Raw genomic sequence first — 72,089 nt, forward strand, 5'->3', positions numbered from 1 at the left:
TATATTGCCTAATTGCAGCATTGTATAGCTATATTTAGTTGCAAAATTTACTGAAGAAAATATCAGTGAATTTAAAATTCTTAGCTATAAAAATTTAAATTCCATGGAAGTATTAAACATCAACCCTAAGTTATATATAATGAGTTGTTTTTTTCTTGTAAATTTGCTTCATTTCAAATGTAACCTAAAGTTAGTTGTCATTATTAAATTTTAATTGCCATGCCAAAAGGAAACACTTTTGTTATTTTTTGTAATTTAAATTGCCAGTATTCTAACTAGAATTATATGAACAAATCTAAAGAAATCAAGAAACTAAACTTTATTCAACAGAAAAGGGTAGTGCTGCAATGGTGTACTACAAAAAAATAAGTGCTGATAAAGAAGCCATTGAAAAATCCTTTAGTATTTGGTAATTTCATATATGAGATAATATGAATAAGATATATCCTTTACCACGTTTTGAAAGATCCGCGAATGTTACTTTTTTTATCTAAGCGACCATCAGCAAAGAACTAATTGTTTGCAGAGAACTCTGAGAGATTATCATATTTGATTTGGTCCATCTGCTCAGATAAGAGAATAGAAGTCATAAAACAGTAACCCATGGAGTAAAAAAATACATATTAAAGTGTATGATTTTGTGAATGATATATTATGATACGATATTACTATATTTTCATTTTTAACAAGGTTATATTCTAATTTTCTTTTTAAAAACTCTGAGCTAGTTTGAATTTGTTTTTTAATGTTTTAAGAACGCAAAGCAATTGTTGAATGATATTTTTAATAGAAGTTTTCATAGTAATAGTTTTTTTTCCTTCCCTTTTTTAAGTTCATTTTTAATAGCATTTTGCCAAAATTTACTCTTTCTTTTACAAAAAGACGTAAAAATATTGAAAATTGATACCTTTTAGGCAGACAGTTTTCATACCATTTTCGAAAATATTAAAACCTCTGTCTGGCAATGGATCTTGAAAATCAATTATTTAAAGTTAGGAAACTTTGTTGAAGATAAACCTTCTTGGACGGCTTTACTGCTGCAGCTGAAATTGAATGTTTTGTCACATGTTGGTTGTGTCCTTGAAATTTGCTGGAGGCACAGTTTTCAAAATATCAACGCAGAAGATATGTTAATATTAAATTTTGTTTCTTTCTTATCTGCCTTCAGGAAGATAAACTAAATATAATACTTAACATTTTTAGAGCAATAACAGGAAACTGAAATTCTACTAAAAGGAAAGTCACTTCAGTTTCATAAAATACAAAGTAGAACCTAGTTACGTAGATTCAAGTCAATAAATGAATAAAATTTTTATAATCAAAGTAATTAATTAGTAAATCATCTAATTTTAGACAAAGAGTAAAAGGTCTGGATATGTAAATGTGTAGCAGAAAATTTACAAGATTTAGTGTTTATTGCTTTGTTACGAACATTGTTGGGATTGTATTTTTATTACTTTTTAATTATTCAAGCTTGAATAAAAATAAACGTTATTTAATTTGCATGACGGTATAATATTTAAAAAAATTATCAGTAATGAATTAAATAGTGTTTTTAAGAATATTTTTAAAAACCATGCAAACTTGTAGCATCAAATATTTTGTGATATTAATAGCTTCATCATTATTGTAATATTAATAGCTTCATCATTATTGTAATATTAATAGCTTCATCATTATTGCAATATTAATAGCTTCATCATTATTGTAATATTAATAGCTTCATCATTATTGTAATATTAATAGCCTCATCATTATTGTAATATTAATAGCTTCATCATTATTGTAATATTAATAGCTTCATCATTATTGTAATATTAATAATCATCATTATATACTAATAACTTTAGATTTTACGAATGAGTTTGAGCAATAATTCAAATTCTTTAAAGTTAATGGCCAGATAAGTCTTCATAAAAGACCGATTTTGTATCTGTTGTTTTAGAAGTTCGAGTAGAAATAATGCGCCTGTTTAAATTAGCATGTACATGAAAATAACAACAGTAACAACAAAGAAAGGACGGAAACCCGAAAAGACATTAATTTATTATGAATTATTTAATAAACGAATTTCTTAATATTCTATAGTGTCTGATATGTTTCAGAAAGGAGCATCTAAGCATGGGTTTTAGAGAAACATATTAGAGATATATCTGCAAAATATTCCATGAAAGAGCTGACAATCATTCTTAAAAATCAACTGTATTGTGATTTATAAACAGAATCGGTTTTATAAAAATATGATTGTAAATCCAAATAAGAAAATTGCTTTCTTGAAACTATTTTTTTGTGTTTTAACAGTCATTTTTTTCTATTATTTGATATAGAACAGATAAAAGCAATATAATTACAACCAAAAATCTTTTATAGTATAAATCTGAACAGAAAACATCATCAAAAATAGCAATTTTTGAATCTTAATGCTGTAGCTGACAAGTTGAAATATGAATGTCTGTCATTTTCCTGCAGACTACTGCGATAAACAATCATGTCTTTAGGAAATTCGTGACAGATGTTAAGATCTAAAACGACATCTGGAATATCGGGCAGCATTTCAGGGACAGGTGTCAATAAAAGTAAACAAGAAATACTTTGCTTTCTTGTGGGCTGCTAAATAATCATCTTTTTTTTTAGATTTTTTTTAATCTTTTGATTTTTTTTGAATAAATCGATACTTAAAATTCACGGCGAATCTCTTGGAAATGAATATATTTCGACCGTGGAGTACAAATTGGAAATAAAGTGTAAAAGCCTTATGCATTATCTATCATTTTAAACCAACGAGTGGTAGAAACAGTAAAATATTAAATGTAACAATGAAGATCGAAATATTGAAAACCTCAAATCACATAAATAAAAGGTCACTTAAAAAAATTTTATTTATGTTTATTAACCGTAATATTGCAAGATTCATGAAATAATCATAACATTTCAAAATTATTATTTCAGCCAGAATGATTTCCATAAATGGATCAGTGACTTTATGGCAAAGGCCAGGAAATTAGAGGTTCGAAATCATATTCTAAACAAAATTTTATCATGTGAGTGACTCTAATGCATGCTCATTCTTATGTCAAAAGTGAAAAATTTTATTTCTAGTGTGGTTTGGATTATTGAAGGAGTGGTGGCACAAGTGAGACAATCATAATTTGATAAAAGTTTGGAATTACGAGTTACGTTCAAAGTTGGTAATTTACATATCTCAAAATTGGGAATTAATATAGCTATCCGACAAATGTTTCAGATGACTAAAAGTTGTAAAATCCTAAGTAGAATATGAGAAAAATGTTTTTTTATCAATTTATTATAGGCTTAACTATAAAGTTTTTTTCACTATAATTGAATTAAATAAGAATAAACTTCAAATAAGCATAAGCATTTCTTTAGATTTGAATGGATTACATTTGATTTTCCTCAAAATTTGACATTTGTTTACAAAAAAAAAAACGAAATTTTGTCATCAGTTAAATAAAATTCATAGAATTATTGATGAAAGCAAACTTATAAAAAAAGGAATAAATGTACTGATAAGCTTTTAAACAACATAATGATCATTTAATTCTATTAAATTATATATTCTAATTTTAGTTACTAATCTTTCTCGGCGATACAATTCATTCATTTTTTTACTTTGATTTTTTTTTATTTCAAATAAATTAAAATAGGTCAAATTTAAATATGATTTGCTTTATCACTGGGCGGTATGGAACTATAAAAATAATTCATATAAATAATATTTTTAAATAAAAATTCAAATGAAAAATCTCATTTCCTAGGAGAAAATTTATCAAAAAATTCCAAAAATTATTCAAGGTTTTATTCAAAATAGGACGAAATATATTATCAAAATAATTTTTCCTTTGCGGATCAATTGCTGCACATGTTATATCACTATATTATTATTACGTCCATTGCAAATAATCAATGAAATTTCATCCTATAATTAGTTTATAGAGAATTTTACGCCTTATCCTTACTGTATCCCTACCAACAGAGCCTTAATTCAGCGAAAATATTAGCAGGAAAATCTATGAATTGTTAAAGATAAGGTATATAGCTTACCTACTAATAATAAGAAATTAGATAACACTTGTTAGTTTCTAAGTAATAATCCTTATTTCATAATGTACTTAAATATTTAATCCAATCATAATATAAAAATTAAAGTGAACATCAGATAGAACTGAACTTTATAAAAAAAAAAATCTAAGAAATGTTTTTAGTATAATAATAGTACCGAGAATAAGATTCAAAACAGTTAATATACTCAAAAATATCAAAACATGTTATAATATTTGTTACATAAACATATTTGAAATATCAATACTCCCCAGACAAAATTTCCAATGATTTAGTTTCATTTTGCTACAAGTGCTAGAGCATATGATATTAAATTTTTAAGCGGAACAATGTTTAGACTATAAAATGAATAAAGTGGAGCTAGAAATGAAGTTGGGAATTTGATCTAAAATTGTTCAAAAAAAGGAAACAAGCAAAGCAAGACAAAATTTCTTCGAAATGGAAATGCAAAAGTCACGGTTGAGCATGCATAAGTGCTTTGTGTTTAGGAAATTTGATTTCCGTTTGAAGGATGCCAATAAATATTTTTTCTTAAAATTCCAAAATAGAATTCAGAGAAATATATTGAGTAGTCAGAAGAACAAACATAAAACACTTTACTATAATATCCATTTTTACTATCGGCAAAACAATTCTTTTTCTGAAAAACACTATTACATTGAGCGAGTTTACATAAGATGAAATAAATTAGGATCTTATTTTAAACCTTTCAAATATTTTGAATGCTGTTCATTTTTCTATCTTTCTTAAATTTTACACACTGTTTTGAATGACAATTTTTGCGTGATATTTTATGTACAAAATTAGAAATCGAACTCGACAATCTTATAATATAAAATTAGAAAGCTTTAATCCTTTATATTTATACTTAAAGAAACATAAGTAGTACATAATAGCTGTGTCTCCTAAGAAAAATCTATGAGATGATTAACCGATATTTTTAATGCATAGGAAAAAAACTGCTTTATTGTATTTTAATTTTTAACTACAATTATTTTTTAAAACTTTATTGTGCATTTTATATTTTTAGAAACATATAGCATTATTCTTTACCATCCTTAAAATACAAATAAATTATTTATGTTTCAAATATAAAGCTTTATTTTGATAATTTATTAATAGATATTAAACATACGTGTATACTGATTTTTACATTTAGATTTTTAACAAAAACATAACAATAATTATCGCCAGACGAATGAAAAAATATTGCTTGTAATAATATAATTTATAAATATTTGGTATATGATTTTTCATATTCATTTTAATTCATTTTAGATTAAATAATCAAAAAGACTTACAAATTACAAAAAAAAAAAAAAAAAAAAAAAACCAATACATGACTCTGCGGTTAGTGTCCATTAACGGTTCTATTCGCACTGATTTATCGTTAAATTCTCGTCTCTGGTAAAATATTCCCTCCCTAGCTAATGCGCACGCATTTCAGCTTATTTTTACATGCTGGTATATATATATTAATTACAGCACCATATATTGTTAATTACAGCACCATATTTTAGCATTATGACAGCGAATTTATTTATTCAACCAAAAGCATATGTTTATTCACCAAAGTGAACGAATCATCATTTTTGTTGTTATGCCCGAATATCCATTATGTACTTTCAATTATACTTTACTAACATAGTATTCAACACGCTCTGACAATTTTTCTTTTAGAGAATCTGAAATATCCTCAGTCATGACTTTTCCATGCAGCAAACATTTTAGTAGTAAGTTCGCCTTGGTGTCAAAGCAGCTTTTCTGTCATTGCTGAAGTCGCGAGGAAAGTGAGAACCTGCTTATTTAATTGGATGATTCTCATCCTCTATGAGTGTATCCTCGAATATTAAATTCATACTTATAATTGTACTTTTGCTGAAAAAACTTCATTTTAATATAAAAGCATATTTGTTGATTTGTTGATTATTTAATATAAAAGCATAACATATTTGTTGAACAATCTGAGTTAATCCTTCATTTTTTTTCAAATGATTATTTATAGACATCTTGGTTAACAATAGACTTGTGCATGAAACTAAATAATATTAACATCATTTATCAAATATACAACTTAATATTGCGCATTTTACAAAATAAGAAAATATAGCTTTTCAAGATAGTTAAACGAATTTATTAAAATCGTTTATACAAGAAGTTAAATGAAAGGAAAAAAAGAAGTATTACAGAAAGATGGCTTATAGAAAAGTGGATATACAAATATTGCTAACGAAATAAACTATGCAAGTTATAACTTTAAAATAAAAGCAAAATGAAATAAAAAATTATATACTAATGTAAAAAACAATCTAAATTAAAGTGTGTGTTTTTTTTTCTAAAAAATCGAAATTACAAAAATTTTTTACTTGTTTAAAAAACTGAATTTGAGAATAAAATTAAGATGTTTTTGTATAATATTTTTTTTGATTAAATAGGTTTTATGTCGTTGTTCACATCACCATATAATAAAATGTAACGGTTACAGTTTATTTAACTTCATTTGCTTATTCACCTATTTACTTAATTATTTATTATGCGATACCAAGAATTTTATCCGAAGTAAAATAAAATCTAATTATATAAAAGTATTTGTTGAATGAAAAAAGATAAATGATAGAAAGAAGGAAAAGTTTCAAAAGTGAAAAATAAAATTTTATCAAAATTATCAATTTTAGTTTGGAAGGTTAATTATTTTATGTGTTTGTCGAGAGCACTCGACGAAACAATGGAACTTTCCATAAAGAAGAAAGATTAATTACGCAATTCGCTTTCTATTAATAATGTCATAATCAAGATGAATTTATCTCTGTCAAATTTTCGAAACTAGATTTAGTTAAATAAATATATTTTTTGCTTCTTTTCATCTTTTTAGCTCTTTTAAATTAACGAAAAGCGTCAAATAATGCGATAATTCTGCATCTTTAAAAAAAATTGCAAGTTTCACTCATTAATTATCATAATCTTTGACAGAAACATTTTCTTCTTTTCAGTGATGCGTCGGGCTTATAAAGAAATGATACTGTTCATTATTTCTTAGGAAGTGTATTAAATAGAAATTAATCCTTGGAAAATGGAAAATAATGAATTAAAAAAAGACATTAGTACTACATAGTAACAAAAGCATTTTACTGATAAAGGCTCTAGAAATTTTGTCGATCTGAGGTATCGTTCAAATGTTACTGAGATATTTAAAGTAATAGAAAAGTTCGTACTTGTTTATTTTAATAATTTTTTGTGAGAAAAAAACTCGATTGTTTAGCACTTATTTATAATGATTATGATTATATTACTGCAATTAGTATATTTTAATTTTTTTAGCGCGTTAGATTATATCTTCAATATGTGTTTTAGTTATGTACATTTTCACAGCTTTTTACTGGAATCCGAAACAGACATCGAAAAAGTTATTACTTGTTCATGGAATATTTACTCTTGATGATTAAGCAAATAGCAAATTATCTTTCTAATATTTAGATTTTTTGATGTCATAAACTGATATTTTATGACTGGCCCTCAATTTCAAATCTATTAATATTTCTTGATCTAATTCACCTTTCTTTATTTCACATTTGAATTCCTCTAAGAGCACAATCTTGCTAGATGGCAGTTTATCAGGATAGTTGCAAAATTATAATTCTTACACAATACAAAACTTGATCAACTGCTTTAAAGAAACAAAGTGTTTCCCGTATTTTACACTGCGCCTTAAATGATTTGGTGAATCTAAGTTTTCTGCAGTAGTTGTATTAACAGAAAAAATAATATAAAATGTGAATCAACAACATCATTTTGAACAACAACGTGATTTTGACAAAAATTTTTCTTCTTTAGAAATCAGACGAATGTGTCTTTTCTTTTCACTATGTTTTCTTTTCTATTTGTAACTAGTTTTAAAAATAATCATTGTTTTAACTATGAAATGGTTAATTTTAAAGACTTACATTTACTTACGTTTGTGTAATTGCTAGTGTGTGTTTTTTTTACTTCCTAATGCTATTGCAGTTTCAGGCGGAGAATGATTACCTACATGTATATTTCTATTATATTCAAAACTGATCCAGAGAACAAATGCAAGGAAACTGCTTGTTTGTAGAATTAAGTAATATTAATATCAAAATACTAGATGTATTAATTGCATGATATTTTTTAACCTATTTCGATATGCAGCTCATAATTTTGCATGAATAGCACCATTTTATTTATTTATGATAGTTATGATATTGAATTTCTAGTCTTTATGAGTATTTCATTTTTAACTTTCACAAATTGCGATTATCAAATTTAGGATAACACATTTTTATAAAATACTTTGATTAGCAAAGAAAAGAGTAAAGCAAGTCATTGTTTTAGTCTATAAAAATTTCTTTAAAAGATTTTTTTTAAATGCTACGTTTATATAGAGATAACAATTAGAATTTTTTTTAATGCCATAAGATTAAGATTAATAAATTCTGGCTTACAAAAAAGGAGTTTCAATAATTTTTTGCTGTGCTAGAATTTTTTTTTTAAATTTCCAGAAATTAATATTCAGTTTTAAAAAAATTAAATTATTTTTTTAAACAAAGACACTATTGAACAGTGAACATACTAAAATATCATTTGTCTAATTACAAACACAATTTTTTTAAAGAAGGATTTTAAGGAATAAATTTTTTAAAAAAGGTAATTTCTGTTCTATTGTATTCTAATAAAGATATATTTTCAAAACAGTTTTTAGTAAATTATCTCTTATTTCATTACTGCATCAATATGCAGGGCGATTATAATGAAAGTTTAAGTTTCAAAAAACTATAAAAAAAGAACCACTGATGAGAATGACGTCAAATTTGAGCGCTTGTTATTGAAGAAGGCGGACATGACAGAAGAAAAAATTTAGTTTTAAATTTCAGCAATCGATGCCGCTGTAAGCGGCAGAAGATGTAAATTAAAATACCTTTCAGTGTTATAAAACCGCCAGGTAAACGGCTGTTTCTCATTTCGCGTCTCAGACGTTCGCCATGGGTGTCTCACTGCAGGACCGCGCTCTGCTCGTAAAGCTGCATTACAAGAACGATGATTCTACAAGAGAAGCTCTGCAAAAGTTCAGGACATTGATAGGTATAAAAGAAGGCGTTGTTCCATTGAGTGTCGCGAGTCTGAAGAAAATGATGCAAAAATTCGAAATGACAGGTCCGTTTGATGTGCAATCTGTTAGAGGGAGAAAACGAGTGCATTCGGCAGTAGTTGAAGAAGTGGCCACAGCATTACAGGACGGGTCAGCCGTTGGTATGTAACCGTGCAGTGCACGAGGAATTGGACAGGCCTACGAGCACGGTGCTGAGAATTGTACGAAACATGCCGCAATGCTATCTGTACAAAATTGGTCATGTGCAGGAGTTGCTTCCGTCTGACCTGCCAGTAAGGGAGTCGTTTGCGTTAGAATTTCTTGTTCGCATGGAAGTGGATAATGAATGGCCGCGAAATATATTGTGGACATATGAAGCCCATTTCCATCTGACAGGGTATGTCAATACCCAGAATTGTCAAATATGGGCAACAGAAAATCCACTCTCAACGCACCCCGTATCACTTCATCCTGAAAACGTCATGGTGTGGTGCGGCTTTATGGCATCATTCATCCTACAGCCTTTTTTCAATCAGACGGGTTCTTCCGGTTCTGTTACCACTACCGTCACTGGCCATCGCTATGTTTATTTTTTGCGCAACCACGTCATTCCAGCTCTGCAATAGCGGGGATGTGTGGATGGAATCATTTTTATGCAAGATGGTGCTCCCCCGCACATTGCACATCCCGTGAAGCAGCTTCTGAGGCGTCATTTCGGAAATGCTCGAATTATCAAACGTCATTTCCCTACAGCCTGGTCATCCCAATCACCTGATCTTACTCCATGTGACTTCTGGCTGTGGGGTTATCTGAAAGATGTTGTGTTCCATGTTCCAATTGCAAATTTAGCGGTATTAAAGGCAGGCATTTCGCAACACATTCTGAACATCACCCCGGAGACTCTGCGATCCATTGTGGAACATGCTGTTTGTAGATTCAACTTATTGCACACAACGGTGAACACCATATTGAACATGTTTTGCGCCTGTCTCGCAAAATTTCCGAACTTATTTGATGAATGGTTCTTATGGGGTATGTCGCCGCAAACTGTTCAAACCGATTTTTCCCTTTTGATGTGATATCTATAGTCATACAAATAAAACTATTCAACAATTATAATCTATCAATGTGTCTTAATGTGTAACTTACACTTTAGCCGTTGTTTTACGAATTATTTCTCATTTCTCGTCGTAATTCGTCGTAAACTTAAATTTTGATTATAATCACCCTGTATATGTATGAAGATTTTCTCAAGGATCACCCTCAGGTTGGAATTCAAACAAGGGATTATTTCCGTGAGGGCTCTGACTTTCGAGTAAATATTAACCCCTCGTGACCCGAAAATCCGATGAAATTGGGGCTTTCACAGAAATAAAACAATAAATTATAACTTCCAAACGAAATTACAATAATATAACACAGACGACAAAAGATCACTCACAAACCAAAAATATCATTAAAATTAAAAGTAAAGAACCAGAAGCAGGTAAAACTCCAGATTACTTTACAAAAAAGGTACCGTGTCAAACTACATTGAAGTCTCCCGCATCCATGGCTGTGCCTTCAATATCACTCCCCGTAAAGTGCTTCGTCATTCTACGTAATAATTGGAGTGTCTCAGCGCCATCTATTGAGTTAGTTAGCATGTGCTAGAAACCCTACTTTTAGTTGCGAATAAAGGTTAGAATAAAGATAGACCATCTCCTATTAAAACTTCTATATTGCAAATGTTTTTGAGAGATTCATTAGTAATTATGTTTTTAATGAGATTATTTGTTGCTGCAATATAAGAAATTTTATTATTACAAACTCTTTTAATCCTGTTAAATTCTGAGAAAATTAAATTTTTGAAAATTTTAATTTAATTAGAATGGAAAGTTTAAATTAGAATGGTAATTATTAAGCGTAATTATTTTAAAGTTGAATTCATCCCTTTTATCGTAAATACCTACTAATGTTTTATCATTAGAAATTTCAACTTTTAAATCTAAATAGTTAGCTTTAAGTTGATTTTTGTTTCAGTAAGAACTAAATTGTTTGGATAACAATTAGTAACAATTTTAGTATTATCTAAATTCACCAAAAGTAAGTCACCACCCGTTTATTAAATTGTATTTAATTATTTTTTCTCATACTTACATAGGAAAATATTGGCTAATGCACTTGAGAAAGCTGTTCTCATTGGAATGCCCTTTACTTGTTTATAAAAATTTATTTCGTTAAAAAACGTTATTTTCGTTAATATTAAATTTACATATATATAAGTGATAGCATTTTATAAGTGATGTATTTTATTCATAAAAAAATATTTAATTCCGCACTTTAATCTATGGTGTAAATTCGATAATCATAAAATTAGCAAGAGCAGCCTAACATTATTGAATAAAAATGTCGATATAAAAGTCTTCTTTAACACATTCGCAAGGAGTAAATGTTATGATGATTTTCAGAATTTTACCGGGATTGTTTTCTACATCAAAAAATTTATAGAATGGATGTTATCTTTGCGATAATCATGATACAAAACGCTCTAACGTATTCACCTTTGGACCTAGAACTGCCGTATTCAACACATAGAGTACGATTTCTGCTTCGATACCTAAGACGTAAAAAAAAATTGTATTTGATAAAATATTAATAAATATATTAAAGTTTTTCCTTAACAATTGCAGAAACAATTATTTTTCCGGTAGCTTCAAATTAAAAAAAAAATGACAATAACATTATTTTTTATAGCATTTTTACATATTTCTTAGTAAAGGCATTTATATATGTGCCTAAGTTGTCCTTTTATCAAGGTAGTAGTTGTTCTATCGTCTTCTATAATCAAATTCAGTACTTATGATTATGATTGATTTATGAATTATTATTCCGTAATCTTGCAAGAAACCAATTCTCTAAACACTTCCAAAGATTTTTAAAGAAACAAGTCTCTATTGTTTTAACCACTAAAAAAGTTTCTCTATTTTAAGTAGTTTATAATCTCCACATATTCAAAAACCACTTAATTATATGCGCGAGCCAACTCATCCAGAGATTCTTAAAGAGGCATATTTTTACGATTTCTTGTTTTTTTTTTTCTTGTTTTTTTAGGTGTTCTACGACTTTTATATCTCCCGAGTCATTTCATTGTTTTTTTAATCGAAAGATCAGGAGATTCTTCAAGAGACAGATCTCAACCATTTTAACCATTAAAAAAACTGATTCTAATTTAGGAACTTTATGCCTTTCATACATCCGGAACTTCATTATTTTCATTAATCAATAGTTTCAGAGATTCATATATGGACAAACATATATGAATCAACGTTTATATCAACGTTTTAATCCCTATAAAAATTAATCCTATTTTAGAACATCTATAATTTTCACATCTCTGGAGCCAATTATTTGTTTTCATTAACCAACATTTTCAAAGATTCTTAAATAGACAGAGATTAACGTTTTAAATATTAAAGTGACTAAATCAACTTTGAGGAATTTTAAGTTTTCCACATCTCTAGAAATACTTCATTGTTTTCATTAATCAACTGTTCCATTGGTTCTTAAAGAGATAGATCTCAAAATTGTACTTATTCAAAAATTTATCCAATTTTAGGATTGTTATGACTTCCATATATCCTGAAATATTTCCGGGTATTTTTTGTTAATAAACGGCTTCAGAGATAATTGAAGAGCCAGAGGCACATCTTTTAACCAGTAAAAGAATTGGATCGATTTGAGGTATCCCAAGACTTCTAAATTACTAGTCATAATATGTTGAGGCTAAAAGTAAAACATTTCGATGGTCACTGGAAACAATACGACATTGGTGACGACATTGGAAGATTATAAACATATCAAACTAGCATCAATGTTATATCGGTTTTAATAATATGATAGATATTATTCCATTCGATGTAGTTTATTATTTATGATTTTTCAAAAAAAAAAAAGTAAAATCAGGGAAAAGTAATCGTCAGAGATAAGTAAAATAAAGGTATCCATGATAATTAAATTATTATAAATGCAAATGGATAAAAAAGTTTTAAAAAATAGAAAAGTGAAAATCAAGCGTGTAAAAAAACGCAATTAAAGTTCGAAGGATTCATTATTTTAACAGTTTGTTGAAATCTCCCTTCAAAATAATAACAGTTCTTTTACAAAAGAAAGATTAATCAGATAATTCGTTTTCTATTAATAGCACGTTAATCAAGATAAATTTATCTCTGTCAAAAGTTCGAATTAAAGTTAGTTAAACAAATAATTTTCTCTTTTTTTATTTCTTTAGAATTAGTGAAAAGCTGCGAGTTAAGTGAAAATTCCGCTATGGACAAAAAAAAATTGGAAATTTTTCATCATTAATTACCATAATCTTTGACAGCAACGTTCTTCTTTAAATGACATTTCAAAACTGATTAGGAAAATAGTCTGATAGTTCTTTTTTCCGCTCGAAAGTAAATTAAACACAAATTAGTTTACTATGTTTGGATTGGGAAAAAATATTGCTGAAAGTTGACTGTAATATACTACGTATTAAAAAAAGTTTTTCAAAGAATCATCCCCATTAATAATTAATCGTCCCCATTGCATTGTAAGAGATCTGTGAGAAAAATTAAATTAAAAAATATCCGTTTTCTGCAATTTTTTACATATAATTGCATGGAATAAAATTAGATAAAATCACTATCGTGTGTTCAATTGGATGAATTTCATATGCCATTTCAGGGGATTTTTGCATTTTATTTACTGACACCTAGTATTCAAGGCCACTGGTATTAGCGTCAATGACAACTTTCGACACATTTCTTCAAGCTCATAATAATTTAGACAGCAGTGATGGTGGATTTTCAACACTGAAATAAACAAAATTTCTTTCACTTTTACACCTTCCTATGATATAAATAAATAAAAAAAAATATTGCAACTGATTATTGAAAGGTTACAAATATTTCTTAGTAAAATACTGGAAAGTGTTGGGAAAATTTAGTACTTAGGAAATCTCTTCCCTTCAAATATTCAGAATATTGAAAACTCGAATCTTCGTCACTCGCTTAGTGTTCATAATTTAAATCTTAGTGAGTTTAAACATTTAACATCATAAACAAAAAACAAACACCTTTCAGTCTGTTGGCATTTCAATTTTAAAAAAAAACATACAATCTAGACAAATCAAATTTGGATCCTAGAATTGCAGATATTTATGAAGTTTTGTATGAAATCCATTTATTGGAAGTTATCTATCACTTCTGTCCCATTTATCTGTCCATTCCTGTATATGTGTATACGATATTTCAGAAACGTAACGAGCTTGGTGAATAAAATTTAGACAATAATTAATCTTCGGGATTTATATATGTTCTAAGTTTCGGAAAAAAAATTCTTGAAATTTTGATTACCTAGACCAGTGTATTCATGTATGTCTTGGGAAAAAAATTCTTCAAAGACTTGACTGTTTCCAACAGTGTATTCCTGAATGCAGTGGAAAATATTCTACATGTGTTTTATTGCCTACATAAGCCTACTAATTCTATACGTTTTATTGCCTACATAAGCCTACTAATTCTATAAGTTTTATTGCCTACATAAGCCTACTAATTCTATAAGTTTTATTGCCTACATATGCATGAATGTCTTCAAAAAATTCTTCATAAGTTTGATTGTCTATATGAATGTATTTAAAAATACTTGAACTTAATAACTATAAAGGCCCATGGATGAATGAAATATGACATAATGTATTGACTCTAAATTTGAAGATTTATATCATAATTGACACGAATCAGTCCAAGGATATTTTTCGAAATTTTTTAAACATCATTTCTATAAAAGTAAACAAGTCATAAAATGCGTCTGCTTGTGAGCGCACATAAGGCACTCCCATTAATGGAGGTGGGGATGGCATTCTCACTGATTTTTGAACAAGTTTCATCTAGAATATAGTTTGATTTGAAATAAATAGACGAAATTAAAAAATAAAAAGTTATTTTAATATCACAAAAATAATCCAGACTTCGGTGCATAAGCTGTACGTTGAAAACTCTAACATCCTGAAGAGTGGATTTGAATAGTTTTTATCTTCACAAAAACACGAACACCCTTTAGAAAAAGTTGTTTTACAGTTAATATATGTACAGACGATGCATACACAAAATAGAATTTTCACTAAACGGAAGCACATAAGCATTAAATTGTTAATAAGTAAAATACTAAAGAACACAAAGCGGTAGGTGAAGAAACTTCACTCAACTAATCACTTGTGCTCAATCCAACTGAATGATGTCCCTCGATTCTTCTGGTGACTGACTACTCAACAACTGATTTTCTATTCATCTACTGACTCTGTGTCTCGGGTAACTATTTTACTAGGACATATTTAATATATTTTATAGAAAATTATTAAATTGAATTACATGCTTCAATTCCGATTTTGCATTTATACACTGAATTATTTTAAAAGCACTGTGTAAATTGCGAAGTTTATTAAGTGCATACTTTAAACCATCTAATTTGAGTAAATATTAAATTCGAGTTAAACTAAGTATCGAAAATCGACAAAATTTTAAGTATCATAATTTTAATAAAATCTCCCTTTACTCATTAGAAATTCTAATCGTTTACGCAGACGACCTTCGGCACTCTCTTATCCTATTTCCAACCCTGATTGAGAACGACTATTGAATCTATAATATTGATCGTTAATTGCTCAATTGCTCCCCATTTTGACATTATGAGGAAATTATTTAATCATTGATTTAATAATAATTTCAACGACGATGTTAATGGAATAATTTATAAAATGTTGTGAATTTTATTTTCAAGTTCAAACGAATGTCACCTGTTTTACATATTTTACATTTTTTTTAAAATCAGTCTTCTTTTAATGTGGTACATTGCAATAATGAATGGCAATAAAACTACAATTGAAATGTAAAAAATGATTATGAATTTCAAAATAAATAACACATTATTTGTTTACAAAAAAAATATAATATATATATATATATATATATATATATATATATACGGCCAACTATCAATTTGAATAACGTTTGAAATGCATTCTTTAATTTAGCATTATCTTTTCCTAAAACAGGAATATCAAATAATAAAAGTCATTTGTCTTTCAAAATATTAGTATATTTCCCAAATTTAATGGACAGCTTAATTGTGATTGTATAGTCTATCTTTAATAAATGCAATACTTGAAACTGCAGGTGGCTAGAAAAACTCGTTAAAGATAATTTATCCTGGCTTGAGGGAAAGAAGGTTCACAAGGAAACCAAACTAGTATAAGAAACAAATCAAACCAGTAGGAGGCGAAAGTTGCACTGGATAAATTAGTAAACATATGACGCAGAATATACAATTATATTTTGGAAGAATAATCCACTAAAATTCCATAAATGATTTATTTGGTTTGGTTTGGTTATATTAACGTCCCGTTTGAAGCAACACTAGGGCTATTTTGGGACGGACCTCGTAATTTGGAACCGCGGTCAGATGACGAGGACGACACCTGAGCTGGCATCCCTCTCTCCACACCACACCACTCCAGCGGGAGGACGTTTGGTCATAACGGATTTAACGTGCAACAGACCCCCTTACACGACGGTTCTTCGGTGGAATCGGGTCACTAGCCTGGAACCCACCGGTTCCGAAGCCGAGACCTTACCACCAGGCCACCGCGGCCCCATAAATGATTTATATGGATATTCATTGTGAATAATAACCACTTGTCGAGTTAAAATAATAACACTATTCAAGAAACTTTAAAATGCCTATTTTATTCATTTATATACAAAAATTAACATTTCTAACTCCAGTGCACTTCCGAATATCCTTCCTCATGTGAAGAAATTTCAAGATGGATTACAAAAAGGCCGATAGGACGGAGTTCATGAACTCATTTTTTTTACACACCAATACTAGAAGATAATGTTTTTATGCTAAAACTCACTGTTATAATACGTGTTTCCTTACCTTTTATTGGGTATTAAGTCCTCCATTTATCTCTAAACTCGTAGAATGTGAATGCGGCCGTGACCCTATGAATCATAAAAGCAACTGCCAGTAACATGCCAAGTTAAAATAGAAGGCTCTGTACTTGTAATTTATATATGTTTATAAACTGAGCAGCACTTTTCAAGAATTTATTAGAGAAAAAGTAAGTAAAAGGATTCCTAGTTTAATTACGTTAAAATAAAACTAGGCCGGATTATACCGAAGCCAGATAGTGGCGAATCGGATACTCGAGAGTGTTGTCAGGGTTTTGCATCGCTATATCAATACCGATTCATATAAAACAACGAAACTCGAAACTGTGAGAGACACTTGTACCTGTTATTGAATATATATATATATATATATATATATATATATATATATATATATATATATATATATACAAAAGTATTAAAATCCAATTAATAGGAAAATAAAAAAAATTAAAATAAAAAAAATTAAACCAAAAAATTTTTTAAAAGTATAAAAAAAATATAAAAAAGAATCCGACCTGAAGACTTTTTTAAGGGTCACCCTCAGGCAGGGATTCAAAGACAGGTATTTTTTCTGTGAAGAAATGCAGACATTAGTCTAATAATGATTCCTCGTGACCCGAAAATCCCCTGAAATCAGGCCCAAGAGATATACCATTTTAACAGAAAGGAAAATATAAAACAATAAATTAGAAGAACATAACCACTACAAAGTAAAAATACAATAACAATAAAAACAAATATATATATGGGTAAAAAATTCTAATTGTAAGGAATCAATTATGACCAATATCTACAACAGAGGTAATTTTTAAATAATTTTTTTATAATACGTATATTGCACAAGCAAGTAAAAATACACAAAGCAATACACATAAGCAAATAAAAGTGATTGTGGAATTTGCTTTTCATATATAGTATTATTCCATAGTTCATTCTTTTTTACTAACAGTCAGTGAACATTGTAGAGAAGATCTCAGAATGTACATTTTAGACAAAAAGTACGATTAAGAAAAAAACATTCATTAAAACAAAACACAAATTCAATAAGAATATTTTTCCTATATTTGTTAATATTCGCATAACAAACTACAAATTGTAAAATATTTCTATCCCCATCTTTAATCATGAACCATTTTGCTTACTTCAGATATTCTAAATTGGAAAATGTCAACTGCAGTACAATTTTTGTAGATGCAAGAGACAAGCTGGCAAAATTAAATGTCGATGATGTAAGACTAAGATGCTTAATTTTAATTACGAAAAAGTAATATCCAACACTAAATTTTTCTGCTTTTCTAATTTTAGCCTTATACGTATATATCTGTGAATAAAAAAATAAGAGTGTATTTTAATTAAAGTTGCATAATAAGTATAAGCCTCCTGTTGTGTCACGTTTTTGATGTTGGGAGTTTTGATCATTATGATAAGGAACCTTCTTTGTTTCTTTCTTTTTTAATCACAATGTATCTTGAAAGGTTTCTTGAGAAGCTATTAATCATTTGAGGATAAACCGATGCCAGTAAGATTTAGTTTGATTTTTGGAGTATTTTGACACGTTAGACATTTTTAAATAATGAAATATTTTAAAATACTGAATTTTTTTTTAAAGTTTACCTGGATAAAAACAAACTGATGAAATATACATTTTTCATCAGTTCCAACTCACACCGAAATCAATCAACTCAAACAAACATCAACTCAATCAAATAAACATTAGCTCGAACAAACATCAACTCAAGCAGAAATCAATCAACTCAAATGAACAAATATCAATTCAACAAGCAAACATCAACTCAAACAGAAAACAATCGACTCAAACGAACAAATATCAATTCAATCAAACAAACATCAACTCAAGCAGAAATCTATATTAAAACATATTGAATATGTGGAGTTTAATAATTGTGAAATGAAGATACGAAAATGTTAATATTTTTTATCTGTCTTTAAACATCGTATACTTTTAATATTAATTGATGTTATGAACAGATGAAATAACATGGATGTTTTCTATGCCATTCCATCTTTTCATTAATATATCGTCTGATTATTAATTTAACAAAATTTCCTTTTGGAACAATTATTATCTAAAGGCTGATAATAAATATGTAATATAAGTAGCTTCATTTTTTAGTTATCGTTCATAGTTTTTAAAGTCCTATAGAAAAATCAACTTATAATGCATATTAATAATGAAACACAAAACCATTCTTTGGCTTTAAATTTTATGAATAAAAAGAAATTTTAGCTTTATAATTTTTTTAACGCTATTACCATTCAACATTTAATCAGCCTTTGATTTTTTTTTGTGATTGCATTGCCATTATATTAAAAGTGATTTTCAAAGACCTTGTTTTTTACATAAATTTGAATTTTGATGCTTATTACGAAATTATTCTAATTTCGAAAATGACTTTTACATTCATTTACCAGCTTTAATGATTAATTTAACTTACAACCTTAAAACGTTTAAATATTTGTTAGCTTAGCCAAACCAAACATCATGAAATCCACCAAACTAAGTCACTTACACCACCTGTCCAAACACAGGCTACAGCTTCGTTTAATTTATCAAGATAAACGTTACGTTCAGAAATTACAGGAGGGTCACATTTAATGAACTTCCTGATTTTGATTCTGGTTCCCATGACATAGATCACACCTGAGGAAGATAAACTTATTCGGATATACGTATCAAATCAATAAAGGGGAATTCAGGTATTTAAGATTCTTAAACTTTATCAACTAACAATTGTTCCTTATAACAATATTTGAAAATGTGCTAGACTCACTCCTCGATTACAATTGGTTCTGGAAATATTATTCCATTTTAAAAGCCAGTTCTGCCTTTGAATGAGGTTTTCCACCAAGGAAGGTATTCCGAGTTTCTGTTCTAGCTAAATAAGATATTATGCAATATTTCGAAAGCTGCACAATATCCCGAAAGTATTGTAATAATTTAAGAATTTTTGTCATTACGGCTGTATTTTCAATTATTACTGTAGGATATTTTTCTGACGTTACATTTCTCACTAATAACTGAGAATATATTTTGGCCATTGCAATATTTCCTAGTTGCGAGATTTCGTTCGCTTATATTTTTCATAAAATTAATATTTTCACCACAAAAAGTTACACTATAGAAGTTTATATTTTGCATAATTATAAAAAAATTAAAATAATTAGAGAATTATAAATATATTTATTTTCTAGCTTTCTTTCTCTCTGAGCTTGCCCACATGTATATTCTTTTATTTTAATTATCTTCATTGTATTTCTGATCGTTTATATAAAGACCTGCTCTCAGAGATCATAGCTTTATTAAAAGAATAAATGCACAGTTCATTTATCTTCTTAATTTCACGGTATTACAAAATATTTTTTGTCTTTTATCCGTTCTGTGTGATACTTCACAGATATTAAATAGAATTATATTTCTGAAGATTTCAACAATGGGAAAATATCAAGTTATTGAATATTTAATGATATACTGAAGACGGTTTTAATTTCATAGGAACACTATTTTCAACAGATTGGTGAAAATGGGTGTTAGAAGATTTAAAATTCAAACAATTCATTGCAAAAATATTTTTACATTATCTTAAATTTCGAAAAAAATTAGACATAATTATTCGAAAATGGTACTTTTTCAGTACTAACCGTACTATTTTTCTCTCATTGTACATCCATTTTACAAAGTTCCTCCTAACATAATTTTTGTCAATTTTATTCTAATTTTTTCTGTTTAAATTTTAAAGTTACTTCACTGTTTCCCCACATATGTCGATCTTTCCATTTTGCCAATGTTTAAGTTATTTCTTACTAGCATTCCTTTTCTTTGCGTTTATTAAGTAATTTCTTTTTAGTTTAATTGGGATTGACTTGTTATGTAATACATTTTGACTCCTGTTTGAAATACAAATTTTTAAAATTGTTGACATTTTTCTAATGGTTTGAACTATTTTGCCTCATGTTTTAGTACTACTTCCCAAACATTCATGAGTGCAATTAGCATATCAAATCTCGTTTTTCTTTTTTGCAGCTTAAGTTTCTTGAATACAGTTTATATTTCTTGATAAGTTCCTAATTTCAATATAAAATTGCTAGACTGTTGAATACATCATTAAATATTACAGAAATTTGAATATCAATACTTTTTCTTACTTTCTTTTCTTACCTATATATATATATATATATATATATATATATATATATATATGAGCTTCTAAAACTCATCATACATTATTAGAAACATATAATTTCACGTTCATGATTTAAGATGTTTTTAATTTATTAGATTTCTTGATTTAATTTTTTCCTGATTTAACTTTTAAAATAGTAATCAAAAATAAAGTCTGAACATTTCAAATCTACTATGTTTAATTTTATTTTTCAGAAAAAAATATTTCAAGATTGAGCTTCATTTTTCTCTCTTGTGGCTTATTTTCCACTTTTCTTCCATCCATCTATATTTATTCTGCACAGATAGTATTAAAAGAATAACAATGTTTAATTAACATTTCAAAATGAGTAAATTCTTTTTTTTTGTGTTGTTCTAGATTGTTTTTTTTTCCTGACGTAAAGTTAGATTTAATTCCTTAGGTATTTCTTTAGACAACACAATGATTTGAATTGTTTGCCCAAAAAAATGTTTAAAAGAAGTAAAGAATGAATATTAAAAAAAGACTAAGTAAAAATTGAAAAACACGAGATTATTTTTTTACATGGTATCCAAATTTAGTCCATTTCTAAACTTGAACAAGCATTCCTAAGCTTGTCATTTATCTCAGAAGATTTGGATTCTGACAATATATATTCTTTAAACAAGAAATATAAATTTTCTGCATAGTTATAAATAATCCAAAATAACAATTTTTCTGACATATCGACTGCTTTAGTTGTATACGTTTTCTCAAAACATTGTTTGACTTCAATTCTTTTTAACATTTATTCTGCTTGATATGATGTTATATGCCTATATATATGCCTATATATATATATATATATATATATATATATATACATCAATGTCAAGGATTTGCTCATTGAAGTAAGAAATCTATAACGAAACTACAGTTAAATTTCGTATATTAAATCTGAATATTTTGCTTTCATTCATAAGTCCATAAACATCCGAAGTTATAATATGAAGTTAAAATTAGTGAAGTATTATGCGAGATATAAACCATAGGTTTATTTCAAAGGTATGGCTAATGCTTCAAAAGTATAAACTGATACAAGTGATATCAGTTATGCTTCGAACACTAAATTGCACTTTATTTTTTGATGTCATTATCTTTTTATTCAATGAAGACGAGTAAAAGATTTCAAATTTTGTTTATAAGCTTTTTGAATTATGTTTTGTAAATGTAAGTAGATTCGAGAAATGACTTGAAAAATGTTCTGGGAAAAACTGCAAAATTATTGACTTTTAAAATCAGGCAATGTCGAGTAATGTATTAGGCACAATGCCACCATTCTTCTAGAGAACATGATACAGTAAGTTCGATAAATTTGTTGCGCGGAAAGCCATTAATCCAATAATTGTGAAAGGAAATATCGAGTTGGTCAGCGTTGTGAACAAATTAAATAATTTTCTGGTGGTAAAAAAGTAGATAAATGTTCCAGAACCTAAATCAACAACATTTTCAAATCTATTGAGATTGTGAATTTACTGGGCTTTCAAAATGTATCACAACAACGTTATCGCATATACATCACTGTATTTACAAAATGAGCCATAAATGAGAAGTATGTGCAAGGTTTTAACATATTACCTGGACCAAATACAATATACATTAAAGAAACTTCATAACCCAATTAGATCAGCAATATGTAGAACAATGGAGGATTCAGGGTCAATAGCATCAATGGAAATGTGAAACAAATGGGCATAAACAACGGTTCATGGACGAAAGGAGCTGACTTAGTTTTGGGCGGTGGAATTAATATTTGACTGCAATTGACTGAAAACGGTTTATCTTTTCTAATTAATGTAGTTTTCTATTCTATGAGAGGTTTGAAGTAGAACAAATATAGATGCCTCGATATCATATTTGTCTCAAAATATTTGAGGGAAAAATACCCAGAAAGCAACCACTTGTGGATAAGTCTTAATTGATAGCAGAAATAGCATTATGATCTGGATAAGACTTTTGTGTCTACCTTTAATCTTCTCATTCGTGTAGAAAACATTACAGTGAATTAAATGAGTTGCTTCTTTATATACATCTTCATATATACACAGTTTTCTCTGACCAGGACAGTATCTACCATTATGGCGAATTGTTTTATCAACATTTATTTCTGTATGTGAGTAAATGGAAATATATGATGGCGAATTTGCTTCATCTTTTTGGAATTCAAATACCCCTTATCAGTATTCAGGTAAGATTATAAGGAAGGATTTTATATATTACTCACTCTTTGGATCGCAGCATTTCAGCTTTTTTAGAATTAACATAATCCTGTACATATTAAATGTGAATATAAAATCATCTGAATTATTTTCAGACTCTATAACCATTATCTGATCCTTTCGTGGCAGTTCGCTGATATTCGCAATTGTCAGATCAAAGTGAGTCCAATATGTTCAATATGTAGATTTTAGATACGATAGGTGAAAACACTAAAATGTCTTTTTTTTTTCTTTTTTCTTTTTGCAAAATTACGAAATGTTTTTTTAAATATTTTTAATGTTTATTTATAAAATCGTTAGAATTTCGTTTATAAATCTGTTTTTTGAGAAGTTACATTCACTTTTTTAAATTTCCATTTCCATGCATTTTAATACTATTTTAGATCTTCCGATTGCATTTTCTGAAATTCTAATCTTCGATTGAAATTTCTGATAAAAATTTCAAAAATTAAAATATTTTGCATATTTTTTGTTCAAATTTTAAATAATTTCTCAGTATGTTCAGCAGTTCTTGAAACTAGAGAATAAGAAATATTTTCATTTAGAAATATTGTATATTTGTTTTTGTGTTTCAAATGTGAAATAAATTGAAAATTATTAGTCGAAATTATTAGAAATTATTAGTCGAACTCCAATATTTAAAAAATAGATGAAAATATTTATTTATTAGCTCAAAAACAGACAAAATGTATTTTATGTTATCTGCAAAGTTTTAAAAAAACTATTTTATGAACCTCGAAACTTGAAGATTTTGGCTAATACACCACTTTTTTAGTTTAAAAAAAGAAACCTTAGATTTCACAGACGTTCCTTAAATATTTATTGATGTAAACAGTCTAAAAAAATGTAACTGTTTTCCAAAGTTTTCAAAGAATTTTTCTTAAACGTAGTTTCATACCTTTATTCCTTCTCGGTTTGTAAATATAATATGAAAGTAATCAGAAGATCCTAACATAAAAAACTATTTTTCTCTAACGAAAAAAAAAATGCCTATTAAAATATCAAATTTTGGCAGAATATTTGGTCTCAAAAATACAAAAAATAAATTGAAAGATAATTGATTAACAAAAAAAAATACTAATTTTCCCAACAGACTGCGTACAATGTAACAAATTCCTCAAAATATTAAGTACTCACAAATGTTTTTGAATACAAGTACTCCTCTTAATTGCAACATTTTTTCAAATATTTTCTTCTTCTGATGGCCTATTGTATTCAAAAGTTAAAATTGTTGCACTTTGCATTTATTAGAAAAATTTATAGAGATGTAAATCTTGAGATGGGGGGGAAACAAAATTAGGAATAAAATTCTGACACATAAATTCTAACATAATTAATTTTAATTAAGAGAACATTTACTCATGACAAAATGTGTTTATTCTTGTACAATTCTCTTTTGCATCATATTTTTAGCATTTTTAAAGTATTATATCAGTATATACTTGTTATGAAAAACATTCATACTTTCTTAATTAAAGTTACAAAATGTATAATTCCGTCGAGGTTTGAGTTAGATTCAAAGTTGCTTTTTCAGGCGTTAAGTGTCATTCCATTTTTGCTTTATTTTCAAAAGTAAAGTAACTTGGGTTGTTTCATTTAAAAATTAGAATTTAAGTAAAAGTTAATTCAAAATAAAAAAATGTGAATTAAAAAAAGAAAAATGAGGAAGTTGTTTTAGAGCTTTTATGTAAATATAGCCTTGTTTTTTTGATGAAATTTATCTACTTTTTCAAACAGATATTTAAACTATTTTTATTTTTTATTGAATTGAAATACATACTTTATAGAATAAGACCATTGTTTTCCCCAAAAAACACTTAGAATTTTCCTTTTCTAAATATTTCAACTTCAATAGTTTAGGTATTTGTCCCCAGAATTATAAACACGACAGGCTTTATAAACAATCTGTGGAAACAGTCTTGTTTCGTCAGCAGTATGTCAAAAATGCGCCACCATTTTTTCAAAAAATAATCAAAAATGTAAATAATAAATGTTTAAATAATAAATCAAAAAATAACACCAATAAATCAAAAAATTAGTCAAAAATGTGACACCAATAAATAAAAAAATAGTTAAAAATGTGACCAATAAGTGAATATATGTAAAACTTGTTTGTGGAAGAAATTGATCCAAATAATTATATTTTTTCTTATTCTTGCGTCTTAATTACAAGGAAGAACTTTTAAAGGTTATTGAAAATGATCTGTTTCCGGTAACAATATGAAAAACTATGTTTACGGATCAAATGCTAACGCTTCTTTAGAAGGCAATTCTAAAGAATAACAATGTATATTACTTCTTTAATGGAACTTTTAACAAATATATTTAACGATATTTTATTATTTAATAACTATAAGAAATGTAAACAACCTATTTAATATATCTAGATACTTTATTATTATGGAACAAGTACTTAAAAAATTGTTTCAATTAACTACAATAGAAATATATATATATATATTTTTTAGAATTTTTTTTATTTATTTTCTGCTTTATACAAGAATGATCGCTTTTTCAACATTGCAAAAATAATGAAATATTTTTCTATAAATATTACTAAAATATGAAGCAAGCTGCTATAAGTATTACTTTTAGATATGCAAGAAGCAATACACGAAATTAAAAAGTTCTGTTCATAGTCTACCATGTTTAAGATTACTTTCTACAAATAAATTTGTTTTATCTTTTGATTCTGCTATTTTATATGTTTATACTTCGTTTACATTTTACAGTTTTATACCCTTATTTGACGCAAAAATCTTGCATCTTTAATTAATCTTGTAAAATGAATAAATTCTTTTTGTTTTGTAATGAATATAAAATACAAGGATTTTCTCATCCCGTTAAATTAGGCCGTGTTTCTATTTAAAAATAGCTAGAAAAGTTTCATTCGAATGTTTTTGTAATATTTGTTAGAATCCTTGGGTTGTATTATTTGAGGATGAAAAACAAATAATTATTTAAAAAGAGATTTAATACCACTATAATTGTGTCTTACCTTCTTTTATTGAGTATTATCTACAATTTATCCACATACAGGTCCAATGTAACTGGTTGCCATTTTGAGCTGAGTAATAGATTTTAATGATGAAATTATTACAGACCTGTATAATTACTTGAAAATTTACAACAGCAGGAACGCCAAGACTTGTAAGGCAAGACAAGATCAAACCATTTATTACACCGTGTTTCAAAGTATTTTCTTTTCAGAGAGGCAAATTTCATATGAAAGGCGGACAAGAAGTATTTCTCCAAGTAATTTCCGAACATTGATTTTGAGCTTTATCTCTGGTTATTTATTTATTTTTACTAATTTTGTCGTGGCATGTCCTAAATAGGTCATTTAGAAATTTTTTTCTGTTAAGGAGAGGATTTTTCAAACCTTTTAGTGTTGTTTTTTAATTATTTTACTTAGAATGGAAAGAAACAAGAACATTGCACGGAATACTGGCTTTGCTATGCTACTGTTTCATTAATTTATTTGCCTAGGCTTCTTGGAAGAAAAACATGAAATTCTTGACATAAAAGGATCAGTAAAATTGAATACAGAAACTTTCTTTGAAAGAGCATATTATTAAAGGAATCTTGAGACATTTCAAAGGAGTACTGCCATTTCACGTAAAACATATTCTACAAAGAAACTTCACATCATGATAGTTACTTAATACTATTTTTTTGGTTCTCTCAAAATGAATTAGCAAAAATTGCTTTACATTTTCCCCTCTTCTTTACATCCTTTAAAAATAACTTTTTAAAAATGCAATATATTCATTGACATTCCATGAAAAGTTATCATAAAAGACCCGTAGAAATGCTGGTCACATTGTTGTTTAGTTCCTTTCGGAATTAATTGGTGATGATAGAACCTTTAAGACGTTGAATTTAAAATAATTCATTTAAAAATATAAATATTTTCATCCTCACTTTCATAAAATCTGCTTTTTAAAAAGCTATATACGATTATTAAAAAGCCAGAAATGCTTATTAAAAAGCTAAAAGCTACAAATACGGTGAAAATGAGAAAAGGAATATCACACGACTAATGTCATGTGTTTTTACATTTTGCTGATTATTAGATTCTATTAATTTTTTTTCTTTTAATTTGAACAATTTTTTTTGCCAGAGGTAAAAATATACAGAAATATTTTAGTATGTGCATATGTGTGTATGTACATATTGTTACAAAAATTTTTCCTGCAACAAATTCCGCAAATTAATCGCAACAACGCAGCACATTTAATCGCTATAGTTCAGCAGCTTGCTTGCTTGCTATCTAATCTTCTCAAATCTTTTTACTTGTTGGTGACTCCGACTCTCACTCACCACTTCTGACGATCCACACCATTTCTTACCGCATCTTCAGATTGCCTGTCTTTTATTGTTCCGGGAGGCGGGGCTAGAATCTTCTGACCAATCAGGGCGTAACTGAGTGTATCTCAGGTATTAGTGGATGGATCCTGAAAGTTCTCGAACTTTCTAGCATTATCCATTTAGTCGCCAAATGGTCACCAAACTTAGCACTCACAGGACAGATCTTACAACGGTTTTTCTTACGATGACACTAGTCTTCCCGGGTAGCAAAATTACAGATTTGTAACAATATATAGTTACGAATCTCTGTTGTTGTCCATCATAAGAAAGACAGCTTTCCCTTCAGTTTTGTTGGATGTTGAAGGGTTGTTGGTTCATTAATTCTCGGACGTGGCGACGAATTTGGAGACAAAATGGTTTGTTTTAGAATATCCAGGAATTTCGGCAATATAATCAATAGGAGGTGAATTATGCCGATACTGCAAGAACTTTCTCTAATCTACTCCAGAAGCTATACAATTCCAGGAAATTCGAGCTGCTAAGCAACAAAACAGTCGTAGATCTAGTCAATGTTGAGTCAGGTGAATCAGTCTAGCGAGGCGCAAACGTTGAACGAAGTTCAAACGATTAGTGAATTCAGGATTGAGCGAAACTTGGAGTCAAGTATTAAAGCAGCACAGAGTCGTGTGCTGAAATGTCAGTTATTTACTACTGATTAACTGTTTATAGACTGTTGTTTATTATTTGTGTACGTCTCGGCTATGAATTTATTGTTTATGCGTTGTATCTTCGTGTTAATAAACGTCATTATTTATTATTTAGGCTTATTGTCTGCCTCACTATACTCTTGAACACACTACCCCAAACCCGTTCATTTTAAGGAATTTTGTGGATAATTGTTCGGTAACTATATATATATATATATATATATATATATATATATATATATATATATATATATATATATATATATATATATATATATATATATATATATATATATATATATATATATATATATAAAACCACTAATTGTCACTTCTATTTCTATTTCTATTCACGCAGCAGCTAGATTTTTATTATTGTAATTTAAACATTATTTTTGAAGTATTTTACCAAAAATTGAAAGAAATATTATGTTGAAAAGAACATTTTATACATTCGCTTGGTTACTGGTATATTAATTTCATTCCAAGTATCATGACAATAAGAACTATTTAATGGATAGAAAATTGGAGTTATTCCTTATAAATAAATAAAAAAAGCCTTATTATGTTTCCATCATATTGTAAGATTGCTTACACATCACCAAGATTTTATCAAATTTGTCAAAAAAATTTATGAAGACAAAACATTATTGCTAAGATAAAAAACAAAATTGTGAGAATTCTTGTTTTAAATATCAATCATTACTCGAAGAACTCGTAAGTGACATCGCTATTTTGAATACTTTGTTGTGTCTGATTTTTGACATACTGCGTTTTGATAAAACACTGACAGTACATTATATACTTTTAACACAGAAAGTGTTAAATTCTGTTTCATAAGACTTTGAACCAGAAATTTTAATTATATTAGCAATGCGGAGTCGAAATATGTTACTCACGAGCAATGGATACAAGAACAAAAGAGTCATGATGAGATTTTGCTGTATTACTTTTACATGAACACTTTTCACAATCAGGAACCAATTCTTTTGTCTTTTAGGAATTCGTAATGGACATTCTGTTTCAGGTTTAGTCTCTCGAAATAACCAGTTCACTACAAATTCCATTGCATTGATGCAAATATTTAGAAGCTGGAAGTACGTTTCATCGAGTTTCACTCCTGTTCCGAGCACACACAGTAACTCTCTCATTGTATTTCTTAGTCCCGAATGCAAGCAGAATAACGTAAATTCTGCATGTAATTCACCAATCAACCTTTGTAAATGGTTTGCTTCTAATAGCATAACTCAATTCAGACCTTTTTTCTCAGTTCTCAGTTTTTATGTTCAAGAGTCTGTATTTTAATTATGAAGTAAAAATTTGTATTTAAACTGTCACTTGTCTGCAATGGAGATTTAAATGTAACTAGGCGTTGATCACAGAAAAGCTGTATTCAAACTTTTATATTTCAATTTTCAACTCAAATATGCTATATATTGTATTAAAGGTTATAAATATAAATTTAATATAAAATTAATATAAATTTCTTTAAAATAATATAAATATTTAAGTTTTTGGCAGAAATACGTTTTTATTTTAGAAGTAGATGTTGTTTAATAAATGTTACATTTTTCTTGTTACTCTGTCTTTAAGAATACAACGGAGCATGATCTACTGAAGATACGCGTTCAAATATTTATATTCATAGTTCAAATATCTATTTAAATGGAATTTCATTTGGGTTCAATTAATATAAATGGATTTTTAAACTATTTAATATAATATTGTTGAATATCGTTTGACATTTTTACTTTATATTTCTTTCTCCTTTTCTTATGCTTACAATTCCATACCTCCACTCGGATGTAAAAATATATCTTAAATATAACATTATATATATACATAATATATGAGCTTTAACTAGACACCTAAAATCAGTGGATATTTGTGCAATTATCTATTAGTATTTTTTTTATAATTATTATTTGTCATATTAAAGAAACAATGGAGAGGGGGATTTTAAGTGTACTAAATCTGTAAGCCTTTTTTATAGAAACATTGACATATTTTAGTGAAATAATAATTAACATTCATTTTTTAATTATTCTTTTTTTCTCTAAAAATAATTATTTCATCATTCATTGCTTTTAATTAACATTATATTTTGTTTTCCTTCCATTTTGGAATTTATTTTAAGTAATATTTAATGCATGTCCATTAGTTTTATTTTAATTATTAAAGATTAACGTTATATATATATATATATATATATATATATATATATATATATATATATATATATATATATATATATATATATATATATATATATTAAACACTGAAGAAAATGAGAGCTGCTGTTGTTTTTAGAGATACAGTATATTAAATGTCGGCATCGCAGTTCCACCGTATTTAGTTTTATTTCTGAAAGTGTTACGAGAGAGGTTTTGTGCCTTCTGTGTAGCATTGTAACTAATTTCTTTTCGTTGTTATACTTTTATTTTCATGAGTTGGGCACCCAGCATTAATAAGATTAAACCATTTTTAATTAAAGAAACATCCTTCATATTTTGTGACATTCTCCATTCAGCATTTTCCTCAGTTATATTATATTTCTTTCCTTGCTTTATTTCTGTGGTGATTTTTTTTCTTGAACAAAAGCTAAGCAATTAAGAAAGAAAAGTAAGAAAATATTAAATACTGAAATAACGAAAACAGGAAAAATACTGCTACATTTTTCTGATTGTTTTAAGTATCGAATTTCACTTGTATGAGCTTTGTGGTTATCTTTTAACTATTTTTGTAGGTTTGAAATAAAATTAGTTAATATATTCACTGTGACTTTTAAAAAATTGTTAATTTCTCACTTAAGTAAAAAAAAAAAGACTAAATTCGTCTGATATATTATTACCTTTAATGATCTTTCTTATAATATTAACAATATTTGTAAATTTTAAAAAAGTACAATTTAAAATTTGTTTTAGAAAAATAATGTATTCCTGTCATGAAAATAAGTTGTTCATTTTCTCCGGAATCCCTACAAGGTTTCATTTTTAGCATTAAATCATGAATTAAAACTCTAATTTCATTATTTTTTTTTAAAACATTGTTGTCTACTCTAGTTTTTATGCAATGCACTTAATCGTGGTTATTTCTGCTTCTTCTGGAATTTCAGAATATTTTCAATTATTTGTTATAAAAGAAAAAAAATGATGCGACTACTATGATACTTTAATTTAAATATTTTTTTTGTCTTACTATTTTGTTTATTTCGTAAAATTTTGTGTAATTATAGGACTTTTAATAGAAAGATAAAGATATCAAAAATTTAGACGTATAAGAAAGTAAAAACGTCATTTTAAACGTAAAGAACTTATGATACAAATGAAAAGATTATTAAAAATTAATACTAAATATTATAAAATTTTATTTTTTGCAGATGAAATAAAGAAATTATTTGTTATGTTACTGTAGTTACTTATAATTATGTATGTTTTATTAAAATATAATTGTGAAATGTACTTTTAAATAAAAATAAGCGTATGCATAACTGCTTGATATGCATTGACATAATAATCATATACAAAACATAGAAAAATTAACGAGCCAATAATTAAATGAAACAAAAATATCATCAAAGAACTTCAATCATTAATATATTTCGGTGTTATCGCAAAGAATGTACTCATGTTGTCCCACCACCACCTCAGCGTCAAAACCATGGTGGCTCTTTTACATTGAAATTTTATCTGAATAGCTTCATGCGGGGATATAAAAAACAATTCAAGAACGAAATTTGCTCTTCTCAAGAGTTTTATATTACATAGCGACTCTGAGCTCAACAATCAAGAAACTTTAACTTAATTCAAAAGAAATCCCCTCTCAACATTTCTGTCTTAATCTGCACAACCTCAAAAGCAGCGCTCCAAACCATTAAAGGAATTATTTCACTCCGTATAATGGTGCAAACAGAAGGGGTGTATGTTAAAACATCTGGTTTTAATTATGTCTAATAATTGAAATAACTCCCATAATTTAACATTACAACTAAAGCATTTTGGGACCAAATACTCCAACTTGAAATTCTATCCTTCAAACTTTCTTTTTGAAGAGAATCCCCCTCAATCAAGACCCATATCTTCATGGATGAATCCAAAATTGTCGGGAAAGCGTCGTCCAGCATAAATAATTCACCAAACAACGGTTCTGCATATTGAGCAAACAGAATTCAGTCTTTGAATCTGAACTTTCAGCATTTAAAGAAATGTGTAAATGGGCTACCAAATACGAAAACAATCCTAAAGTATGGAAGGACGAGTCGAGATTAAAGTTTATCTCCCTCTCATTCTGAAGTCCGATCTCAAATACAAACCATTTTGCTCAATTACCCTTCTAGATGACGTATGGACCACAATAGCAATGAGGCAACATATCTCTTAACAAACGCTAAGAAATTTGGTTAAAAATACTTACAAAAAATCAAATGTTTTAAAAATATGTTAATTAAAACCTCAAAGGCATATTTCGAAGGGATTAGTTATTTACTTCCATAAGGACAAACTACTACAAGTGAACAGAGAATGAATTTCTGCGACTTAATTGTCAATTTTTTTTTTAAAATACTGATGGTATTTTGGGATGAGCGAGGATAGAACATGGGACCTTGTGGTTTGCATCCCAGTAACTTAACTATTATGCAAAAGCAATTGCCTGTGAAGCGTAGTAGTTAACTGGCTAATATGCTATTCACCACAGACTCCCCCTCCAGTGAGACGAACGATATGGCTGTTGTGATGTATTTAGCTGTTGTCTAATGGGCCTGTACCCATTTGAGTAGCGAGTGTGCGTAGGTGAGTGATTACTGATGCTGCGTGAAGTGAGTCTGACGACTTTGGTTTGCTGTGGGTAGATGGCATCACAACAGCTGTACGAAGGTTGAAGGTTAATCGTCCGAGGTCACCAGTTTTTGGGGGATTTGTGATGAGCGAGTCTAGAACCTGGGATCTTATGGTTCGCAGCCCAGTAACATAACCATTATGTAAAAGCAATTGCCCGTAGTTGTTAACAGCGTAGTTGTTAACTGGCTTATATGCTATTCTCCACAGAATATATAAACAGATTTGAGGAAATTGTAGCAATATTTGTTGGCTAAAAATGATTTACACACACACGTAAATACATCCGCGCACGTCTGTGTATGTGATATTTTTAATTTTAAGACGGATTTGAAACAATATTATAAAGTTCCCTTTTTTCATGAAATGTCTCATTTTATTTATTTCTGTTTGAAATAAGTTCTTCTTCGTAAAAACAGTTGGATAGTACTATTAAATTAATGAGCAGAAAAAGATTTACAAACACCGATAATACATAAAACATTTCATAATCCTAAGTGAATAATACTCAAAAGTACTTAATAGCGTTCACCATCCCCAGAACGGAAGGCGAAGTAATTTTTTCCCATTCTTTTCTATTACAAATAAATTAATTTCAGAAAATTTGTATTCTTGTAAATAATTTTGGTGTCATGTGTAGATATCACAGTCTACATACTCCGCTGAATTCATCCCTGCTGCTAGGAGATTCTAATATACTTCAATACTTAAAATGGAAACATAGATGAAGATTTGTATTAAATTAAAGTATGTGACTATGTTGGGGATGGGATTTTTGATAAATGCTTTCAAATAGTTATATTTTTGACCTTTGCATAACAAAGATTGAAATAACATCTATGATATGAGAATGTACCAGTTAAGCGGCAAATGTTTTTTTCAATTAAGAAAAAAGAGCTTTTGGTCTAAAAAGAGGTGTAATGCAAATTGTTTCTAGTTTAGAGTTTCATCAACTGATTTGCTTAAAAATTCACCGATAACTTAAGAAATATATAATCAAGTTCCTGAATTAAAAATAAGTTATATTTCGATTCCTTCTATAAATATGGAAATACGACAGATAAATAACAAGATATTTTAATTTTTTTCATATTGTAAAGACCTAAAACTGCCATAAAATATTTCTGAAAGAATAGACTACTTATTCTCTTGTTCAGGAAATGCAGAGCGTATTGAAAAATTATTATACTAAATTAGAATAAAAAAGTGTACTTTATATTTTAATTTAAGAGGTTTTTCGTAGGAAAGCACCACTAAAGATTGGTATTTGAGAAAACAGCATTCAAAGACGTATAATAACTTTAAAACAAATGTAATTATAAATATAAAAATCAGTGTAACTTCTCAAAACATAGATTTAGAAACAAAATTCAAATGGTTTTATAAAGGAAACTGTTCAATAGTTAAGAATTTTAAATTTAAAAAAATTATATTTCCTCAAAAAATACACTTTTCAACGTAGTCACCTACCTTAATGAAAACTTTTATAATTTCAAAACTTTTATAATAAACAAAATATAACTGAGAAGTGTATATAAGTTTCTTTACTGTATGTGTATAAAATAAGCATTATATAAACTATAATGTTTGTTTCAATAATAAACATTGAATTACTAAATTCTTAAACAAATCTTTTAAAGCTTTTCCTTTGCCATGTAGATTTTAAATATAAATAGGAACATATTCATTTTATTTCCCTCTGTATTGATTTTTTCCCCTTTTGTTAATTCTTCTCTCTCGTTTCTTGAACGTGATCTTACCTGTGAGGAAGACCGTTGTCCCCAAGCAATATTCTTCTGATTCCCCAGGCTTCCGTTATTGATTCCCTTTAAGTATTTAACAAGTGACGGTGAAAAAGTTTGATTTTTGTTAATTGCAGCACGTTCCTTGATGACCTGAAATAAATTGCATGCTACTTTTTAACTTTACTTCTAGGAGGATAGCTTAAAGGAAGAGAGTCAGTTAAGCACATGGAAAATCATGCGCGTGTTTTAATGTGGGAATTCAAATATATTATTTGAACTTTAGCGAATGCATTATAACCAACATAACATGAAGAGATTTCAACGAAGCGTCATGACATAGGGGTAGCATAGGGGTAACATAGGGTCTTCCCCGTAATCCGAGCGTCCCCGGTTCGAGTCCCAGTTCGGGCGTGGTTGCTCTTCCTCTGTGCTCTATCTGTGAGATGTGTGAATGTACCCCCGTAAAAAGGGGTTTTGCAAGCGAATGTGACGCGTGAGGTAGCTAAGTTGTTCTCTTGGCCTTGTTGGCTGACAAAAACTAAAAAAACAAGAGACCCTCACTCGGCTTAAATTGCTGAGAGAGCTTGTAAAGTGCTATAAGTAGCAACAACAACAAGAAGTTTCATTGTTGTTTCTTTCACACTTTCAGCATAGAACATCCATATAAATATAAGAGGCTTATAACATCGTAAAAACTCTTGTTAAGTATTGATAAATTTTTATTTCTTGTCTGCAAAATAATAAAAAAAAAAGTATTGTCATTATTAAAAAATAATCACTAAATTTTAATAAATGTCTTTGTTTGAAATCTCTCTGAATCCGAAAATATATTTTTGCAATTATATTTTTCTTTCTTTAAACAAAATAAATCGAAAATAATCTATAAACAAGTTTCCAAAATTTTAAGCATTATGATTCATGTCTCGAGGTAGTAAATTTTTTTCCGTGAAAAATACCAAACTCTATTCTGAAACAGGTTATATGCAGCAAGAATTAACTCAAGTGAAGAAAAAAAATATAACTTTATTTATAATGAAGATGAATGCGTGTGTGTATATTGAGGCTCTATTGGACAAAACTTTCACCTAAAACTACCAAATTTGGCAAAAACATATTTTGAAAGGTGGGAAAGCGCAATGTGAGGCAATATTTTTTTTGAAATTTTAATCGAAAGTTTCATTTATTAAAAATCTAGGATCTTTCAGAGATACCTTCCGAAAAGGTTACAGTATAAAAATGGTTTTTACGTCATCATAAAGTTCAAGCTGTTATCTTTTCAATGATACGGATATTTTAGCCCATAAATTAAGTTTCTTTTTTTAATGGATTAAAAATATTCTAACCACATTTTTCAATAATTTATTTTGTGCAAAATGAAAATAAAATTTAACTTACACCAGCGCATTATGAATCTGCCGAAAAAATCAGCTTTGTTCAGTGCGTGGCCATAAGGTTGACAAAAAATCAAATAGAAAGATTAAGTGAACTCTTAATGCAAACGAAACCTAAGAAACTGCAATGTTCAGCACGTGTTTGTATGAAATAGAATAAATATGAAATTTGATTTTTCTTAAAAAAATGAATATGAGAAAAAGTTTTCTGTCACATTTGGAAATAGTTATATTATTACTTCAAACTTCAGTTTCATTGAAGACATACACAGTTTAATATATACAGGATATCCACTCTAATTAGGCCAGCAGTTAATTTCTAAAACTGATTTATATGAAAAGAATTATATTTTATGTATTTTGAATCAATAGATGTTCTAATGAATTACGAATTTTATTATTTTTTCTGACAGATCCTCTGTTCTGCGAGTTAGCTTTTATAAAATGTTCTTGAGGCACTAATGTTTTTAAAAATTCCACTCTTTTTCAAATAAAACTGGTTGAGTTATGAAAATTTTCATGGCTTTATTCTATAAAAACGCGTGGATTTAGACCTCTCCATTGACAGTCTTGAAGAAAATACGCCAATAAACTCTTAAACATTCCTGAGGACTTATTTTCTAAAATAATATAATTGTTGATTGTCCAAAAATAATGATATTCAAAGGTTTATAACTCGATCAGGTTTTATCATTGAAGAAGATTGAAACGTTAGGCTGTCAAGATAATTTTACCGAATATGATTTGCAGGATTGGCGAACTGTAAAAATTTTTTTCCAGATGTACATTTATTGCTTGAAAAATACATAAAATATTATTGACTGTATGTTAATATTTTTGAAGGTAAAGCTGACTTTTATGACAAATCAGAAAAATTGTTATTGAATAACTCTTTGAAAAGTTGCATAAATTATTAAAAAAAAGAATTATGTGGTAGTCATAAGATTATTTTGCTGAAGGATTCGATTTTCTGTAATAATTTTTTTTAATGTATGTTTAGTTTCAGCAAAAAGATTTCCTATTTAAGGAAGTTTTATTTCTGCCATTTCCAGTTACAACTTAAATTTTCCAGAAACTGACTACAAATTATAATACTATAAAGTATAATGAAAAAAAAATTATCTTCATTGCTTCTGGCGTACCAGCAGATCGCCAAAGGCGGCTTGTAATAATAATAAAGAACAATGTATATATGTGTTGTCTCTCTACAGGTCAGACCTCTTTACCCACAGCTACCAAATTAGAGCATTCGTATCTTAGAGAGTTGGAGTGTGAACTTCAGAATGAGTTCATTAAAACTTTAATTAGAATAATAACTAACTAAAAATTATGTGATATTGCTGTGTTTTTTCTCTCCATAAACTCCAAAAATATTATGATTGAAAAATAAATTTTACGCCGGTTTAAAATTTAAAAAATATACTTTAATGATCCCAATTTAATTATCATGTAAAGTTTTTCTGAATGTTGGCATTTTTTAAAAAATAACTACCAAGTAGAGATTACATTGTTGCCATGAAATTCAAAAACAAATTTCATTGTTTCATCAACTATCTTATCGTGTGATTTTCTTCCACTGATGAAAGCTAAGGAGGAATTTTTGTTAAAAGCTAAGGAGGGAATGATTTTGTTTAAAATCTGTGTAGTTTACGAGACGGAAAAAATGTGAAGGTACAGTACTGTGAAATTTAGAAGACAAATGAACCGGACATGCACGCTTTCAATAGTGCTATGATGTCATGGAACTGATCTCCATTAGAAATGTTCATGTACACAGTAGCGAACCATATATAAGATAAAATAAAAAGGCTTGATTGTCTGATAATTTGCCAGCATCATGAACACGAGGTTTTGTTTATAAGATTTAAATGAAGCTAAATATAACCAATATACGTAGCGAACCAGCTGGTCTCAGTACGAGAAGATTTCCTTAATGTTACATGATCTTACATTAACAAGGGTGATTTGAATTCTGTGAAAATTAAATGACCCACAATACATAATTTCCACCAGCGTCTTTGAAAAGATATTTGTTATTTAAATTGCCATATAAAACATATTTTTCTAATACCTGTTTTAGAAGCAGCAAGCTGGCTAGTATCAATTGCAAAAGATGTATAACAAAATGAATAAAACATATGAAAAAAATTAAAAGAACACTTTTAATATATGGCTATTTGAGACAATCATAAACATGAATCCGGCGAACTAGCTAGTCCCTAGTACTAGTACTCGCTGGTTTAACCAAATCTAAAACATAATGCTTGAGGGGGGGGGGGAATTAGCTTTCATCAAAGTGTTCCCATCATGATGACAAAAAATCATATTAAAAGATTAAATGACCTTTTATTGAAAACTAAAAGTGTAAATTTAGCTCGTATCTGTATAAAATAAAATACATATAAAGCATACTTTTTTTTCTAGAAAAATAAACGAAAGAAAAAGGTTTTTCAGACATATAAAATATCTGTTTTATTATTTATGTATTTATCTATTATTCAAAACAAATATGGTTTCCTATATACAAGGCATCTACTGCAGTTAGGATCCAATAAATCATTTTTAAATCACCACTAATATGCATAAACAACTAATAAGAAAAATTTCTAAACGAAATAAATAATTAAATGTTATGTAGTTTAAGTAAACGCAGATGCTCTTCTGAATTACATAATTTTAAATTTTTATACTTTTCCTCTATCGTGAGAGTCATATTTAATAAAACGTGTGACACAAATAAAAAAAAAGTTCGACAAAAATTAATTAAAATTATGAAAATCTGAATATCAATACTTCATGAAAACGTTCTATCTTATAATGCCTCGGAGAAAATAACAATATTTATATATTTATATTTTATTTTTGATTTCATTCACCACAACGAGGGAAACAAATCAATGTCCGGAATTTCTCCAACGTTGATTGCCTTAAAATAATAAAATTGTTAATAGTCCAAAAATAATGATATTCATAGTTTTGTAACTAGTTCAGAATTGGTACCAAAATTGAAATGTGTTTTTTTTTTCATTTAAAAGTTAGAGTGATTTGCTAAATGTGATTCATAAAAGGAGAACTGAATAGCATTTATATTTCATAAAACTTTCAGCAGTATATTTATTGATTGATATAAAATGAAATATTGTTATTTTCTTCAGTTAAAATTCTTTCAAAATTAAAACTATAAAAAATAAGACATTTTTTTTAAAATAAAATAATCCTTTTACATATCGCAAAATTAAGCAACGAAAATTCAGTATTTCAAAACAGGCTACATGGCAAAAATGGCTTCGATGCAATTCTAATTCAGTTGCTCATATATTTAAAAACATATTTTTTTCAACATATGTTTATTTAAAAAACATATGTTTTATTCAAAAAAAAAATCAGTAACTTACTGATACAGTTTTCAAATTTTGCCTCTATTGTAAAATTGATTTGTAGAACTTTTGAAACACAAATTAGAATAACATATTAAAATACGAAGTTCTCTTTTATATTTATTTTAAGTAAATATATTTAGATTTTATATATATTTACTTAAATATATATAAATAAAAATATATAAATTTTAGAAAATATGTATTTATTTTAGTAGTATATAGTAACCATCTCTTATTTTCTGTATACAAAATAACTCACAACTTCCTAACAAGAACCTGTCACAAATCCTGTATATAATACATCGTAAACCCTCTAATAATGCACCTTGGGAAAGAGTCCGTTTAAGGTTCACTCAGGTAGATAGTACATTCTCTGAACAAAAGACTGCTATTATGACCCAGTTGCCTTGTTGGGGGGATTTAAGTGTCAAAATATTTCTCTGAGCTGGGCGCACATCCATCAAAAAAGGATCAATCTGTCATTTTACTGTCATTAAAAATGCATTAATACTTTAGCCGATCGATGCAAAGAAGCTTAGAGTGCGGTACAGTGTTATGAGGGGGCATTCACTGCAACCAAATGGGGGAAAAAAGAAAGATTATTGAATGAAAGAGAGCAGCAAAACAATTGAATTTCCTCGCGTTTTCTGTTTTGAAGACTAGGCGAAATCATTATAAAGAGAATAGTTATTTCACTGTTACAGCAAAGAGTGATTCTTAGTTTGTTTCAGAAAATCTTTGGAGTAAGCAGAATTATTAAATTAAATCAAACATTGTAAATGCGTATCATACAATAAGGCAGAATTTTAGCGTTAAGTACTTCCAAGTAATGATAGAAGATCTATTGTTAAATAAAATATATATTTTTTAATTTATGCAATAGAGAGACTTTACTTTGACGCTAGTGAGTAGTATTCCATTTTTTAATATTTAAAACAACAATAATAAAATTTGATTTTGTTTCGATTTTTACTTTGTCGAATATGAAATGTATAAAGCGAATTATTGTAACCGACAAAAAGTTTCGAACTCCATATTTTGATGTGATTCCACAGCTCAGACTACCTAGAGTTCGAATTACATATTTTAAATTATATGTGTCTCTGAATACGATAACTCAAAGAGGAGGTGGAATTTGGTACATGGTCTTTACATCAAATTTATAAATTTCTTTCAAATTTTGAATGAAATACTTAGAGAGGATGACTTTTTGTGCATCTCCCCAGTACGAGTGAACTTATTATCTATAAACCTTAGCGACCATGACACTTTAAATTTTGTACATAGATTTATCATCTGTATTATAGATCTGTACCAAATTTTGAACCAAATTGGACAAAGGGTTGATCATCTGCCTATCTATACTTTCACATGCATGTAAACACGATAACTTAAAAATGCAGTCACTTATAGTCTGTGTATTTTCTGTAAGCGGCTCAAGGTCACATTTTCTACCTCGTAATTGGTTGTCTGGTACTAGTAACGTGGTAGAAAATGTGACCCTGAACCGCCTACAGAAAATATACAGACTATAACTAAACAAAATTTGGTATGAGGTCTATTGAGTACAATTGTAGTTTTATATCAATTTTCCGTTGTAATCGATCGAAACAAATGCGTGCAAACTACATAATCGATTTTTTGGTTATTGGTGCATTAATTGCATACCAGGAATAAATCTTTGAAAAAAATTCCCAAAGATTACATACTAGATTCAGTAAAAATGTTATATCAAAGCCAGATATCGATATTGTTTACCATTTTTATGCAAGGCATTTATGGATTGATTTACAACATTTTTATAATGGTAATTCCCTATGTATACTATAATGAATTCGTGAACTCCAAGCCAAGAAGTCGCATTATTTATATATATACAGGTACTATCTTTCTCTTTTTGTTTATTTCTGTTGTGTTGTGACTTATGGCACTTTACAAGCCCGCTATCAAGCGATTTAAGCCGAGTGAGCATCTCTTGTTTTTTCAGTAGCGCCATGTAGAGCCAAGAGTACGACTTGGCTATTTCATGTGTCAATTGCATGCTATTTCATCGTTTGTACAACCACTTTGTACAGGAATGAGGCGGGGCATATTCACAGCCCTCACAGATAGAACAAAGAAGAGCAACCAAGTCCGCGCCGGGACTCGAACCCGTGAAGCCCAGATCACGGGGACGACACGTCTTTTTGTTTATTAATTACATAAGTAAATTATTTAAAAAATATTAAGTCAACTTATATGTGTACTAAACAGAATAATACTTGCAGGGTTTTTGAGAAGGAGGTATGAATGGGTATTAAATTGTTGATTAGTTACATGCTTAAACCTTATTTACATAACATGGTACATTTTTTATATGTTAATTATACTTTGAATTTTTTAATTTTTATATTATTTTAATACAATTTAATTTCCTTACAAGTTGGGAAACTGTTGTTGATTGCATTCAATTGTAATCAAATGTAACATAAAGTAGGATCAAATAATGCACAGAAATATTTTCTCCGTTACTCAGGAGAAAATTTTGGATTTGGAAGTGATTCTAGTTTCAGCTGCTTCAGAAATCAATTCATTTTTCTTAACTCATTGCACGTCGGTTTAGTCATCTGCCCATTTGTATCAATGCATTTAAGATTATTAAGTCTGCTAATCGATTAGCCACCTTTGGTGACTAACTTGTACGAAACAGATATCTGTTATTATCCATTTCAATTAAATCCTTGAAGCAAAAGTTAATATTCTTGGTACTTAAATAAAAAAAAATGTATTTAAAACTATGATAGGCATTTGAACAATGTTGTTTTTCTGTTCTGCTTATCCAGTACATGAATCCTCTTAAGCAAGTAGAATAACGTCACATTTGAAAGTAAATGTAACAATACATCTGAATACACACAAAATCATGAAATTTCATAATGCAGAACCAAGTAACTTTTCTTTCTTATTTCAATATAAAAGAAGCAGTTCCAAAATTATAATTTTATGGAGCATTTTATTTGCATTTTTGAGAGTGCCTAACGATTATTAGTACTAACGAATATGCTAATAAGAAAATTAAAGAATAACCTGTATGATATTTCAGCATATCAAATATATTATCAACTCCATTATGGAAAATTTTCTAATAGATTCTACAATAATATAGGAGATGGTTATTTGAGGGAAAGAAAAAAATAAAATTGAAATTTCGAAAGAGTATGAAAAATAAACATAATTCATTTATAACATTGCCCATTAGTTTCAAATATGAAAGAAAAATTTGTGAGAAATTATTATCAGAAAAAATGAAAATGGTTTAACTTCCATTGGAATAGCGAACAATATTGGTGGAAACATTGCGAAAAAGGAATTTAAAAAATATTTAAATTTGGAGGATATCAATGGAAACTAAATTATATTGTTGAATAGATACTGTTTTTCCTTTTACCGGGCATCACACAATTTGCTACCATTACATTCTAGAATATTAATGCAAAGAAATTCAAGCCTTTAGCTTACTTTTAACTAAAAAAAAACTGTAATCGAATTTTAAGTATTATTGCACCTTTTTTCTTTGACAAGGAACATAATAACATGATTTTTCGGTTTTATTTTTTTTTGCAATCATAGTATTTAATTATATTGAAATTCATAAAAAAAGTATTTTTCTCTATTTCTTAATATAATTGAAACAATTTTAAGACATCACGCATATTGTACACTGGTCGTCCTTGGGCAGTCAATTGATTCGTCGGCGATAATTGTTACCTATAATTACAGTTAAATCATTTAGATATAGTTTCAAATCCATAACACCGTGAAATTGTCAGACATTAAACAGGCAATACTTTAATTGCCTCGCATATGCACATGAAGCGTTCTAATGGAGACCAGCCGCATCACATATTGGCTTTATTAAAAATCTAAATGCACATTTCAATTATTTTAAGAAATTCACGATAGTGTAAACATTATTTTTTATTTTCATTGTAAGTTACAAAAATATAAAAAAAAAACCTTCTTTTTTAGCTTTCAACAGTGGAGAAAAGCACATGATTAATTATTTGATAAAGCAGTGAAAACAATTTGAAATTCCGAGCAGCAGTATTATCTACTGATGAAATTAAAGCAAAAATAAATAAATAAAAATTGTCGAAATTCGACAAAAATTCGCACAATATTAAATCTGTGTTACTAAACGACAACTTTTTTTAAAATTCTGAAACAAAGTAAAGTTTTTTTATTATTATTATTTTATTTTTTGCGAAATTATTCCTAGTCATCGAGGATATAAACATCAAAACGCAAAATCGAAAAACATCAAGACGCAGCTTAATTTTGAACAATTAGACATAATTCTAAATACAATTTCAAAACTTTCTCACCAAGGTACATATTTCCAGCTTCCAAGGTTTGGCTATAGGTCAAACGGACAGACCTTAAGATTACCAATACACATACAAACTCACAGACATGTATAAATCTTTATTAGTGGTATAGATTTATTCAGATTAAAATATTAGTAAGCGTTGATTCTGAATAGGCTTTTATTAACAGTTATGAATGTTATATAAAAAGTAGCTATTACTATGATTTGTAATATGATAGCAGAAACAAAATAATAATAATAATAATGAAGAAATAAAATTCAGTTTTATGCTTCAAAAATTATCTGGTAAACTACCCACGCTTTTCTTCTGAGGATGAAAGTATTTTCTTAGAAGAACTTGTTACAAATCCTACCTATAATTCATCTCAAGCCCCTTTGTAATACACCTTAGGAGAGTGTTATTTTAACATTTACTCGGGGTGATAGTATATTCTTTGAACAAAAACTTCTATTATGAGACGCTTGCCTTGTCCGGAGATTTAAGTGATGAAATATTTCTAAAGTATGGCATGCATCCATCAAAAAAGGATCAATCTGTCACTTTGCCGTCATTAAAAATGCATTAAAACTTTAAAGGATCGATGTGGAGAATTTAAGAGTGCAGTATGTGTACATAGGAGGGCATTCACTGATGGCATTTGATGATACAAAAAGAAGGATTATTGAAAGAAATGGTAATAGCAAAACAAATGAAATTGACAACGGGTTTTTTTTTTCACTGACTCAAAAAATTATTAGAAAGTGCATTCAGATATTTGCTGGAGTAACGTTTTTTTAACGTTTTAATATCCAATAATGTTGTGTTATAAATCAAGAATAGTTATTACACATTTCTTATTCTATTGCTAAAAGTAAAACATTCTCTCTCTGTCTCTCTCTCTCTCTCTCTCTCTCTCTCTATATATATATATATATATATATATATATATATATATATATATATATATATATATATATATATATATATATATATATATATATATATATATATATATATAATATAAATATAAATATATATATATATATATATATATATATATATATATATATATATATATATATATATATATATATATATATATATATATATATATATATATATATATATATATATATATATATATATATATATATATAGTTCAATCACCTGGAAAACCGTTTTACGATCAGCTCTATCGGATGACGAATCAGTGATCCTAGAGCTTGGCGACAAACTTTTTGGCTACTTGGAGACGAATTTGACTACAAAATAGATAATACTGGAATCTTCCAGAATTTTGGCGATAGTGCTAATATTTAACGAGATATGCTTGACTTTTCGAGAACATTCTTTGCCGTGCCTCGAGAACTGTAAAAGGTAGTGGGACCGAGCTAGAGGTAGTGTTTAAAGTTCAACTCTGGTTAGTAATTGAAAGAGCTCTCTCCTTGAGTGCTTCGAGTGGCTTATCATTGATGTGCTGTGTTGTTCTGTTTACATATTATTGTTTGCGAGAAGTGCTATTGTGTATTGCTTGTGAGTGCATGAGCTGTGAATTTGTTGTCTGCGCATTCGTGACTTCGTGTTTAATAAAAGTCGTCGTTCATTATCGACGCCTGCTGATTATTTTCACACCATACACCCACTACAAGAGAAACCTGTGACTTTAAGTACTTAGTGGAATTAAAGTTCCATAACATTTGGTGTCAGGATTAGGGCAGTGGTTAATAGTGCTGACGAGATCCCAAGCAAAAATGACGGAAAATGTCGATGTGAACGACGAATTAGATGAATTAAAGAAAATGTGGGAAGATATTCCAACTGGACGGGAGGAAGTGTAAGAAATGATGGCATTGAATTAGTGAAAGACCTAGTTTTTAGTCGTACAGTCGTCTAGTAGACAGTTGTATATATGTTTCTATATCTGTATGTGTATCTATATCTGTATATGTATTTGTATCTATGTATTTGTAAAATAATTATGAACCTGCCATCCCCAAAAACATTCCACCCTCAATCATTGGTGCCATTTCAACAATTTCTATTGCTTATGAAAGCGCGTGATTTTTATATATGATGCCAATGTTTGCCTGCCCATCATCAACATTATCTGTTACAACACTGCATTTTATAATTTGCTCCAATACTATCGTTTGCTTGGCGCAGAGTCGTCAAATATGGCTGTCGTGCCAATACGCCATAAACATACAAACTACCATCAGCATCTTATTATAAAAATCTGAAATATTACATCACTGTGCATTGTTTATGGGACAAAAAAGCAAAACAAAATCCTCGAACGCCAGAAATTAAATCAAATTAGGTAATTTGCTTTAATATAAAATATTATCCCGTCCAGTTTGTTGTATCGAGTCTCGAACCCGAAACCTTACCACCAGGCCACCGCGGCCCCTTAGCATAATTTATAAATTAAATTTTAAGCTTTTATTAAAAAAAGCTTTAATTTGATGCAAAAATCGATTTTGTGCTGCAATATTTTCTGTTTATAGCGGCAAAACACCGAAATTACGCTTAATTTTTAATTAAAATTTTAAAAAAATCGCTCCACGGTGCACATTTTCGACCTCCATGGTATATATTTGCCAAATTTAATAACTCTATGTCATACGATTCGGACTGTAGAGCGCCAACACACACACACATACATTGAGCTTTATTTATAAGTATAGATTATCACATCGGGCTTTGCCAAGGATTCCCGGCCACTTCGCGAAATGGCCAGCCAAAGTAGAAAATACAATATTAATTGCAAGCATTTCGGACTTTGGCCAAACCTCTTGGCCAGTTCGCGAATTGGCTAGCCAATTCGCGAACTGGCCGTACTTCGGGCTTTGGCCGTAACATATATAAATATATATAATTAAACTATAATGAATTATTTTCTCATTTTAATTAATTTGTTTCTCGGTGTTACTAAATCTTATTTAATATCGGGCTCTAAATCTACAGCTACAGTATTTTTATGAAAAGAACAATTTTTATTTTTATCTTTGTTTATAAATTATTATTGTTTGCCAACGGATTCTAAAACCCTCCGAGCTTTTGGGTATGCTTTAGGATGGGTTTTATTCATCATAATAGAGGTGAGAGAAATGATGAAAGGAAGAGAAGTTTACGTTTAACAATAAAATAAACTTGGATTACTCGCAAACTAAATTAAAATAAAATAATAAGGTCGGAAACGATACGATATTCATATACAGGAGAAAAAAATTGAATGAAAGAGTATTTAACAGAGCGGAAATCAAGGTCAAAGAATGACGAAGAATTCTGGAATTGCACTCATCCATCTGTGCCTCACCCCTTAGTGAGATAGAATCGTCGAAAAGTGGTCGTCTCAGGTTACTGAAACGAACAATACATTTACCCTATTTAGAATCAACTTCATCTTAGTATCTTTTTCGAATTCTATCGTCTTTTTAACGCATGCTGCCATACTGCACATTTCAAATATAATAATAATATAATAATGTAAAATTTTTGCTGATGAACGCGAGTATATTCGCATCATAGACAAAAGCAAATGTGCTTTCGAAAACACAATAGAATGTGAACATAATTAAATATTAATTGGCAGTTATATTATTAATTATTTTTGTTAGATTCTTATCAGCACTCTTTACAAAAAAAAAAAAAAAAAAAAACATATTTTTCTGAACAGAATAACGTAATCTTTTATTTAATCAAATAACTATCTCTGCTTCTTTCATGAAATTAATTAGATTAAATGAAATGAATTATTAAAATGCAGGAAAAATGAGTTTCTTGTTTTGAAATCGGTTCATTCGACAAAGAAAAAAATGAGGTATATGCCAATAAATAAGTAAACTATAGTATTATAATTGTTATTATTTTTTATATTATTTATGACTATTTTTGTTATAATTTTTATTGGATATTTTCATTTATTACTTAATTAAACTTGAAAGCAGACAATGGTTGATTTAATAATTTTATTGAGCATTATATTCACAACGATTTTGTTCTTGAAATGCATATATCGCTATTTTTTTTTTTTTTTTTACTTACAGAATTTGAGTTTTTTTTTGGCAAAACAAATAAAAATAATATTTAAAAAGTCTAAATGAAAAGTGAGACAAAATCTATTATTAGTTTACATGAGTACTTCGGTGCATATTATAAATAATATTAATATATTTCAACTGTTTTTTTTAAAATTTAGATTTTATTTCATCTTTTTCATCTAAAATAGATGAAATATAATTTTTAAATGTTTAATAAGATATCTAAATGCGATAACTCTGCAACAACTCTTTTTATTTGCATAAGAGTTTCTAATAAAGGGCGAATATACAACGGTTTTAATTTAAAAAAAAGGGAAAAAAAACGTTACTTTTTTCATATTCTCCTACAAAATAATAACGTGTGTTGTCATATATCATCCATAAATAGAATTAAAGATATTATAATTGAAAAGAGAGAGAATTATATCACGTATAGTTGACTTAGTTGTACCAATCAAATAAAAACATATTATTCTATGAGAAATAAAATAGTCTTAAAAACCGATAATTATTAATAATAAATTACAAAGATTTTCAAATTTCCAAAAATCTTTAATGGAAAAAAAAAAGGAAACAAAAAAAAAAAACCTCAATTGCAAATGTTACGCAGAGATTATTAATCTTTATAAGATGATATTGATATTTTCATATCTCAGCCAGGAACTTTTCGGATGCCACATTTTTCTTCCTTTTAGATTCTATAATTTCGAAATACTGACGAGTATTAGAGATTGTTGAATAAATTGCGCATAAAAATGTTATGACAAAATTTGGAGCCCTTAGTATTGTCTGCAATTTCCACTGCCTGCAGAGAAGTCGTGATAATATCATTCTTCCATTCTATCTTTCATGTCGAAATAACCGGCAACAAGTGCTGCCAGAGAAGCGGTAGTTTCTGATACCCATGCGGTCTTTCAATTGTAACTATGTAAACAATATGACATCTATAATTTAAATCAATCATAAAGCAATTAAATCATTGGCCCGTCAAGTCCAACTACTTGTCCATTAAGTCACGCATATCATTAAAATTTTTGAAATATGATGAAAAAAAAAAGAATCAATGTGATTAACCCTTAACTGGGGAGATGCGGTCTGTCAGACCGCTGACGATGGACTTTCGGTCACCCCTATGCTATTTTTAGCTGAATCGAATGGATTGACCCTGTTGCTTCCTGTTTCGTGAGTTTTTACGTGAATTTTTCAACCGGTTTCAGCGGAGGATTTTTGAAATAATTCAGCTTCATTTCTTTGAACGACGTTTATAAGACCGCACCTCCCTTTTAGTGTTCCAGTATTAAACAAGGCTTAGTTGATGACTCTTAAAATTTTTGCTCGAAACATCATTCGACCTACTGAACGTCATTATGAAGCAGAGCTCCAGAGACTTTTAAATGAAGCAGAAAGTGATTTTAGTGATGAGGATAATTGTACAGAAGAGTTTTTCGATGAAAGTTCGCATTGGGCTGATTCTAATATATATGTTCAAATATAATTAATTTTTCTAGTAATAATGCATTTTGAAAAATTTCTAAAATATATTAATATACCAAGAGAAATACTTACATAATTTATAGGCTGATTTTTATAATAGTACTTAGTGTATGTTTAAAATTCTCTCGAAAATCGATGCTGCCGATAAAAAAAACGGATAAATTTACCCATTGTCATTTTTTTTTCATATAATTGTTGAATTTTCCATTATATTGATTTCTATATACCTTTGTATACAAGAAAAATAAATATAATTTAAAAATTAATAAGTAATATCTTTTCAAGAATATTGTTTGTTGTAACATGTAATTTGAGAAGAAAATGTAGGTTCAAACGCTATTACTTTTTTTCACTGATAATATATTTAGAAAAATTTCTAAGACATTAATATATATCAAGAAAAATATCTACAGAATAAATTGGGAGATTTTCATACTAATACTTTCATTAAAATTTAAATTTGATAGTAAATGAAATGCGGTGTCTTAGATCGTACCTCCCCAGTTAAGTCCTGAATTTTCACCTCTTCAATTAAGGGTAAATAGGTTGTGTAGACATAAATTTTACAATCATTTTTTTTAATATCTTTCCTTCAATAGGAGTTTTATCCTCATTTGATGACACCGCCCTTCTAGAGTAAAATCTGTGTAAGGAAAGCTTTTAAAATAATTGCTCAAATTCTTTATGATACTAGCACTAATTGTGGATATATTAGGTAAATAAACATTTTTATTTATGAATTAGGTAATTTGAAATAAAATATTAAAAATACAGTTTATGACATATTTATTACGAAATTTCTAAATTATATCTTTCATATATCAATAATTAAGAATGGAAACCGTTGCAATTTAGTACAAAATATCATTTAAGAATAAGAACTATCTAACTAAAATGCTAATAATATGTTTTCACGATTAAATTTAAATTGATAAATATCAAACAGAAAGTAAAAAAAAAAAAAAAATAAGAATAACTCTTTATTTGGCATGAAATCTTTCGAAACATGTAGGGAGTGTTTTTTATCTAACACACAATGACAGATTGCATGCGTTACGCAATGTTCCGTGTTTTATGCACATTTCATTTCTGAAACTGCACAAAGCACATCTTCGATATCTTTTCGGTGTTCTTCATTCATAATTTTCGAATGCAGAATACAATAATAATAATTGCGAAAAAATTCATAAATAATTAATGAAAATTAATTACTCTATCTTAATTAATCTTAATCTTAAATGAATTAATCTACGTTTATAATGCCGGAAAATATTCCGGCTATATAAACGTAGAAATTCACAGGAAAAAATCGCAAAAATGTAAGCAGGGCATGAGCGTTAAAAATAAGAAACCGTCTGGAACGAAAGGCAAATGTGAAATGCTCTCTGGTTTCAAATAAAGGTGGTCTTTCTCCGAAGACATGTGAAGACATAAACAAACCCCTTCCCACCGAACAGAGAATCTGCATCGCATTCTCTGAAAATTATTAAGTTATAGCTTACCCACGGACGGCAAAACAAGAGATAGGCGAACGGAGAAACAGATGTTCTAGATGAGCGGTGACCCCAAATGAGACTAGCCAGAAATAAATAACTTTTTTTCATTCTTGAATGAATTAGAAGCGTCAAAAGAATTATGATTTAAAACCGCATGGATATTGTAAGAAAGCGATTGATTGATTTTGATAAATTTCAATTCTTAAGAACTCAAAAAAATTCTCACTCTTCAGCCAAAAAATCAAGGCATTTTTAACATAAAATTAATACAGAAAATCAATGTGAGGGCGCTGCGGATGATTAGAACCAGAAAACGAACTGAAGGGAAGACTGTGGAGAAGTAGTACGGCGGGAGAGACGGTGCCGAGAGAGAAAAAAAGATGGATTTTCGGAGCTCTATGAGATTCACGTACTAAATTTTGTAAGAGTGTTCTTGTATGTTATGTTTCGTCCTACGTCAATTAAATGTTGTAGAAAAATTTAAATATGGTGTCATACCAATTATTTTCGTTTACATTTACTTACTAAAAGGGCAGTCTTTGCCTTATTAATTTTTCTGATGAGAAATAAAAATTAAAAAAGCTCGGAAGCGCCGACAATCAACATGAGATTGCTCGGGTTGCCATCTATTTTTTAGAAAAGAGACCAATTGCACTTTTCTAACATTTTTTTTTTTTTTTTTTGAGTTTTAAAACCAATAGTTTTTTTTTCAGAAATTTTTAAAATTGGGGTTCTCTTTTGCGACCAACGTCCCTGAAAGGGTTAATCTCATTGTTGCTCCTTATGAATGCTCAAGACTTCTAAACATGTCATCTGTTGTCTCCGGCTCTCAATTGTTCTCTAATTTCGAGAGTCACTTCTAAAGAACTACTTCACTTTGCATTCTTCATAGTTTAAAAGATGGTAGAGTTTGCCACCGACAATTTAATTTAATAAACAAACGTTTCTATTTCATGTAGAAATCGATGATTCCCAGATGCACGATCCAACAATGGCCAAAAATTGCAAAACGTCTTTGTTTTATATCATATGTGACACCATCATGAATAATCAATTGTCGCCTGCACTCAACCAATCTCCGTTTATGAGAGAAGCACTTCATAATTTCTATCGGGAAAAACAGCACTTTTCAAAATCTTTATGCACAGAAGCTATGTCAATTTTATCTTTTATATTTCAGAATTAAAACGTATTACTTCTATAAGATCGATGGTTCAAATGCATCCGCCGTCTTTATGTTTTAAAAAATACCTCGAAACAAAGTTTTAGTAGAATTTATTCTTAAGTTTTAAATTTCAACCGCTTTCACCAATTTGTAAGCCAATCAAAATTATTTTTGCTGAAAACTTTTTCAATAATCCTAGACTTTTTTGTGAGATGATGTTGATCATCAAATCGGTTAGCCAAACCATTGAATGCAATTAATATGGTTAACAATCAACTGGTATTCGAAGGCGATATGATTATATAAAAATAATATTGTACAACAAAATAACATAAATTATTTATGCAGCATCCTCTATTCATTGAAATATATGTGCAATATACATATAGCCTGGAGAGTAAATATGTTTCTGCAACTTTATGACAGAATAAAATTCAAACAGACATACTAAATTACAAAATGTGGAAGGACCATAATCAAGTTTTCAAATTTTATTAGTAATAAACTTATTAACAGTGTTCTAACTAGTCAACAGAAAGTCTACCCAGTGTTACAAGTCACCGAAATTGAATAACCGGCTTGCATTTCCCTCCCAAATATCATTAAAGTTTCAATCGACTCAAATAGCGGAAATCATGATGATTGAGATAGCGTCCGTCCCACCAAAGAAAATTAAAACTTTTCTACATCAAGAGAGTATGAAGATGAATCGTTCCTTTCCATTTTGGGGGAAGCGTTCATCCAGGACGGTGTTGAAATGGTCTGTGAATATCAGATTATTAACGAGAAATTAACGAGCTAGTCTCTCTCCTGCCTTTTGTACTCGCGCTCTATTTTGCATAATGGCAGAAGTTTCCCTAATAGAGATAGAAGGGAAACTCGCTCTTTGTCAAATAGTTTTGTTCGAAGAAACGGAAAATATTCCGCCTCTGACGATTAGCCATTCATTTTGGGACGTTGGGAGGGAAAGGAAGTAAATTAGGATTGGAATTGAAATCATCAGTGAACGTTTCGACAGCCTTGGATGATAATTTATTGACTCCCGAAAGTATTTTAGCCGTGATGAGAGTTCTTGAAATATCAAGGAAACTGGATAATTGCTTAATTGTTTTTGAATTTAGTTTTATTTTAAGGTAAAATGAAAAGGCGCTTCCAAATAAATATTAAAAATTAACTCAGACATCAAATTTTCTCCTTTAACTAAAATATATATAGTTATTTTTACATGATTCACAAGATGATAAATTTGTAATTTTTTAAATACAGATATTTAAAAAACTTTATACTTCATAATACTTTATTACTTAACTAGGACTTTATTATTTAATCGATATACTTCGGATTTCTGAAGGAGGTCAGCACTTTTTCAAGAATTAGGTTATAATATTATTGCATTATAATCAAATGACCCCTCTCTAATTATTTGTTTTAATTAACCCTTTCTAAGGTGCAGTGGGAAGTATGCTTCCCACCAAATTTATCAATATTTGTACAAAATTATGTAAGTTGGCATAAGTTCTGACAAATTTTTTTAGTAAGTCAGAAACTTAGATGCTTCAGTTTTTTATCTCAGACAAAATGATGTGTCTTGATTTATTACTTAATTATTAATTAACCAAATTAATTAATGAATCAAATTAAATTCATCTAATAAGCTAAATGAATCCCTTTTCTTATACTAATTTCAAGCCTAAAAATATTTTAACATAATTTGACTAGAAAAAAATGGCCCTTTAAAGGGTTAAATTAAACAATGCTATAACTAACTCCATTGTAACTCTTGACACGCATCAAATCTGCGGTAGAAGAGTCATAAATATTGTGAAAGTCCAGTTTAATTATAATAATATCCTATTTCGAGAAATGAAACGATTATTTGAAGATATACTTCTCATTTTCAATGAATCCCGCAGTAGCCATCATCCCCTTTTCAAAACGTCCGCATTTTTTCCAGGAGGACTTTCGGTTCTTGTCTGTATAACTTGCACTAGGCTCTCAAAAAATGCGGTTTCTTGATGGAATCGGATGTCAAATTTACAGTCCTCTAGGCCAAAATCCAAGATCTTTCCATCAGGTTACCGATTCCATCCTATGTAAGAAAGTAGAATTATTGTATATATTTAAAAATGCCAATATAAACAAATTTTCATAAATTTTTCTCAATCAAATATTATGTAGTGAAAATATAATTAAATATATTATCCCATAAACGTGATACAAATTCTAATCCAGTATCGAAATTTAATATATTGAATTTCAGTAACCGATAATTTAGAGAAAATGAGCATTGGAGGATGTAAGTGCTGAACGACTTAATTTGACACTTTAAGGAGAGTAAAATCAATTAGATTCTCAATTAAATTTAAGCGTTCATTTTGAGAGAGGTGGCCCTAAAGGTATTATCGGAAACCGTATAAAGATGACTTCATAAACTTGTTTCTCTTGAAAGTCAATATTGGAATCGATACTGTTGAAAGCAGACACTATAAAGCCCCGAAAGTTGCTTCGGATTTGAAATGTAATTGTTCCACGTCCTATTATTCGAGATTCATTTTTAAACGATTGAAATGATCAGATGTTCATATTGCCCTGAGGTAAAAGGGGGATTATCAAATCCACTTCAAACTGTGTTTGACATTTGGCTGTCGAATACTGTTAATATATATATAACGGTGTTTGAAAGCATCGAACAACATTTAAGAGACCGGAATCATATAAAAAAGAAAGAAAGTTCATGTCTATTTATTATTTTGTAATAATTATTTATGTAAGATTTAAATTACAATTAGTTAATTAGTACAAAATATTGTATGTCATCTTCAAGATACTGCTTGTTATTCTGAATTTCAGACCATATCAAAAAATGGGCCAATCAGCAAAATTGAACGGGATTTTCAGCCAATAGCATATATTGGTAATGAAAATACAATAAATAAAAATAAGATTTTTCTACTAAAATAATATATTTAGACATAAATCTGTATATTAAACCCAAAGGACTTCATTCCATTGAACATTAATATGAAATGCTGGGTTTAGCGCAATTTTTTTCTGAATTTTTGATTCCTAAAATAACTAAAACTTTTAATCGGTAAAAAAAAAAGAAAAAAAAAGAAAGTTTAAAAAGAGTTTTTAATTATTTCTACTTGCCTTATATAAGTGTTATAAGTACAGTTTATTGATAATTCCTAAGATATATTAAATGGAGTCGTATTCTAGAGGCAAAAAGACCAAAAAACATATGTTTGTTTTTGAATTTTTCAATTTATAAATATTTATATTGATACTGAGATGCAATATATATATATATATATATATATATATATATACAGAACATATCTTGATTTTTTTACTTATTTATTTTACTGAATGCAGGTTTTATGCCAATACAGACAATATTATATAGATGAATTTGCATTTTTCAAATGTCTGAAGAACAGCAACGTGAAATATGTAATCTAAAATATGTATAGGAAGGCATATTTAAGATCGTTTACTATAATTAAAAATATCTAATTTTTATTTGAAGGATATTATTCCATAAGAAAAAGTGATTTTTAAAAAATAGGGCATATAATTGATAAGTAATAAAAGATGAAATACACAGTGAGCACAAGAATAATTAAGAATGTAAAGCATATTTGCATGTGTTCCTGAAACAGGTTGAGGGACATCATTTACACTCACAAAGTTATCTTCTGAGCATTGACAAGTGAAATAAGGAGGTCGTGTATAGTTTTAAATGAATCAACATGCTCCCAATAAATTTTGCAGCAGTTCCAATGCCTCGTCAATGCCCTTTCGATGTTTCAAATTTAGCTTTAAATCAATGACTTTCAATGCATCATTTCAGTGAGAGCAATGCATTCCGAAATGCAGTCCACATTAATTTCTTGGCGAAATATTTCTTTTTTCTTTAAACAGAAATCTAAACACTGGAAAATTTTGTGGTGACCCGTTTAATCGATGGTTTTGATGAAGATGAATATACTATCGTAATTTTCGGATATGTAAAGCATAATTCTACAAAGTTAGCATAAAAGAAAGTTAGGATTTCAAAATTTATTTGAACAAACAAGACATCATACAAAAATAAGTAAAAATACATGAAAATAAAAAAATAAAAATAACCATGATACATGTTTTGTTTTTAACTTCGCTTATTTTATGCCAGTTATCTAGACATTTTGTAAGTATGGTTGTTTCTGGAATTCCGTGAAAGAGATTCCAAATAAGAATCCCATTCCTTTAGGCTTTGAGTGTTTATAGCCGACCTAAATTAGAAGCTTCTACAAAGCTGGATTGGATGTGCGAGAAATATTGACATACCTTTAGTCACATATTCACAAATATCTGAGGATCTTACTAATGTAATTACATTTTATGCGTTAACCAAAAAATCTTGATTATGAACCTGTATTCTCGAAAATAATGACTGAACGTAAAGAAAGCATAGATTAAGCACATCACCATCGACAGTGCAAAAATGCAAAGCACGTGCAACGAACTCGACGAAATATTAGATGTTTGTGGTGTTAGAGAATGCTAAAACATTGAACCTGTGCAATTTTAAAACAAAAATAATAATGCCTTTTTTTCTTTATTATTTATATTGTTACGAAATTTCTTGGGTTCGTTTGGATAGTGGGAGTTATATGGTGTGGATAACGCTCAATCAGCAGGCGGCAGTAGAAAAAAAACAACGACGATTATTTACACGAAGACACAGAGGACAGCAGAAAGACAACAACTATATACAGCACAGAAGACGGTCATCTTCAGCCGAGACTTGCAGCATACAACAAAACTCTACTGCAGACAGTAGCGCACAGCTTAGTTCAGCACTAGCTTGACTCAGTCGCTGCTCCGCTAATCCCTGGAAGACCAGTTCTTCATTGTCGATTCCAACTACTCTCGCGCCGTTGATACCGACTACTCTCTTCGATCTGGTTCACGACGACGACTACTCTTTCGCTTCCGACTACTCTTCAACTCCACTGGTTCGCGACTGCCCGGCAGCTGCGGCTGCTTACTTTTATAGGTCTCAGGAGGCGGAGCTAGAAGCCTCTCAACCAATCAGGAACGTTCGAGGCGTATCTCGGTTCCTACTGGACGGATCGGGAAAATTCTCGATGTTTCGGGTATAATCTATTTTGGCACCAAAGTCGCCAAATTTGTCGCCAAGCTCTGGGACCTCCTATGGAACCAACTATTCTGGGAAGCCGCATCACAGATTCGTAACAACATTATTTTTGTGTTACTGATTATATTATATAGAATAGTTTTGAAAATATAATATATTTAATATCTCACAATTCATTTATGCATATCTATTGTATACTATATGTGTTTGTACTTATAAAGTAGAACTTATTTTCCTAATTGCAATCTCTTTATGTTCTCATTTACCTATTGGTTCTCATTTTGTTCAATGTTTTACACAACTGTATAAGGACGCTATCATAAATGTGGAGAATAAAAATCGATGTTAAAAATATAAATTTAAATAAAAAATAAATTATTATTGAAAATCAATTGGTAGATAATTCACACTAAATCAAATTTCATCTTATTATAGCTACGTAGTATACTGGAAATTTTGAATCACCTGTATTGTAATATTACATTTGCAATTAGTAGCCTCACATTATAACGTTTGAATGATATGCCGTCAGTATTCAATTCAGTTGCACATAAGCTGAGTTTGTAACAGACGATTAATTTGATGAGGAAGCTTTCAAACCAATTAATTCTGCATCGTATATTAGCAGCAGAACGTTAATGGAAAGCTCTATAAGTATCTTGCACCAATCCAGTTAGACACACTTGCGCGATATAAGCGAATACGAAAGGATTTAAAATTTATCTGTGAAAAATCGTCGATAAATTTTTAGAAAATAAATATTACTTTCATATTTGATAAGCTTTATTTTCTTTTCATTTTTAATATTAAATGTTATAATATTGCAACATTTACGCATTACTATGAGAGTGACCTATTTAAATATTTACTATTTGAAAATTTTTTAGTGCATTAATTAGGATATGTCCATTTATTTACTAAATATAGTTTTTCATTTATAATCGTTTGTTATAAATTGAGTTCATTTATTTACAATTAAAATAATTCATTGTTCAAATTTACTGCTAAATGTAAACACTCATAAAAAGAACTCAAAACTCATGAAATAAAGTCTAATCTAGTGATCTGTAATTCACTTTTAATTCACAATAATTAAATTGATGAGATCCAATGGTAATACACATCTCTTTCCGGCTCAAGTCGCCCAACACTATTTAATAACAAAATATTTTTCCTGTAGATGGTCCAACGTTGTTATACGTAGATACAATATATTTGAATTTAAAGCTTAATTTTCTTAATCCATTAAATGGTAGTTAAATCCTAAAAGTATGAAAATAATAAGCAAAGGGTAGTGATCATTTAAAAATATATTCATATAAAATATTTGCTGTTTGTTGTAATGAACTATAACTAATCAAAATCTTAAATTAAACATTTTTTATGTATATTATATTGCATAAAATTACCTAAACTATGCAATCTATACATGATAACTGATATTTATGTTTACACTTAGAGAATATTTATAGTCTTATAGTATGGGTCGCACTGAAAACGCAAGATTTGAAGTTTAATTTAGTTTAGTTATATTAACGGCCCGTTGTAAAGCAATGCTAGCGTTTTTATTTTTTTGGGACGGACCTCGTAATTTGTAACCGCGGTCTGATGACGAGGATGACTCCTGAGCTGGCACCCCCCATCTCAGGTGCCGTACTCGTCATCTAACCACTTTTCAAAAGATTTGAAATAAAAAATAAATAACACTTTTGGTACAAATGGATACATTTCCATTATGTAACCAAACTGAAATCTTAGAAATAAATTTTAATAATATCCAACGTTATCTTTTACAAAAATTGCATTAGTGAATTGCTAAATAAATGGTTTAAAAATCCTTTCAACCTGTGATTTTTACTTAAATCCCACGCAGAGTTTCAATATTGCTTCTACAAATCTTAATTCCAGATATTCCAGATATGATTCAATATACAAATGAGTTATCATCTTCATTTTCACATAATTTAATTGTATGTAAATAATTGTTTCCCTAAATTAATGTACATTTGAAAAAAAAAATGTAAAGCCGAAATTTTACGCAGCAACTCAATATACATTAATTTAAACGGATAAAATTGATGTGTGATCGTTTCACCAATATATTCAACCTATCTATGATTCGGTTGAATTGATTGGAGTTTTCTTACGAAATATATTATAAATTAAAATCTTTTAGATATTTTTAGCTCATATTTGCCATAATAATTTTTAAATATGTCCTGTATTCTTGAAACACAAAATAAGCAATCTAGCTGTCTAAATATATTTAAGTTTTAGACAGAAAATAACTCCTACTGCATTCCTCCTACTTTAATACCTCTTACTGCAGAAAAAATTGAAAATTTCATGTTACTTAGCAGTTGAAGCCTAATATTTAAAGAGTGGTTAAAAATAGTATTTTTCCATCTTTCAGGTATTAAATAATACATTTCCCATCAAATATTAAATTTTGATATAATTTTAAAATAGATTTTTCTTAATATTATGATTTTTTAAATCAAAAAACAGGAGGGTTTTTTTTTTAATATTTTAAAAACTTTTTTTGGATTTCGTTCATTTTTTTTTTTTTTTTTTGTTTCAATGATGATTTTTTCAATCTTTTTGTCACGCAAAAAATTAAACAATATGTATTTCATAGAGTTTAAACAATGTCTATAACATATTCACATACCTGCTAATATTTCAGATTTGTTGAAAATTATTATATTTTCACATTTGTTTCAAATTTATAAATTAATAATGAAATGCAGAGTTATAAATTAATACTGATATATTTTCTAAGGATTTAAGGAGATTTTAAACTGTTGTCAGTCGCATCTAAGCAAATACTTAAGAAAGAAATAATATTTCAATTTGCAATTGTTGCGAAATTGAACTTCAGCTTGATAAAACTTCGACATTGAATGCTATGGCAAATAAATCAGCTGCATTTCATGATGCTTTAACATGCGAAAGAGTTTACAGATATCCTATTGAAAACTCAAATTTATATACTCTCTACGCAATTTGATTTTCTATGTAATCTCAGATTTGATATTTTATTAATACTATGCATGGTATCTCATTTCACATCTTATTTGCTGTAATCTGAAATAGCAGTATCAATTTTAGTAAACACTATCACCCATGTCAATACTGACAGCTATGGAATAAATATTAAGGTACCTTTTGAAATAGTTTCATTTTGCAAACACTGTCGAGACTTTTCATATCACTGAATACAAGATGACATTAAATTGAAATTTTCAATGGATTTTGTATATGAAAACAGGAAGTAATCCTTCAAAATCCAATATGCCTGCAGTGATAAAGTCATTGCTTTTAATGTAAATTTATATTTGGGAAAAGATGAAATGTTCGGATAAATGAAATGTCGCATGATGCGACATGATATGCGATAGGAAATCCTACATTAATGAATGGATTTCTAATCATTTGTAAATAGATACACAAGCAGAAATGTTAAAGAAGCATTTTTAAATAAAAGCTTTTACTTTACTTAAGTAATAGTCAGATTTATATTTTAGGGAATTAGAAATATTTAAATTGGGAAAGAAAGTATGTTACGTTAGATCAAGTCACGCCAGTCACTAAGTGTATAAGAGGTCCATTGACATACTATAATTGTTCGTGTAATCACTTACAATCAGGAAGCCTTATGCCGTTATTAGAAGTATTTTTATAGTCAAGAAGAATTAAAAAATGTCTTAAGGTAAATAAATGTTTTTTTTTTTTTACCATTGTATTTACTCGCCCATCTTATAATTTATTTGATGTTGTTTGTATTTAATGCAAAGAAATAAATTAAAATTTTAAAATACAGCTTATGTAAATATAAAATTAATTCAACATTAAATATTTCCTTACTATAATATAAGTATTTATTTATCATGGGTTTTTATTTTACTTTTTGCCCTTAACGACAAGGTACTACATGGTATTTTGCCTTGGGCTACTTGCAAGGATGTAAAATAACTTATAATTTTTCAAATGAATTAAAGTTTAATAATTTTTGGATTATTTTCAAAAAATTGAATAATATAGAATTATAATCTTAAAATATTAGTCAAGTTTTAAAGTAAACAAAAGTAACTATCATGAAAATACTTTCATTTCACTGTCTGATGCAATCATATATTTAAGTAAGCACATTTTATATATATTTGTGAAAATTTTACAAATTTCAGTTTATTGTTTTCCATTTTCATAAATATTTCAGAACTAAATAAACAAAAAGGTGAATGGTTTTTAAAAATAATTAGAAGCAGGAAAAATACTATCTAAGCAAAATTAGCTTATCTAAAATAAAAATGTGTAATTGAAGAATTTTCTATGAAATTAGTCCTGAGCCAAACAGATATAAATGAACTGTCTTCTGACAAATTAAATTTTAATGGAACTCTTTCTAATTTAAAAAGATATATTGTTGTATTGAACATTTTCTTTGCTATATCGTGCAAAAAAGAATATAATTAAACTAAAAAGATGTATCGAAATAAATATTGAATCATTATTGACTTTTACTTAAGATCACAGATTTCCTATATTGATGATATATTTAGTCTTTCTCACTATTCGACATATTAATGACAGAAAAAAAAAGCTTGATGACCAGACATAATAATGAGATTTCCTTGACAGCAAAAAGAGGTTCTGAAAATGAATTTCTTATATTCTATAAATGAAAATTCCTTTAAACAAATGTTGTTTCTCAAAAGTCTTGGTATACAACAACAGATTTTCACCCAAATCAAAAAGATAAATTTGGAATTCAAAAATGAAGAGGCTTTAAAGAACTCTAAAACTACCGCGTATAATTTAAAGTTTTAACTAGTGCAAATGTACTTTGTCAGCATTTAACATGAAATATGATGCAATTATTTTTCTTTGCATTAACGCAGCTTCTTCGGCATTGCCTTATATATAATAGAATTACAAGATCAACTCTATATTAGCACTTTTTATCAGTTACAGATTTTTTCGAAGATCTTGCAGTGCCCATGAAAAGATTAAAGCCTAAAAATGTTACAAAACATGGTTTGTATCCACGACTAAGGGGAATCGCACATTGACTACTCTGACAAGCCTGAGGCATACACAAACTCTGAATCACTAAACTACCGGACATCATTGATGGGAACTAAAATTGAATCTTAAGGGCCATTACCTGCCAAAGTACAACACGTCCCGTGAGAAACACCTCAAACATTGATTGGGGGTAGTCGACCCTACACCATTTTATTCCAACCCGGAAGGTGAGAGCCAACTATCATGCCGAAGCTTCTCATTCTCATATCTGAGGTGCCCCCCATTCCGATGGGAATGTAACTCAAAGGAAGAAGAAGCCTAATTGTGTTCTTTATGCAATATGATCCAAACGCTGGTTCACCGATTCGTTCTTAATCAGTAAAGGAATTCATTATAAATCTTTCTTTTTTTTCTCTAATGAAACACAAAAGTGCTGGCTATTTTCTCTTCGGAGTTTTTCAAGAAATCAATTTTTGTCCATATATATGAGCTAAGTCAGATTTCTAATTTGGGTGCTAGGACAGATGTTTCTTTTTCATGAATACCTGATTAATCCTCATGTCTAAAAATGGAATTTTTCTAAATTATCTAATAGTTATTTAATAACTAGAATAAAATTCAATAATTCAATGATTGGAGAGCGAAATATATATATATATATATATATATATATATATATATATATATATATATATATATATATATATATATATATATATATATATATATATATGTAATGATATTTTAACTCTAATTTCAATTTAATTAATTTTCATAGTAACTTCATCTTAATTTAGTCCATAGTAACTTCATTCTAAAATATTCTCTTATTTCGTGATCCAATTCCACTGTCTCTACTTAATTAATTCAAGAGAAGCTTTGTTAAATTGTTGAATCAGCTAAAATCTAACTTTCCCACACTACGCGTGAAGAGATAACATACCGCTGATCAAGCAAATTCTTTTTTAAAATCTCCCTGTGTTTCCCCTACCTTGTCCACCCGTGTAATGAAAATCCCTATCGAAATCTCATAATACATTAGCACTGTAAAGAAATATTTTCCCTATCAAAATCATAGGTTATATAAGACCAGGGATAAAATGTCCAAGAGCTTTTTCCTCATTCCTTTCTGTGTCGTTCTGTGTGCTCGTCGCTTGTACATATGCTTGCTTCTTCAAAATGAAATAAAACTACGTCACAAAAAGTAAAGTATCTTCACTGTCTTCAAACTGCATCATGCTTCACAACAAATAATATTACACACACACACACACACACACACACATATATATATACTGTTCAAAACAATTAAAGGATATTATAAGTCTTGTATAAAATAACGGAATAAGCATTTTTTTTTTGTTTGCATAAAATTGAAGAAGACAGTCACAAATGCAAATTTTTCTTATTTTCAAACTTCTCAGTACTCAAATTTTGGCAGCGAATTTGAATTGGCTTTCAACTTAATGTAAATCAAAGCGGAAAAGAATGGTCGCCATTCAGTACGCGCGTTGTTTTGATGAGTGCGATGTCTCAAAGAAGTCATTTAACCGAATCAGAAGCGTGGAGAGCTGTTGCCCGATTAGAGGGGGACAAACACAGACCGAAGAAGCAGAAGCCATTAGAGTTTCACAAAGTGTGATTTCTAGAATCTGGATCTAGGATCTAGGATTTTGGAGACTGGAAATGCAGGCCGAAGGTCAGGGCAAGGGTGTAGACGTGGAATAACGCCCAATGAAGACCGTTATTTAACACTAACGGCTCGGAGACACCGAAATATGAAAGCCACTCTTCTTCAACAACACCTTCGCTCGACAACTGGCTCCATAGTTTCTGCACAAACTGTCCGAAACTGCCTTCACGCTGTAGATCAGTATACCCACCGAACAATGGTGTGTGTTATATTAACAGCAAGGCGCCGTTATGCCTTCAGGGAGTGTGCAACACAGCATGTGAACTGGAGGAGAAATGAATGGCACAATATTCTTTTCTTTGACGAGCCGCGTTTGTTGTTCATCCTGATCCATAGGTGTATTTTCATCTGGAGGGGACGTGGCACTAGAAACAATCCTGCGTTCATGCTTGAAAGTTTAAGATATGGTGAGGGGGGGGGGTGATGGTCTATCCTGGCATCTCCATTGATGGGCGCACTGATCTATATATCATTCGAAATGGAGCTCTGACCGGTCGCCTATATAGGAATGAGATCCTGGGACCTTTTGTAGTCCCTAAAGCTGCTGCAATTGGAGATGACTTCAAGTTAATGCACAGCAATCGCATGCCACATCGTGCTAACTTGGTGAATGATTTCCTTTTGGAGGAAGGAATCCCACGAATGGATTGGCCAGCATGTTCTCCGGATATGAACCCAATCGAGAATGTTTGGAACATTCTAAGCAGACGAATTGCTGAACGCCTACCACCCCCACAAACTCTCCAAGAACTGGAAAGATCTGTACTAGAGGAGTGGGACAGAATACCCCAGTTTTTCATTAATAGCCTCATCGACCTCAAAGATGTTCAACGTTACTGACCGTCCGGTGAAACCATACTCCCTACTAAAACGATTTTCTTTTAAGAAAACACCTTTTTACATTTGTTTTTCTCATATGCACAAATTGTGTTTTCTTTCTTTTGTACCCAAAGGCTCAATAAAACGCATTGTCAAACAAATGTCATTTTTATCTCATATAAGCTCAACGTCTGTAGATAATGTATCAATTATTCAAACAATTCTCTAGGTGCAAGATAGATCAACAACTTCAATATTCTTATATATATATATATAATAATAATAAAAATATTTAAAATTTTTAATTTAGCCCACAGTAAAATATTGAATTATTTCCTGATCTAATTCCACTTCGGTTTAATTAATTCATTTGTAAAAATAATGAGCCATAAAATGAAACTACGTATCTACGTCTTCAAACCTGTATTCTGCTGATTTACACTATGCTTTTTTTCTTTTCTTTTGATTTGATTTTTGAATTTTATAATAAATCATTTTTAATATTATTTTGGTTGAAGAAGAATGCAGATTCGAAGAAGTTGAAGAGACATGTTATATTTTTAAATTAATTTTAATATCCATTTCGTGAAAGCATAATTATTTACAAGCAGAGACGCGGACAAGGCAAGTCCGCCACAGCGCGCCACAAAAGCAGAAGTAAGAAAAAGTGCAAAGCAAATGATCACTAGTCTTATATAACATAAAATTTCCGGCCACGGTACATGTGTTGACATTTGACAAGGGCAACGGAAGTATCATTTTCATTTGATACGTAGTACTGATGGCGCATTAATTTTACAAAGGAAGTAATTAAACCGAAAGTGGAATTAGATCAGGAAATAAGACAATATTTTACTATGGGCTAAATTAAGAGTTTAAAATATCATTATATATATATATTGTTTCCATATCCAGGTTTTCTGTTTCTGTAACATTTATGGCCAGGAAGTTCTATATAAATGGAATAAACGCCTTCTAGAAGTGCAAAAATTTATTTAGAACTTTCGACTAACAACATCATATTTCAAAATAACAGAGTATTATATATGCATCCTTACATTTTAACTAAAGCGAGAATTAAAACTTGTATTATAATTTCCGTAATTATACCCGTATATTAATTAAAAACTCATTTTTATAAGCCTTATGTCTTTCTGATGCTAGATGGGACAAATTAAATACAACTGCTGGAAATCAACGCCGAACATTCTTTTACAATTAAGTAATACACACTGTACTTTGTCTTCATATAGATTTCTCACCAAAAGATAAATTATTTGCGATGACTTCTCAGAAAAATTGCAATATATTTCATTGAATCTGACAAGTCAGTTTGTCATAACGAAATCTTTATATTCTCAGTCGATCAACAAATTGATAAATTGCTGTTAAAGTAATTACATAAATCACATTTATAACAGCTCATCGTTTACTTGACCGCATTTTTACTGTCAATAAAATACACATTTTTTTTCTTTTAATTTTGAATTATCTGTTAGAATATGTACTTTTTGCATTCTGTAGTAATAAGAAGTGCTTTTGTGAATGCCGATTCATGATTCCAGATTTATGATATATATTATTATGAAGTACATATTTTTGATAACATGGTAAATATTTAAAATCAGTTCATTTCTTTAATGTTCAGAAAGAAAATACCCTTTTCTCAATATGTTTGTGAAAGTTCCAATAGCAATTTTCGATGCATTCCATTTCATTTCTACCTCTAGGGGGCTGACTCTTTTACTGAGAAGATATATTTGTTGAATTTATTTCTTTGACAGCAATTCTTCGTAAACACAGCATCTGGCATTTTCAAATCCCGGTTCTATTTTTTGAAGATAAACAAATGGATCATGTTATTGTTTGATTGCTTTGCAAAAAATTTTGGATGTTGCTTTTTAGTCTAACTGGATCCGTCGTTTACACAAAGAAACTTTAGGTACTAATCTTTATTTATCTGTTATCTAAGTTCTTCCTATTTCATTTATGAAAGTTATTCTTTTAAATATACTTCCAAATAAGTGTCTTAAAATTTCATTTTTGAGCGTTTTCTCTTTTAAGACTCTTTCATTTTTTTCTGTTTGCATTTTAATTTTCATTTATCCTTAGACATGAATAAAAATACATATAAAATAAGTGTAATATCAACATTTAGTGAATATTAATAGTTTTCATCAAAGGATTTTTTAAATTGCACATTTTCTATTCTATTCTAACTATTTTAGAGTATTTATGAGAATTTAAATCATATAACATGCTCAAAATATTTAGAATATTACTGCTGTTGATAATATCATGTATGGCAGCTAAGTCATGATTAACTTCCTTCAAATTTGGTATATGTATTTCGAATTTTGAAGTAATCAGAATGCATCAAATTTTCTTAAAAATTCTTGATATTGGCAAGAAGAACGAAATCTGGAACCCAGAAAGAAGAATGCATCTGATAAGAAATACTTCCTAATGATTACAAAAATGAATTGCTAATTTCTAGATTTTCAATTGGCAAAATACCAATATGTACAACAAAATAAAAGTAAATTAAGAGGTTCCTATAGCGCTCTTTCAAAAGAATGATTCATTACGATTAAGATTTCGAAGAATGCAAAGTTTTCATACAAGACATTATGCAACCACCTTTCATATAATGATTTGGGCTGAGTCCTTCAGAAATAAAAAAAGTCGATTAATTAACGAAATACATATATATATATATATATATATATATATATATATATATAATGACGAGAAAAATTCCAAAACGAAGAAAAATGCATTGTAGAATAATGGAATTTCGGCAGTAAATTTGACAAGGTAAAATAATTAATTTATTAAAATTTCAAAATCATAGTTTAATGCTCACGCGAGAAGAGCTATTGAAAATGTGAATAACTTTAGCTGTACAATAATAACCGATTTAACAGACATGATTTTGAAAAGAAACAAGAAAATATAAATGCATTCGATCACACAGGTGTCAGGTTAGCTTGTGGGATGGAGTTCCATGCTCGTTTGACTTCGTCAGTCAATACAGAGATGGTTAATGCTGTTGTAAATGAAGCTGAAATTATCGTCCTATAATGTCCCATATGTGCTCGACTGGAGAAAGATCTGGTGATCTAGCAGATCAAGGCAATGAATCAACACTCCATCTTCTTGAGGCAATATCTTCTTTTGATCACTGCTACCAAAAAAACATGAGTTCTAGCTTGCCCTCCCCCCACACGTCGCAAACGGTAGTGGTTTAGAATCACTGGAATACACATTACAGGAGGTTTAGCTCAAAGCTGTCCTTGAAGTAATTTATTTGTAAAAATTATTTGTTTCACTAGGGTACCAACTGCAATTTGAATTTATGCTGCAGACACAGTACGACGGCCATAGTCATACGTCGTACATGGTAGTCTTCCCTCTTAGTAGTGCCACGTAATTCCTTGGAACAGGTCTTCTTGAAGAGGTATCACCCACTACTGCCAACAATCATGCACAGTGTGCCAATACATGCTTGCCAAGTCTTTCTGCAATATAGCAGAAATAAAATCTTTCTTCTCGCAGCCCTACAACGGGAACTCGCTCAAACTCTTTGTCCTCTTAAAGGAATTCTTGACTAACATAAATCTGACAACTCCTAAGAATAAATAACGCTTACGATTTTATTGCGCGTATTTAAAGTAAACCTGATTTACATGTTCATAGAGGCGAAACTAGCGCAACACTTATGTGTCCGGTTCGAAATTTGAATAGAAATAGTCTTTCAAATGTATAAATACTCCTACCAAATTTAGTTTATCTAGCATAACTCCTTCTTGTTGGTGACTTTTTTTCCGTCAGTGTATATCAATGATTTATAATTCACTATATAAAAAAGGAAGACTAAAAAATGTTTGATCATGTTAAGATTAAAGACAAAACATACAAATCAGCGGTACTTTTTCACTCCATTGTTTCTAATTTTCTGTTATATGACTTATCAAGTGAAGAAAATAAAAAGTTAATTTTAAAGCTTCTTCTCAAAGATACATTTGATTCAAAATTTGATGAAGTTTTATAAATTCTGTTTTAATGAATATGTAAAAACAATCATGTTTCTGGTTGTGGCATTTCAAAATAAATATTAAAGGCATATGAACAATCGTTAAATCGAGATGTCACATTCAATGATGCATTTGTTTCAAAATTAGACACGAATCTATACTAAATATGTTATTGTTGTTGTTTCTAACGGCACTTGTCACAAACAAGCCTAATTACTTTAGAAATCAGTGTTTTAAGCCAAGGGTGAATCTCTTTTTTTTTCAGTAGAGCCATTTAGGTCCAGGAGTACGACTTTGCTACACACAATTCACAAAAATTTTTAAGGAGCAGACTTCATTCATGCATTTCATTCACTCATCCACAGATCGTAATTTAGACCTAAATCAGAGAACGATCACCCCTGATCCAGTATTCCCAATCCTAGAGATCCTAAGTTCGGGGATATTCTGTGGCGAAAGAAAGAAAGTGGTATTACTCTCGACATAGAGGACTTTGTGATCACGACAGATTTATACGTCCTCCAGTCACCACACACACGGATATAAATATGTTGATAAAACAGTACGCACTTTTAATTGCATACCGCTGTTAAAAGTGCGCTTTTCAGTTATTTTGTTCTCATTCACATGAATGGGAATATATATTGCCTTCACACTGACGGATAATTTCATTTGAATCTACGCCACTGATCACATTGCCTAATTTGCTGCATATTGAATTGTTCACAAATAGATATATGCATATGTTGCTTATGTTCACAATAGATTTAAATGCATAAAGAGTTCTATTTTGAAATTAGGGAAGGGAAAAATAGATATATTAATAAAAACTATGAATATCTTGATAGTTAAGCATTTTTTTCTATGCATATATTTCTCTATCTATGTAAAAAGTATTAAGATTTAAAAATAAAGGATTTTTAAGCATTGCACATTTGATTGATTTGTGTTAACTAAGAAGCGTAACATTCACATTTTTTTAAAAAAAAATTGGATCGTGAGAAACTATAATCGAAATTTCTAAGACTCATGTCCACGAATACAATTTCTGATTTATTTAAAATCAATGAAACATCCCACTAGAGCGACTTGTAACAAATAGCCGAAATCCCTCCTACATTTCCAAATACAATCCTTATAAAATTTGTCCTATAACATTTGGAAATCTGCTTTATCGAACTGGAAGTCGACAACCAGACATATCGTAAAAGGGGGAATAATCACTCCAAAGAAGCGGAACGACCAGATAAAGCAGTTCTCAAAATATTACTTTCGGATTAAAAGCGTCGACATTCCACTGCCGCATTCCTGAATAAATCATTGTTTGGTTCGAAGCGCTCCTTTGAAGGACATTTTCGGCGTTTCAGAATGAATTTTCCATTTATAACTTCGCTGAAGCCATTTATTCCAGAACATTAATTAATGAGAAAAGAGGGACCATCGAACAGGTCACATCCACGGGCTATTGTAAAATTGGTGGTGTAAGTCGCTATTCGGATGCCTGCCTATGGAAAATCGATGCTTCTTACCGAAGGCAACATTTGATAATGAAGGCGGTACAAGAAGACGGCATAACCTTAAAAGATCTTCCTCTACAACGGTGGTAATCATCCTTTCAACCCTTTTCCAAATCTCCAATAATGCTTGGAAAGAACGGAAAATTCCTCTCACAAATTGAAGTTTCACCATTTAAATTCAGAATGATATTTTAATATATTTTCTTCCAACTGATGTCAATATATTGATTTCAATAACACTTGCATTTTAAAATGAAGGCTAAACTATTAAAAAGAGCAATAATTTACTTTATACTGCGATTAGAGTAAAGCCATTTAGAGCAAAAATCATTTTGGTAACTGTGATATTAAAAATTGACTTCCATTATTCGAATTAAAATTCGAAATATTTAAAAAAAATGTGCATCTGAATTTATTATTGCATTTGTATTTAGAATTTGACAAAATTTCAAATCCTTTTGAAGCATTTAAAAATAGATAACTTAGAATACGAATATCTTTGGATAATCTCTTCTATAAAAAAAGACATGCCAAACTTAAATATTAATTGTTTTATTCTATAATAATAATAATTTTATGATGAAAATCCGGAAAAGTACTCAATTTAAAATTCATAATGATTAAAGTCAATTGGTTATCGATTTTTTACAGATTTTCCTGTTAGGGTTGTTTGTATTTCAAAACTGAGCTACAGGTATGCAAATGTGTTTAAGGTTACCAACTTGCAAATACACTACGAAGTGATAATCGTATATCGGAGTATTTTTTTAAATTTCTTACAATTTCATTAAATATTAAACATAGTATTGTGGCTTTATCAATAATTTTGAAAGATAAATTGGGCAAATGCAATATTTTCACCCATCAGGCTATACAAAAATATCTAAATATATATAAGTTTTTTATAGATTTATAAAATTTCCCAATTTTATAAAATCCATAAGGATATATTTTGCTTAATAAAACTGTATTGTGACAATAATTTTCATTGTGGCAATGGTATTAAAACCAAATTATTGTTTATATAAACATTTAATAATATGTTTCGTTCTATTTTTTAAGGCTAAAGAATGATTCTGCTCAACGCTCATATTTGATAAAAAGTTTCATTTGATCTGAAATCTAGCAATAAGTCCTCTAAGATATTAAGTTTTTAGGAAATATATCTCATAATCTTAAACCTGAAGGATTACGATTACATTAAATATACATACATTAAATATATTTACATTAAATATAATACAAAATTTTGAAATTAAGTTTAACGGCAATTTCGAGGAATGAGCTGATCGTAAACGATGAATGATCTGTAGATAATAAAGATGAATGTGTGTTTTTATGTGTTGGCACACTAC

Source organism: Argiope bruennichi, chromosome 1, assembly GCF_947563725.1.
Source record: "Argiope bruennichi chromosome 1, qqArgBrue1.1, whole genome shotgun sequence".
Classification (NCBI taxonomy): Eukaryota; Metazoa; Arthropoda; class Arachnida; order Araneae; family Araneidae; genus Argiope; species Argiope bruennichi.